At 38.0% G+C, this 72,089-nt stretch overlaps 2 protein-coding genes, 1 non-coding gene and 1 pseudogene across 3 annotated transcripts; all 4 read left to right on the top strand.

Moving 5' to 3' along the window:
• Positions 1–31,122: 31,122 nt before the first annotated feature.
• Positions 31,123–31,228, top strand: LOC125609664. Its single transcript, XR_007339816.1, has one exon. It is a non-coding gene; the product is annotated as a small nucleolar RNA R71 (small nucleolar RNA).
• A 15,749-nt stretch (positions 31,229–46,977) lies between these two features.
• On the top strand, positions 46,978–51,129 carry LOC106369399. Its single transcript, XM_013809558.1, has 7 exons — positions 46,978–47,308; positions 49,671–49,767; positions 49,865–49,992; positions 50,075–50,127; positions 50,458–50,657; positions 50,755–50,878; positions 50,983–51,129. The coding sequence occupies exons 1-7, from the start codon at positions 46,978–46,980 to the stop codon at positions 51,127–51,129; spliced, it is 1,080 nt and encodes a 359-aa protein (XP_013665012.1).
• A 4,779-nt stretch (positions 51,130–55,908) lies between these two features.
• LOC106369398 lies at positions 55,909–59,856 on the top strand. The gene is made up of 10 exons (XM_013809557.2): positions 55,909–55,969; positions 56,097–56,177; positions 56,265–56,438; positions 56,531–56,972; positions 57,076–57,493; positions 57,611–58,004; positions 58,115–58,532; positions 59,449–59,517; positions 59,561–59,707; positions 59,760–59,856. Exons 1-10 carry the CDS (start codon positions 55,909–55,911, stop codon positions 59,854–59,856), a joined length of 2,301 nt encoding a protein of 766 aa, XP_013665011.2.
• Positions 59,109–62,429, top strand: LOC111201224 (annotated as a pseudogene).
• The last annotated feature ends 9,660 nt before the right edge of the window (positions 62,430–72,089 follow it).

Raw genomic sequence — 72,089 nt, 5'->3', positions numbered from 1 at the left:
TCTTCACAATTATCTTCAAAACTTCCGTATTTATCCGCAGAAACTTGACATTTATCCTTCCTTGTGGGCCAAGCGTAAACCGTGCTGCGGTTTACGGGCTTTTGGTTAAGAAATCGTAGGATGGGCCTCGAGTCGTGTTTTAGGTCCTTTTGGGCCGTCTTCCGACTCGACACATTTACTACGATATCTTTTTGATAAAGAACGAACCTTCCGCGGTTTCTAATCCGCGAAGTTTGATCGATGAGTTAAAATAGCGGAAAACATGGACTGAGCTTGCTACGGTCTTCGGGAGATAGCATTTCGAAGGTTTGACGAGAATGCATGGATTGATGTTTGTAAGAGTTCAATCGCTACACAGCGACCGAACTTCAGCTCGAGCTCGGTCGCTACGTAGCGACCGAGCGAGACGGACGCTCGGGCTCGGTCGCTATGTAGCGACCGAGCTTTGGCTCGAGCTTGGTTGCCACGTAGCGACCGAGTGGGTCGGACGTTCGATCGCTATGCAGCGGCCGACATCGCCCCGAACTTGGTTGCTACGTAGCGACCGGACGGCGTGTATGCGCAGTAATTACGCAACGACCGAGCCTGGTTTGTTTGGTTTGAATCTTCAAGGATACTTCTTCGTAAAAACTTCGTATTGGTTATATTTTACGAAAGTTGTATCCTTCTTTTTACTATCTCTTTCGGAAATACGATCTCCGAGGATTTTCGGGTGGTAATTCCGTCGTAACCGTTTTTAACCCCAACATTTAGCACCCCAGCCCGTTAGGATCATGCGTCGTAGGATCCTAGCGTGTGGTTAGGCATGTTTGGCAAGTTAGGCGTGTTGGATGGAATTATTATCCAAAAGTCCGAGCTTGAATAGTAAATCCTCATGCCTATAAGAAGGGAGGTAACTTGTTTCATAGTTTTTTCACTTTCTTGTCTTTCTCTAAGATCTTTCTTAAGAAAAACTTTCTATCTTTCTCTCCACCCTTTTCATCTATTTTCTCAAGAGAAGTGTAAAGATGTCGAGCAAGAAAAAGATTGCGAAAAAAGGGTCTTCGTCCGCGAGTGCTTATGAAGAGCTCATCGTTCCAAAGATGGAGTTCATGCCTCACTCGGTAAATCCTGCAGAGAACGAGGCATGGTGGGTTGCTCATTATGGCTCGTTGACCCCTCCCAAGGAGAAGTCGTTCCCGGTCCTGATCCATCGTGGAGTCGAGAAAAGGGATGCAAGCAGGAGTACTAACGAGTTTCTCGCGATCATGCGATCGTTCTACCATATCCCGGATGCTGTGGAGTTCCGGGTTCCCCGCCGCGGGGAATGTGCTAATAGCCCCCCCAGAGGGTTACTTCACTTGCTATGAGGCGTTCGTCGTGCGTTGTCGCCTATGGTTCCCAATACCCGAAATTCTCGTCCGAGTGTTGGACCGCTTCGAAGTTGCGATAAGCCAGTTGACTCCCCTTGCCATTCAGCATCTCATTGGGATCCTGATCCTAAGCTACGAGCATGGTCTTTCCCTTTCCGTCGATCATTACGAAGCGCTTTTGAGGCTTCAACTTGTCACAGATACGGATACGCATAGGTTGGTCCCTCGGAAATTTGTGTCAGTGGTTAAGAAGTTCATTTCGAACTTCAACTCGTGGAAGAAGTTCTTTTTCTTTGTTCGTATAGACGCTGCGTCCGTCGAAGAGAGTTGCATTCCACTGTTCCGGAGGTTGCCGAATGATCGTCCCTTCATCAACCCTCTTGCTCCGTTCCCTGAGGACATCATTGCGGTGAGGGATCTTCTCAGGAACGGTCCTTTCTTCTGGACTTCTTTTACGCCGAAGAGGGTTCGGAGGGCACTGAGATTCGTGCAACCCGGTCCTGCTTCGGCTGCGAACACGGGAAGTGACTCCGAACCTGACGACCAGAATCCCGTCGAAGATCCAAAAGCTGTAACGGAGTCGAGCTCTTGGAAGGGAAAATATGTCGATCTTGGCGACATAGAATTTTTGATGGATGACTCTATGCTTCCAGGATGGGATCCAAACCTTGCTTACGGCGATGGGAGTGGTTCGAGCGAGGTCCCTATTCCGGATTTCGATGATTTCTTTGCTGATCTGCCACCGGGTTTCGATGCTCCTCCTCCTACGAAGGAATCGGCGAGGCCGAGAGTCGTTGCGGAAGGATCTCGCATCATCAATGGGGTTAGTTTTTTTTTTTTTTGAGAATTTTTTGGCGATTGTCCTATGTATATATGTATGTTTATAACATGTCAATCGATTTTGCAGGGCCTGAGCTTGCTGAGCTCGGCCATTGAGGCGGGCCATAGAGAAGCCATGGTCTACCGCTTCAAAGCGGAGAAAGCGGAGCGGGATCTCGCTCGCGTGCAAGGCGAGATGTTGGAGCGAGAGGCGCAACTTTCTCGTGATCATGCGCGGGCTATCCGCAAAGCAGAAAGGAAGGGCAAAAGGAGATCGTCGAGGTGATGAAGACTCGTGCCTCTCAATTCCAGGTTGAGTATGGGAACCTCAAGAATGCCTTTACCTCGGTGGGTGACCTTCGTGAGTGCCGCGGTTCGGTCGGAAGTGTTTGGAGGACGCAAGCCGATGACTACGTGTTCAAGGACGAAATGAGCTTGATGAATAGTGGGATGAATGAACATGCCCACGCTGAGGTGCTTATCCCTCTGATTGACGAGCAGATTCAAGGGTTCTGGGATTCCATCCCGGTTTCCCCTGATACCGAGGAGGTTTCGACCGGGTTTCCCGATGGTGACGAGGAAGTGGATCGTCCCGCGGATGCGTTCGGTGCTTCGTTGTCCGGGGACTTTGACTTTGGATTATGAGCGGTGGAGTAGTTATCGAAAGAAAGATGTTCGTCTTTCTGTTTTATGTTTATGGCCGAGTGTGGCCGAGAGATTTGTATGGGCCTCTATTTTGGCCGTTTTTATTGCTTATCGGGACTGGCCGTTGGTGGCTTCGAATCCCCTTGCCGCTTCACGCGGTTATTTATATGATGAATGTTTCGTTTTTCGAGTTTTTTCCGAGTAGGTTCGGAGTAAATATGAGTTGTCGTCTTATATTCAATTCCGATGAGACGTCCAATCTGTTGGTTCGTTCGTGATTTTCGTAAGAATTACCCATTTTTACGATTTTCGAGAACATTGAGATACGAACGGAGAGACATGGTTTAGGATCTCGTATCATTTAGATATCATGCCTTGAGATGTTTGAGACCAGAGCGTTGGGTTTAGGGCAAGACCTAGGTTTACTTTCGGTTAAGGTTTGTGCGGTGACTAGCCGACTATCGTTTTTCCTGTTGCGATTTCTTCCTGACTCGTACCGATTTAAAGTCCGCGATAGGTTCTCGGCTTATATGACTTGTATGGTACGAATCGAGCATCTTCTCAGAGTAAACTGGAAGTGCTAAACCAAAATTTCGGATTTTTGTTGTAGCGCGCTTTTGTCCTTGTGCTGGACGTTTTGAAGATCAAAAGAGTGATCGAATTGCGTTTGTTTAAGACGGCTAGCGTGTTCGTCGGGGCCAATCGACGAACGAGGTGTAAGGTTTTGGTGGTCGCGTTCGGACAATTTGTTAGTATTATCCTCGAATTTGAACTTTTGCGACGTCTCGCAGTCATTTCGAGGATTGTACATGTATTTTTGAATGTTTGAAAGATGATGATTTTTACGATTTTTGGGCCGGATGAGGCCGCAGACAAGAGTCTTAATGTTTCCAGGCGTGTCCTGAAAGTTTCTTTTGTGTTTTACTGAAGCGTAAAAGTTTTCGATAAAAAGGACAACGTATATTGTAGTAAAAGTTTTTGAAGTTTCTGAAAACTCGATTACAATAATGAAGATTTTTCTAAGTGGGAGTATAGGAGTATACGCACCCATTCCCCCCGCCCTTTTTAGAGAAGGGGATAGCTGAATTCGTCTTTTGACGAACTGCCTACGTACCCCTTTCGAGGATCAAGCCATCTCGTAGTTATGTTTCATGCCGCGAGTGTTCTTACTCGGCGGTAGATGTCGCGATGTCCACCTTGACCGTGTCGGTCGTGGCTGGGTCAACGCTATCTTCCGGATGTTCCGGTTGAGTTGTAGCGTGGGCTTCGGACTTGTGTCGAGCTTCGACGTCCGATGCGTTTGCGTCGGTAGACGATTTTAATTCGTCTTTTCCCTGGGCGCTTTTGGTCGAAGATCGATCTATCTTCGTGCGTTTGCCGTTTGCAGCTGCAGAAGTCTTGTTTTTCCTTAACTTGTGCTCTGCGAGGAAGCATAGTCGCGACTGTTTTTGGCATCCCCAGATGGCCGCGACTCCGCTTGGCGTTGGGAATTTGAGACCCAGGTGGTAAGTTGACGGAACTGCCTGCATGGCGTTGAGCCATGGGGTTCCCATGATCACGTTGTAGATAGCGGGATGATCGACTACCGCGAACTCGACGATTTTCGTGATATCCTTGGCCATGATTGGCAATTGGATCGATCCAAGAGTCATCGATACTTCGCCTGAAAAACCCATGAGTGGTTTTGGCGTCGGAATTACTTCTCTGAGTTTGATGTTCATCCGCTTGAGAGTGTCGCGGAAGATTACGTTGACCGTGCTTCCCGTGTCGACGAGTACCCTTCCGACTTCTAAATCTCGTATGACGAGATCTATGACGAGCGGGTCGCAGTGAGGTTGGTCGATACTGCCGGCTTCTTCCTTTGTGAAAGTGATCGAGCAATTTTGGCCATCTCGAGGAGGAGACCATGTAGGCCAATTTGCACTCGACTCTGCCTTCCGTTGGTAAGCCTTGATGGCCGATACAGTATCGCCGCAGTATTGTGATCCTCCGATGATCATATTGACTCTGCGACGATTGTTATCGTTCCCCTTGTCGTCCGGCCTCCTACCGCGTTTATCCCCAGGTTGGTTTAGTTGAGGGGATTTTCAGCGGGCGGATTTATGTCCGTCTTTGGAAGGCGATCGGAATCGAGGATGAGATCCTTCACGCTAGTTACTTCCGAGAGCTCTCCAGCGAGTAGATTCGCGGCCAGTCTTGCTCCCAAGACTTTGCAGTTGGTCGTGGAGTGTCCTCGGGATTGGTGGAACTCGCAGAAGGTGTTTTCGTCATACCCTTGATTGCGAGTCCATGTGTTGCCCGTGGTCCGGCCTTGATCCGAATTAATCACATAGTTATGCGCCCCTTGAAGATCTTCCCCCTCGTGATGGACGTACTTGTCGTTACGAGAGTTCTTCTTTTTCCCTTTCGGATCCACGTCTTTCGAGGATGGTCTTGCCGCCTTATGTTTTTGCGATAAGACTTTAGTTTTTTCCTCGACTATGATGTAGTCCGTTGCTTTGTGGAGGGCGTCCTGGATCGTTCGCGGTTTGTCGAGAGTTATCCACTTTCTGAATTTTGATTTGTACCAGAGCGTCTTTCTCAGCGCGTCGATGGCCACTTTGTCGCTTATCCCGCTGACCCTGGACATTATCAGCTTGAAACGACTGATAAACTCACGGAGGGGTTCGTCTTCCCTCTGGGAGAGATTCCAGAGATCAACATCGGAAGTTTCTCAGTCTATGAATACAGAGTACTGTTTGAGGAATTCCGATGCGAGCTGTCGAAAACTCCCGATGGTGTTGCGACGAAGGCGTGCGAACCATTCGAGCGCTGCTCCTTCAAGATTTTCGACGAACAGGCGGCAATAGTCGGCATCTTTTTCGCCGTCCTTCAGTCTTGCTCTTCCCATCGCGATGTGGAAAGCCTGAAGGTGCGCTTTTGGATCGGCCGTACCATCGTACTTTGGTACTTTGATTTTTCCCGGATCGGACACCCTCATGTCCGAAATTCGACTGGTAAAGGGGGTCTTTCGAGCTCCTTCCAACAGTCGATCGATCTCGGGGGCAGCACTAGTAGCATGATGGATTTGAGACTTTACGGCTCTCACTTCTGCCGCAGTCTTGGTGATGTAATCACGAAGATCGCGGATATCCGATGTCTCGTCAGTGGATTTCCGAGCTTGTCGGCGTTTACTGCGAGTGAGCTCGGTTTGCTTTTCGGCCAGCTCCTCTTGTTCGTTCCAATAGGCGACTTCCTCCTCTTCCGTCATTGGTTTTTCGAACGGGGAGCCTTCCCGAGCGGATCGGCTTCTGGTCCTTCTTGGATGTCTGTCGACATCCTCGTCGGTGTCGTTGGAAACATCGCTAGGATCCAAGTCAATGTGTTCGGCTTCGTTATCCTCCGAGTCCTTTGCAGGGGGCGGAAGACTTTCAGGGTTCCCTTTTTCGATGGGAGATTTCTCGCTAGGGTTTTGACCAGAAGGTCGTTCCCGCGCGACTCCTGTTCTATCGAGTGGGGTGGCGAAGTCGAGCCTCTTCCCGCGGATTTTGGTGGTTCCGCGGGGACAGATTGCTTGGGTCCTTGCCGTTAAGGTTTCAACCTGTTTGGTCAAGGTATTCACAAGCTTATCCTGTTCTTCCGACCTTTTTTCATAGGTGTCGAACATCTTTTTAAACTCCTCGAGCGTCTCGGCGTTGGCTTGTGCGTTGGCCGCGGATACGTCCGCTACTGGAGTGTGGAGATCGGTGCCGCTGCCTCCGTTAAGAGGAGTTTGCACGTTATCCGCGTTGTTATTTGACATATCTGATTGAGAGCGATGTGGCTTTTGCGGGTTAGATTGATCCGTACCCCCCTCCTTCTAGCGCCAAACTGTGGGAACCGAAATTCGCACTGTCGATTTCCGTTTAAATAAGGAAACTAGAAAAACCCTAATTTTCCAGAGGACCCGGATATCTGCTAATTACCACACGTCAAGCAATCAGAACACGAGAATAACAACGATAAAGAATAAGAAATCGAAAAAGAGAGCAAAAAATATCTTATTCCGAATTTGCGTATGAGCATTTACAACAAGGATAAGCCTGGGCTCGAGAGCTGTCGGCGAGATTCCTAGTTCTAGCAACCCTAAGACGGCTAAACCTAATTGAGTCGCAGCTCGAAATAACAAAAACGGAAAAATGCCTAAATCGCTCTAAGTGATAAGTTTGCTCTGAAAAAGTTCTCTTCCATGCTCCTCGCCTAGGACCCCTTATATACTAGCTCCAAGGTCGGTTTACGCTTTTACTCTTCTGCCCTTAAGCCGTCATAGCATAAAAATGGAGATATTCCATTTTTCCCGATCTTCACAATTATCTTCAAAACTTCCGTATTTATCCGCGGAAACTTGACATTTATCCTTCCTTGTGGGCCAAGCGTAAACCGTGCTGCGGTTTACGGGCTTTTGGTTAAGAAATCGTAGGATGGGCCTCGAGTCGTGTTTTAGGTCCTTTTGGGCCGTCTTCCGACTCGACACATTTACTACGATATCTTTTTGATAAAGAACGAACCTTCCGCGGTTTCTAATCCGCGAAGTTTGATCGATGAGTTAAAATAGCGGAAAACATGGACTGAGCTTGCTACGGTCTTCGGGAGATAGCATTTCGAAGGTTTGACGAGAATGCATGGATTGATGTTTGTAAGAGTTCAATCGCTACACAGCGACCAAACTTCAGCTCGAGCCCGTCCGCTCGGTCGCTACGTAGCGACCGAGCTTTGGCTCGCGACCGAGCGGGACAAACGCTCGGTCGCTATGTAGTGACCGAGCTTTGGCTCGAGCTCGGTCGCTACGTAGCGACCGAGCTTTGGCTCGCGACCGAGCGGGACAAACGCTCGGTCGCTATGTAGTGACCGAGCTTTGGCTCGAGCTAGGTCGCTACGTAGCGACCGAGCAGGACGAGCTCTCGGTCGCTACGTAGCGACCGAGCTTGGGCGAGCTCGGTCGCTACGTAGCGACCGAGCGGGACGAGCGCTCGGTCGCTACATAGTGACCGAGCTTTGGCTCGAGCTCGGTCGCTACGTAGCGACCGAGCAGGACGAGCTCTCGGTCGCTACGTAGCGACCGAGCGGGACGAGCGCTCGGTCGCTACGTAGCGACCGAGCTTTGGCTCGAGCTCGGTCGCTACGTAGCGACCGAGCAGGACGAGCGATCGGTCGCTACGTAGCGACCGAGCTTTGGCTCGAGCTCGGTCGCTACGTAGCGACCGAGCGGGACGAGCGCTTGGTCGCTACGTAGCGACCGAGCGGGACGAATGCTCGGTCGCTACGTAGCGACTGAGCTTGCTCGGGCTCGGTCGCTACGTAGCGACCTAGCTTTGGCTCGAGCTTGGTCGCCACGTAGCAACCGAGTGGGTCGGACGTTCGATCGCTATGCAGCGGCCGACATTGCCCCCAATTTGGTTGCTACGTAGCGACCGGACGGCGTGTATGCGCAGTAATTATGCAACAACCGAGCCTGGTTTGTTTGGTTTGAATCTTCAAGGATACTTCTTCGTAAAAACTTCGTATTGGTTATATTTTACGAAAGTTGTATCCTTCTTTTTACTATCTCTTTCGGAAATACGATCTCCGAGGATTTTCGGGTGGTCATTCCGTCCTAACCGTTTTTAACCCCAACATATTCATCGGAAAAAACCGATGAATTCTGAGGAAATATTATAGACGTTAGAGAGCCGTTGGAGAGCCGTTGGTGGATTTTAAAAATTCCGAGGAAATTCCGACGAACTAGCCGTTGGCATCGGAATTCCATCGGAATTTCCTCGGTCTGTCGGCAGGATTTCAACTATAAATACAAGCACCCCTCTTCCTCTTCATTCACTCCATATCTTCATCCTCCCTCTCACTCTCTTTACACACGAATTTGATTCATAAAAAAATATGTCTTCTTCAAATTATTTTCGTTCTTGGATTGATCGACCTCATTTGGATCCGAACACGAGATTGCTTACGGAATAAATACCAACGAGGTATAACCGAATTCTTGGGGTTAGTTCACCGACAACCGGAAGCAAAAACAGGTATGTTAAGATGTCCTTGCTCTAATTGTAAAAATAAAAAGGTTATTAAAGAGTGGATGTTTGGACTCATCTATATTTGAGTGGGTTTACACGAAGTTACAAAATTTGGTATCATCATGGGGAAACTGATTATGAACATGGTAGTACTAGCGAACCTCAGCCAGCGGTTAGATTAGAAGAACCAATTAGAACGGATGTAGATTATGGTGTAGGTACTGAGCAGATGGTAAATGATCATTTTAGAGGGGAAGATTTACCCAATGCAGAAGCTAGGAGATTTTATGATAAGTTGGATGCTGGAAAGCAACCATTGTACGAAGGTTGCAGAGATGGTCATTCAGCTTTATCATCTGCTACAAGATTGATGGGCATTAAAACGGATTATAATTTGGCTGAAGACTGTGTGGATGCGATTGCTGATTATGTAAAAGGTATTCTACCCGAAGATAATGTAGCTCCTGGTTCATACTACGAGGTTCAGAAACTCGTAGCTGGTCTTGGTTTATCGTATCAGGTAATAGATGTATGCAGAGACAACTGCATGATTTATTGGAGGGCGGATGAACAGCGGGTTTCATGCAAATTTTGTGGGAAGCCTCGTTATAAAGATACGAGTGGAAGAGTTCCAATGCCATATAAAAGGATGTGGTATTTGCCTTTGACGGAAAGGTTGCAGAGGTTGTATCTGTCTGAACGCACAGCGCAACCAATGAGATGGCATGCGGAGCACTCAACAGATGGTGAGATCAGACATCCTTCAGATGCAAAAGCGTGGAAGCATTTCCAATCAAAGTATCCCGACTTTGCGTATGAGAGAAGAAATGTCTACCTTGGATTATGTACTGATGGTTTCAGCCCGTTTGGCAAGAGTGGAAGACAGTATTCTCTATGGCCAGTCATTCTTACACCATACAACCTACCCCCAAACTTGTGCTTGCGACGAGAGTTTTTGTTTCTCTCGATTCTCGTTCCCGGACCAGAGCATCCTAAGAGATCACTTGATGTGTTTCTTCAGCCACTAATATATGAGTTGCAACAACTATAGGCTCAAGGTGCTGAAACATACGATGTTTCGTATAAAGAAAACTTTCAAATGCGGGCAGTACTAATGTGGACAATAAGTGATTTTCCAGCATATGGTATGTTATCTGGATGGACAACGCATGAAAGGCTATCATGTCCATATTGTCAAGATAACACTGATGCTATCCAACTAAAACACAGAAGGAAAACGTGTTGGTTTGACTGTCACAGGAGATTCCTACCACCAGATCATCCATATCGTAGAAATAGGAATTTGTTTACGAAGAACAAGAGGGTGTTTGACAGTCCACCTCCGGAAATTTGTGGGAAAGATTTGAAGACACAACTTAGAGATTTTGGTGCATAAAGGACGCCAGACGTCGGTGGACATGAGCGTTTTCCGGTAGATGGTGTTGGAGACCTACATAACTGGCACAAAAAAAAAAGTATTTTCTGGGATCTGCCATACTGGGAGGATCATCTACTAAGGCATCATTTAGATGTCATGCATATTGAGAAGAATTTTTTTGACAATCTCATGAACAGATCCTTAATGTTCAAGGTAAAACAAAGGATAATTTGAAGTCAAGACTGGATTTAGTCGATATATGTGCTCGTTCAGAACTTCATGTTGATGAGAATGGTAGGGCTCCTTTTCCCATATACCGACTTGATGCAGCGAGAAAGGATGCGTTCTTTGATTGGATTTCAAACGATGTGGAATTTCCAGACGGTTACGCATCTAATTTGCGTAACTGTATCGAGAGAAAGGAAGGAAAGTTTACTGGCTTGAAAAGCCACGATTGCCATGTAATGATGCAGCGCCTTCTTCCGTTTGCCTTCAAGGAACTATTACCACGAAATGTTCATGAAGCAATTGCAAGGATAAGTGGTTTCTTCTGCGATTTATGCACGAGATCAGTGACTCTTGAAGGTATTGAAAATTTGAAGACTAACATAGCCGTGATTCAGTGCAACCTTGAGAAGATATTTCCTCTCTCATTTTTTGATGTTATGGAGCATCTTGTTATTCACCTGGTAAAAGAATTGGAACTTGGTGGTCCTGTGCAGTACAGATGGATATATCTGTATGAGCGGTATATGTTCCATTTGAAGAAGATGGTGAAAAATTTAAGTAGGGTGGAAGGTTCTATAGTCGCACAGATGATCAATGAAGAAACTTCAAACTTTGCCGAGTACTACTTTCCAGCAGAAGTTCAGACCAAAAACAGAAGACCTGCTCGGCATGATGATAGAGGCGAACGGGCAACATATCATGTTACGGTTCCAGATATTTTCACAGACGTTGGACGACTTAGCGGAAAACCAAAAGACCGTCGACTTACTGAGCAGGAGCGCAGTCATTTGCAAACATATTTGCTCACCAACTGCGAAGATGTTCTTCAATATGAGAGGTAAATAAATTAGCTTACAAATTTCTATTTTAACAAGTTGAAATTTAAATCTTAATTAATTACATTATTGTCATCATATGTACAGGATTTTCATGGCAGAAAAGCGTTTCGAATATAGATACGCCACAGAGGACGAACTAGAAGAAATGAAGCAGAGAGAATTTGCTGGATGGATGTTTACTTATGTGAGTGCTTTAAACAAATTAAAATATCATTTATCACATATTTATACTAATTCACATTTATTGATAGGTGTCTGCTGGTTTGGCCAGAGGTGAAACATTTGACGATTGGATACGCGAGATGGTCGTTGGACCAAACTTTGTTGTGAAGTTATATCCGAGATTTTGTACTCGAGGATATGCATTCACAACTCAGAAGAGGAGACGTTCGAGTACGACTTATGATGCTGGCCTTTGTTCTGCATCAGGAGATGATGTATACTACGGACACATACATGAGATTTTGGAAATCAAGTATTTGGGCATGGTTGGATTGCGCTGTACTGTTTTCTATTGTGATTGGCACGACAACACTCCAGATCGAGGTGTGAGAACAGATGCATTTGGTGTTACATCAGTAAATTCGAGGCGGAAGCTGCAATATTATGAACCTTTCATTCTTGCTTCTCAGGCCGATCAGGTAATTAAATGTTAATTATTCAGAAGGATTCATCATCATGTGTATTAATTTATAATTTTACTAATAATTTTTTAAATGTTACAGGTTTGTTATATCAAGTACCCCCGGGTAAGGAACATAGATGATCCATGGGTTACTGTTACAAGACTCAACCCGAGAGGCCGAGTTCAGGGAAGTTCTGAGCTGGAAGACCCACTACAACCAAGCACATCCGGCAACTTAAGTGCAGCAGAAGATTTACGTGGAGTTGGCCTTGTAGTCGATTTAACCGACTTCGGAGAGGAAGCCACCGTTCACGTAGAGGATGAACCAGTGATTGGAGAGTTTCACCAAGATCCAGATTCAGATTCATCTGGTGATGATGACTCGGAAACAGACTAGCGTCGACTTTTTTTTTTAAAAAAATATAAATACCGAGGAAATTCCGAGGGAAGATTGGTTTTCCTCAGAATTTCCTCGGAATAGACCTTGTCGATTTAAGGATTTGATTATAGAGTTCTTTTCCTCGGAATTTCCTCGGAATATTCCAACGGAATTCCGAGGAATGTAGGGGTTTCCTCGGAAATTCCATTATTTTCCTCGGAATTCCCTCGGTATATTCCGAGGAAATTCCGAGGAACTAGGGGTTTTAAACCGAAAACAACGTTTTGCGGATTGAATAACACGTATATAACCTTCATTAAGTGTCTTAACCAGATTATGAAGTCAAACTTTGGTGTTTTACCCAATAACAAACACTTTTACGATTGCATGAACGAAAACCACAAAACGTAAGAGAAACACTTATACACTTTAATAAACGGTAAAGGGAATACTTATAATTATTTTTTAAATTTTGTTATTTCAGTGTTTATGATCATCTATACAAAGAATCCTCAATGGTATGCATTATAATTGTATAAGAAATGAAATACGGCGAAAAAATCGATGTTTTGAAACCCCAAACCCTGGTTCCTCAGAATTTCCTCGGTAATTACCGAGGGTATTCCGAGGAAACCTGATTCCTCGGAATATTTACATTTAACCGGGTAAACCAAGCTGCCAAATATTTCGCGAAAATTGAATTAATGATTTCCGAGGAAATTCCGACGGATACATTAAATAATTCCGACGAAATTCTGACGGATAGTTTCCGTCGGACGCGTCATTTTATTAGGTCGAACCAGATCTTCTTTCCCATTTCTCTCCGCCGCAATCTCTCTTCTCCCTGCGCGATTTCGTCTTCTCTCTTCTCCCTTGCGATTTCCGGCGGTCTCTCTCTTCTCCCTCGCAATTTCCACCCTAATCCTCATGTATGAACCCTATCCCACTCTCTTAGGTTAGATTTGTATGGTTTTTAAGTAGATTTGATGATTTTGGAATGAGATTTATGTGGGAACCGAAATTCGCACTGTCGATTTCCGTTTAAATAAGGAAACTAGGAAAACCCTAATTTCCCAGAGGTCCCGGATCTCTGCGAGAGCCAACGACAAGTGATCGAATATATGCGGAAATCATGAAAAGATAACAAACGAGTTTAGAGAAAACAGTAGATCTTATTTCGAGTCCGCGTAAGAGCGTTGCGATCATTACAAGAGAATATAAAGGCTTTGGCCGCAGGGGCCGTCAGCGAGTTACCTAGTTTTAGCAACATAAAACCCTAATCCTAGTTGAGTCGCAGCTCGATAACAAAGGACGAAAAAGATATCTAAAAGGCTTAGATTGATTTCGGACTGAACCTTGTTAAAGGCTGCCTACGTACCCCTTTCGAGGATCAAGCCGAACGTAGTTCAATTGATAGAGCTGGACAAGAGATCGAACTGCCTGTGCGAGTTCGTCTAGTAATTGAGTGCCAGTCATAGAAACCGAACTTGTCGAGAATAAGCCTAAAGTTTCTAAGTGCAGAGAATTCTGAGTCTAAAAAGTTCTCTTCTTGCTCCTCGCCTAGGACTCCTTATATACTAGCTCCAAGGTCGGTTTACGCTTTTACTCTTCTGCCCTTAAGCCGTCATAGCATAAAAATGGAGATATTCCATTTTTCCCGATCTTCACAATTATCTTCAAAACTTCCGTATTTATCCGCGGAAACTTGACATTTATCCTTCCTTGTGGACCAAGCGTAAACCAGGCTGTGGTTTACGGGCTTTTGGTTAGGAAAATCGTAGGATGGGCCTTGAGTCGTGTTTTAGGTCCCTTTGGGCCGTCTTCCGACTCGACACGTTTACTACGAGTATTCCGCGGTTTCTAATTCGCGAAGTTTGATCGATGAATTAGAATGGCGGGAAACATGGACTGAGCTTGCTACGGTCTTCGGGAGATAGCATTCGAAGGTTTTGACGAGAATGCAAGAACTGGTGTCGTATTGACGTTCGGAAGGGTTCAATCGCTACACAGCGACCGAACTTTGGCTCGAGCCCGGTCGCTTTGTAGCGACCGAGCGGGACGAGCGCTCGGTCGCTACGTAGCGACCGAGCGGGACGATCGCTCGGTCGCTACGTAGCGACCGAGCTTTGGCTCGAGCTCGGTCGCTACGTAGCGACCGAGCGGGACGATCGCTCGGTCGCTACATAGCGACCGAGCTTTGGCTCGAGCTCGGTCGCTACGTAGCGACCGAGCGGCGACCGAGCTTGGCTGAGCTCGGTCGCTACGTAGCGACCGAGCGGGACGATCGCTCGGTCGCTACGTAGCGACCGAGCTTTGGCTCGAGCTCGGTCGCTACGTAGCGACCGAGCAGGACGATCGCTCGGTCGCTACGTAGCGACCGAGCTTTGGCTCGATCTCGGTCGCTAAGTAGCGACCGAGCGGGACGATCGCTCGATCGCTACGTAGCGACCGAGCGGGACGATCGCTACGTAGCGACCGAGCGGGACGATCGCTCGGTCGCTACGTAGCGACCGAGCAGGACGATCGCTCGGTCGCTACGTAGCGACCGAGCTAGCGACCGAGCTTTGGCTCGAGCTCGGTCGCTACGTTGCGACCGAGCGGGACGATCGCTCGGTCGCTACGTAGCGACCGAGCGGGACGATCGCTCGATCGCTACGTAGCGACCGAGCTTTGGCTCGAGCTCGGTCGCTACGTAGCGACCGAGCGGGACGATCGCTCGGTCGCTACGTAGCGACCGAGCTGTGTGCATGCTTGGTCGCCGCGTATCGATCGAGCTTGGCTTGTCCGCGGTCTGATTTCCATACTCGAGCTTGTCTGCGGCCGATTTGGATACATGTCCGTTGCCTTCGGACAATCGGTATTTAGTGGTTCGATTGAGATTTGGACGATATTTTACTGCAAGGCTGTTCGTAAAGATATCTTTACGAAGATTACTTTTCGTAAAAACGGTTATGCTGATTTTTACGGACTTTCAGACATTGATTCCGTCGTGACCGATTTTGACCCCAACAATTTATAGATTTTTGTTAGGGTGAATGGTAGGATTGTGTAAAATCGAGTTTGATTATGTATTTCACTTGATTTGGATTTTTTTTTTAGTTTTTATTAATTTTGTGGTTATAAAAATCTAATTTGTAATTATATATATATAATATGAAAACGTTTATTGTATATAAAATCTATTTTTTGCATTATAAAACGTTTTATGTATTTTATATATAAAATATAAATTTCTATATTTATTAAACATTTAGAATATTATTAAAACTATTTTTTATGTTTATTAAACATTTTAAATATTATTAAAACTATTTTTTGTAATTATTAAACTATTTTTGGGATTTATTAAAACTATTTTTTTAATTATTAAACTTTTTTTTATTTATTAAAACTTTTTTTTGTAATTATTAAACTATTTATATTTTTGTGATTAAAAGCTATTTTTTAAGCTTTTTTTTATTTAAACTGTTTTTTTTAATTAAAATTATTAGAACTAATTTTTAAATATGTTTTTTTTAATTTACAGGTCTAATGATGATCAGACCCGGCCTCGACAGCGTCGTAGCCGGGGTGGTATTGGGAGCCAGTCTCAGGGTTCGTCCAGCCATATTCAGGATTCCGTTTCGCCCCACAGCTCCTACCATACATCTCCCTCTCCATTACCCGCTCCTGCTGCTCCCGCTCCCGCTGCTGCACCCGCTCCTGCTCCTCCGGGTCCTCCAGGAGTGATGAGTGTTGCGGAGTTGGTTCGACAGCCTGGTCATGACCATCTTCCCTATCTCACTCCGTATCCACATGGACGGGGTCAAACATGGTAATTAAACTTTTATTTTTTTCCTTAAAATTTGATTCATTATTAATAATTTGTTCTTTTTATTAGGTTCAACCGATCCGGGAACGGGATCAGCGCATGGATCAACCGTATGATGTACTTGGCCCTCGACAAGGGACATCCGACTTTCACTGACTTCCCTACCGAGAAGCAGCATCTGTGGTTTCGTCAGTTTGCGGTAAGTATTCTAATTTTTTACTTGTATTTTTATTTATTAAAACTATTTTTTATAATTATTAAACTATTTTTTATATTTATTAAACATTTTAAATATTATTAAAACTATTTTTTGTAATTTTTAAACTATTTTTGGGATTTATTAAAACTATTTTTTTAATTATTAAACTATTTTTTATTTATTAAAACTTTTTTTTGTAATTATTAAACTATTTATATTTTTGTGATTAAAAACTATTTTTAACTATTTTTTAAACTATTTTTTATTTAAACTGTTTTTTTTCAGCAAGAATTCAACTGGAATTCCGATGATACGCTCTCTATCTATCACCACTTCGTCCATAAAGTTATGGACAACTATGGGAAGCAAATGTACGAGTGGAAAAAGAATTGGAAAATAAACAAGGTAGTTTTTAATTTATTAAACAATTTTTTAATTTATTAAACTATTTTTTTATTTATTTAACTATTTTTTTTTTTTAATTAAAAGGTCCCAAAGTCGATGAACGACACGGTCTGGAAGGAGTTGTGTGCGCATTGGGATAAGGAAGAGACGAAAGAAACTTCTTCCACCATCTCCAACAAACGCAGGAGCGACCGTAAAGGGAAGGACATCTACAAGCATAACTTGGGTGCTCAATCTATTGCCACTCTGGGGGAACGCATGGTAAGTTCAACCGCTTTTTCTTCAATTATTTAAGTTTCATAATTTTATTTTTTGTGCATTTCTTCAAATTTCTAATGTTTGTTTAATTTATGTTTTTTTCAATGCGGAAGAAAATGAGGGCGAGCCGGTTGATGATCTCGCCCTAATGAAAATGGCGTATACCAACAAGAAGACCGGTCAGATTGATGATGGTCTTGTGAGGGACGTAGTCAGCCTGGTCCAAACTCAGGTGTATGACGAAGTGTCTCAGCTTCAAACCGATGATGACGATTCGGCGGCTTCGACCAACTTGTCCCGGGTTCGAATCAACAAAATTGTTGAATCGGTAAGTTCTTTTTTTTAAAGTTCAATTCATTTATTTCTTGATTTTTATTTATCATCTTTTTATATTATTTAAATTTAGCTATTTAATATTTCAGTCTGTTCCAAAGAAGAAGGAGCGTTTGGTCGGTTTGGGTCGTCGCTCCCGGTCGGCTGCTCCTTCTTCTGCACCACCGCCCTATGTTGATCCAGAAGTACTTACGGCTCAGCTGAAGGACAAGGATGATGGCATATCTGCGTTGGAGACCCAGATGGCAGCTCAACAGGCGGGCTATGAGACACAGAAGAGGCTGAACGAGCAAATGATGGAGATGATGAAGAGGATGTACCCGAACGAGGTGGTGTTCCCGAACATTCAAGACCCGTAGTTTTTTTTTTTTTTTCAAAAACTCGGAATGTTTTATTTTTATTTGTACAACTTTAAATATTATCTAATATGTTTTCAATTTTAATTTTATATTTTCGAATTTAAATTCCAAAAATTTTAATTTAAAAAAAAAAATAATTTTTTTTTAAAATTAATTTTTTCGAAATTCCGAGGAAATGCACCCTCGGAAATTTCCGACGAACATTTCCTCGGAATAAGTCGTCGGAATATACCGAGGGGCAGTTCCTCGGAATTTTTCAAGGGCAAGGTTCCTCGGAATTTTCCAACGGCCACGTTCCTCGGAAATTCCCGATGAAAATTCCGAGGAACGTTTCGTCGGAACTTCCGACGATTGGACCATCGGAAAATCCATCGAAATATTCCGAGGAAGTCCTCCCTCGGTATATTCCGAGGACTTTTCCGACAAACTGGTTGTCCTCGGAGTTTCCTCGGAAATTAGTTTCCTCGGAATTCCGTCGGAAATTTCCGAGGGATTTCCGAGAAATAATGAATTTCCGAGGAGTTTTTTCTGAGGGATTGTTTTGTCGGTATGTCGTCGGAATACTGTTATTCCGACGACATACCGACGATTTTTTCCCTCAGTATGCCGCTGTTTTCTTGTAGTGTATGTCTGAGTAGTCACCTTGTTAGACTTAGGATTTATATGGTTATGAAGAACTATTGATATTAGAACTGCTAAGGTAATCAATTAACATCCTTCACAGAGTTAGGACTTATCATCATCTAGGAGTTGACAACTGCGAGAGTAGGTTCATACATGATAGTAATTCTGCTGAGCTAGGTTGTTAGACACATGCTTTAGCTAGTTGGTTTAGCCAATTTTGTGAACTTATCGATCCAAGCTTAAAGCTTGTCTGGAAGAAGTATCGACCGACACCTTATTGGTGCATCGATTGACACCCGTTCCGTGTCACATACAAGAGTATGAATATAGATTTGAACACATAGCCTCGCAGCGAGAGCTGGATATCTTACATTAATATTCGAGTTGTAGGATTGATTATCAAATGCACTTAGCAACTATATCATAATTGGATTAACTGACCTGAAAGTCTAGCTTCTATTTTAACTGCGATCACAAAATCATCTATCTTATTTACCGCTTTATTCATTATTTACTGTTTTAATATTTTATCTGCCTAGCTTAATCTTACGTCTGATCTGATCTATTGTGTGCCCTTGCCCTCTCTAGATTCGATCCCCAAGTGCTACATCCGATCTCTTATTTGTGAGAATTGGCTCTAGGGTTAATTTGAGCTTGCATCACGGTGCCAATTGTTTAATCTGAATTTGGCACGTACCGGAATTGGGTACAAATTTGGTGGTGAGTTATTTGAAAGATGTTTATGGATATATCAAAAGGTTGATTACAATAGAAAGAACTAAGAACTCGTAAAAGCTTAAGAAATCGACAAGTACAAGTAAAACTAAATAAACCATAGTTCTTGTGGCGAGTTATGTGTGTTGGTGATTCTTTAAGCTTGGTCTTTCCTATTTATAATCGATTCCTTTCCCTTTTACTTCAAATCGGTGTGCCCCTTTGACCGCTTTTTATTTAAATGAACCGAGTTCATTTTTACTTGATAGACCTTATCGAGGGATGCAATCTATCTCAAACACTATGTAAACTTTGATATCATATAATATATATAACTGAATTAAGTATTACTGAGCATAATTCTGGTTATGATTGGGTTTTACAATCTACTTCTTTTCCCTAAAACTCAGTTAATTAGGATATCTTTGATGCTTTTGAACTTTAAAACGTGATGCCTAAGAAGAGTTTCAACGCTTAGCGGGGCCAAAATTGTTGTTTGTACAATATAATGCATGTCACAAATAAACCAATATGGCTCTTTCCAAATACATGTGGCTGCCATGAGTCTAATTTCAAATTGTGAAAGTTCTCACAACTTGATCGTAAACCAATAGGTTTAAAATATAAATTCAGGTTTGAAAAATTGAATATTGCGTGAATGAATAAAGTAAGTTTAGAAAGTACCAAAAAGTATTTATTTAGTTAAATCAGCAATAGGTTAACGTTAGAGAAACAAAATGAACAATAACTTAACTTCTTAAATGAAGAAACAAAAAGTGACTATGGTTAAGGAAGAGATGATTTTCTACGGTATGGAAATCATGTTTGTCCTGCTAGGAAGACTCACCACACTCTCTGCCAAAGAAAGAAGACTCCCCACACTGTATAGTACCTACGTAGCCATATATCTAAATTGCCTGATTATCTCCCAGTCCTCTTAAATTATATTTCATGTAGAAGACAAATCATGCAGCAGGAGCATAATCGTAGCCACTGTCATCGTCATCTCCACCATTCTCAGTATATGATCCAAGAGAATTGTCCAACAATTCTTCAACACACACTGCAGAAGCACAGTAAAAATTTATGATGACCAAGTTTGCGGCGAAAGACATAGGTGATTTGTTTTTTTTTTGTTTTTGGTTAAAAGTGGATAGATGATAAAAGTAATGGAGAGAGAGACGCAAGAAAAGTGATTTTTAATGTTGATGTGAGTTTATAGGACGAATAAGGGAGACTAACGAGGCTTTTATAGATGGAAATCAAAGGTAAAACAAGTGGTGAACGCACTCCGTGGTTAGGACTGCCTTGGTAGGGTTTGTGATCTACTCATGCAGTTGTGTGTATGGCAAAATTAATTTTACCTTTTTCTTCACACGTAGGATTTTCTTATGACACATCAGCCGTTAAGTAAAGTCATTGGTCATATTCCTTTCTAGTATCATATATACAAAAATATTGTCGTTTTTCAATTATATTCTTCCCCACTCACAAAAATAAAATACCATGACTTTTCGATCTATAGTATATAAGATTTATGTTCGCATCACTACATTTCTACTTTTCACGTTCTCTATGCTTTCGGTGACTAAAATTTTTGTTGGATGTGTGATATCAGATGAGAGCTAGAAGGCATTCTTACTTGCAAGACTGCGTTGGTACTTCAGTCAAAAACAAAAGAAAAACACAGCGTTGAAGTAGTCTAGGTAGCCATCACAGATGTGGGAACCGAAATTAACAATGTCGATTTCCGTTTAAATTAAGAAATTAGGAGAACCCTAATTTTCCAGAGGTCCCGGATATCTGCTAATACCATACGCCAAGCAATTAGAACACAAAACGAGAACGGTAATAAAATAAGAAATCGAAAAAGAGAGCAAGATAGATCTTATTCCGAATCTGTGCTCGAGGGCTGTCGGCGATATAAGCCTGGGCTCGAGAGCTGTCGGCGATATTCCTAGTTCTATCAACCCTAAGACGGCTAATCCTAATTGAGTCGCAGCTCGAAATAACAAAAACGGAAACATGCTTAAATCGCTCTAAGTGCTAAGTTTGCTCTGAAAAAGTCTCTCTCCATGCCTCTCGCCTAGGACTCCTTATATACTCGCTCCTAGGTCGGTTTACGCTTTTCCTCTTCTGCCCTCAAGCCGTCATAGCCTAAAAATGGAGATATTCCATTTTTCCCGATCTTCGTAATTATCTTCAAAATTTTGTATTTATCCGCGGAAACTTGACGTTTATCTCTCCTTGCGGACCAAGCGTAAACCGTCATGCGGCTTACGGGCTGCTGGTTAAGAAATCGTAAAGTGCGCATCGAGTTATGCCTTAGGTCCCCTTTGGGCCGTCTCCTGACTTGAAGCATTTATTACGACTTCTTTCGATAAAGAAAGAACTTTCCGTAATTTTTATCGCAAAGTTTGATTGATGACTTCGAATGGCGGAAAACATGAAATTGGTTTGCTACGGTCTTCGGGAGATAGCATCGAAGGGTAGACAAGAATGCATGGACTCGTGTCATATCGACGTTTCGGAAGAGCTCGGTCGCTACGCAGCGACCGAACAGAACGCACGCTCGCTCGCTACGTAGAGACCGAGCGGGATGCGTGCTTGGCTCGAGTTCGGTCGCTACGTAGCGACCGGATAGTGTGCATGTGCGGTAGTTGCGTAATGACCGAGCTTGGTTTGTCCGTATTCCGATCGTCATACTCGAACATATCCGTAGCTGGTTTGGGTATGCTTCCGACAGCTTATGTTTGATCCAAATAGAATTCGAACAAAGCTTTATCTTGAGAACATACGTTGTGACGTTCTCTTGACCGAGCAGGATTTGTTGCAGAAAGACATACTTGTATTTTGCGGAGATTTGGACGTTAACTTCGTCGTAACCGTTTTCGACCCCAACAACATAATCACTAGTAAAAAAGCCAGTTATAACCCATGGGTTATAACCATGAAATTGCCACAACAATTTCGTGGAAAAATCGAAAAAGCCACGATTTTTCCATGGAATAGCCACAAAACAAGAAACCTGGCAATCTGTGTGAAATTTGTGACTTAGGGTTTAGATTTGAAGAGTGGAGTCGATATTGTTGTTTATCGTCTGAAATTCTCGAACTGTCTTCTCCGATAACATCTTCGCCGAAATCGTCTTCTCCGCAAGCGTTTCTACGAAATCTTCTTTGTTGCAATCGCCTGAAATCATCTTCTCTGATAAGTTTTTTCGAGTTTGTGGTTGAGTTTTAATTTATGTTGTGGCTGAGTTACTTTTCTTTTACGGCTGGTTTATATATGCAGTTGTGGCTGAGTTACTTCCCGCCAATCTCCGAAAACCTAGCTATAAGAAATGTGCATTCCGAGGATAAAAGGCAAATACATTCCAAAAAACACCCAAATTGGCAATTGTGGAATGTATTCATTTAAATTTGTTTGTGATTTTATACCCATATTTGGATAATCCAAAAAACATTTTCCAGATCTGAGTGAAAGAGAAGATTGAACAAGAAGAGAATGGAGGAGACAAGAAGAAGTGACAGATTCAGCAGAGACGACACAGAGGAGTTCAATGAAGCTTGGAGACATGGAGGAGTTATCACCAGAATGGTGCAGAAAATCTGTATTTTTGGTTGTCTATGTAAGAAACATAACTCACCTATGTATTTTGTATTTGAATTATGCTATGTTTACAAAACTAAGTCGTGTCGTTTATATATCTCAATCGTGTGGTTTATATAACTCAGCCATACCTCAAACATACCCTAAAATCAGAAAACTTTTATGTAACTCAGTCGTGTTGTTTAGATAACTCAGCCATACCTCAAACATACCCAAAAATCAGAAAACTGAATTCAAGTACTTAAAAAATTATATTGAAGATCATCTTATCAATATCAGTGAATATAAATCAACTGAATGTGTATAGTTTCTTGAATTTTCAAGTTGAGACTTTAACTTGATCTTGAGATATATGTTATCTTACAATCACTTGTACAATTCTTACTTACAAAACTCTAACTTTGATCTTTTCTTAAGTCTAAACCTCAAATCCTAAACTATAGAATTATAAAGTTATAAATGTTATAAAGTTTATCTTTGAATATTAAATCTGATATTTTCTTAAGATTTTAAGTTTAAGGTTTAGGTTTAAAGTTTACCTTTATAGTTTAGAGTTAAACTCAAATTTTAATCATTTTTTAACAATTTAATCTTTAATTTTTAAATTCCATTTTTAATTTTGATTTAAACCCGTAATTACATTCTTTAAATTTAAGAAATTTTTAAAACAAATTGAAACGAACTAAGTTATAGTTTATATTGTTTTTTTCATGACAATTGATTGATTTTAATCTAAGGGGTTTTTTTTTTGTCACCAAATCTAAGAGTTTAAAATTATCTTTTTGTCTATCCTCCTTGCTGCGAAGTCCCGACGCTAGGCTCGATCCTCCTTGCTGCGAAGATTACCCGTTATCACTCATGGCAAGCTTCCTCTTCCGGCTCTTAGGCTGAGCAACCGGAACAGCACTAGGAGCACGCAACGCTAGAACGATTTCTTTCCTGGCCGGAAGAGGAGGCATAGAGTCAGTGGCCCTCTCCTTGTCCTCGACAAGGATTGGAGTCGTGGACGATCCGGCAGGTAGAGCTTGCGGAAGAGGAGCCACGACCTCGGTCCCATGACCCGGGGAAACAACCCGCGCAGAAGAAGACGGGAACTCGGAACCAGCTTGAACCAGTTCCTTCTCGTCTTGGCGACGAACTAGTTTCTCTCGGAAGGAGAGATGACCAGCAACACAAGCCGGCGCTTCAGCCGTAGAAGTCGGGAACCGGAGCCGGAGAGGTGGCCTTGCCCATCTCGACGTCGAAATCTCTCTTGTCACCTTGGGAGGAAGACATGTTGAAAGCAAAAGTGTTGGAGCTAGAGAGGTTTTTGAAGGTATGAAGAAGGGGAGGTGTGAAGAAAATGAATGACAAGAACTCACTACTTATAGAAGTATGGGTTCAGAATTCATATCTTTAACGAACACACTGTCTCGATAACTTTTCTTCCGCGGATTTAAAGTATGAACTTCGTCCAAAACGCTTAACCTTGCTAAAATCATCAATCCGCCCGCTAGAGTCACGCTCTAACGAGCTGGGGGGCTAACTGTTGGGGTCAAAAACGGTTGCGACGAAGTTAACATCCAAAACGTCCGAGGTAGAAAACGGGAATTTCTCCGGTAAATACTTTTTCGAAATAGATTCTTTCTTACAAAAAAGTTTGCAGAGGAAAAACGAAACATCCGACGAGAGCTCGAAAAAGGTCGCTACGCAGCGACCGAGCTCGAGCCAAAGCTCGGTCGCTACGTAGCGACCGAGCGCTCGTCCCGCTCGGTCGCTACGTAGTGACCGGGCTCGAGCCAAAGCTTGGTCGCTACGTAGCGACCGAGCTCTTCTGAAACGTCGATACGACACCAGTCCATGCATTCTCGTCAAACCTTCGATACTATCTCCCGAAGACCATAGCGAACTCGGTTCATGTTTTCCGCTATACTAAATCATCGATCAAACTTTGCAGATTGAAACCGCGGAAAGTTCGTTCTTTATCGAAAGAAGTCGTAGTAAACGCTTCGAGTCGGAAGACGGCCCAAAGGGACCTAAAACACGACTTGAGGCCCACCCTACAATTTCTTAACTAAAAGCCCGTAAATCGTGATACGATTTACGCTTGGCGCACAAGGAAAGATAAATGTCAAGTTTCCGCGGATAAATACGAAATTTTGAGGATAATTACGAAGATCGGAAAAAATGGAATATCTCCATTTTATGCTATGACGGCTTAAGGGCAGAAGAGTAAAAGCGTAAACCAACCTTGGAGCGAGTATATAAGGAGTTTAAGGCGAGAGGCATGGGCGAGAGACTTTTTTAGAGAAAACTTAGAACTTAGAGCATTTTAGGCAATTTTTCGTTTTTGTTATTTCGAGCTGCGACTCAATTAGGTTTAGCCATCTTAGGGTTGCTAGAACTAGGAATCTCGCCGACAGCTCTCGAGCCCAAGCTTATACCTTGTTGTAAACGCTCATACGCAAATTCGGAATAAGAGCTTCCTTGCTCTCTTTTCGATTTCTTATACTTTATCATTGTTATTCTCGTGTTCTGATTGCTTGACGTGTGGTAATTAGCAGATATCCGGGTCCTCTGGGAAATTAGGGTTTTCCTAGTTTCCTTATTTAAACGGAAATCGACAGTGCGAATTTCGGTTCCCACAATAGGGTGGTTCCTAAGGGGGTTTTGAAGGCAGTCCAGTAGGCCCAGAGTGCATTGTTCAGTTTTCTAGACCAGTCTTTTCTCGATGTGCCCACAGTGTTTTATAAGATTTCTTTGATTTGTCGATTTGAGACTTCTACCTGCCCACTCGTCTGCGGGTGGTAGGGTGTAGCAACTCTATGGTGTACTCTATTCTTACAGAGAAGTTCTTCAAAAACTTTGTTGATGAAATGGGAACCACCGTCACTTATTACTATTCGGGGTATTCCGAATCTCGGGAAGATAATGCTTTTAAAAAACTTAATAACTACAGATGCGTCGTTTGTGGGGGAAGCTACCGCTTCGACCCATTTTGACACATAGTCAACAGCGACTAGTATGTATTTATTTCCGTACGAAGAAGGGAAAGGTTCCATGAAATCTATTCCCCAACAGTCAAAGACTTCTACGTCCTTAATAGATTTCTGTTCCATTTCATGTCTTTTACTGATTTTTCCCCTTCGTTGGCATCTATCGTATTGTACTATGAATGCATGAGCATCGCGAAACATGGTTAGCCACCAGAATTCTGCTTGAAGAATTTTTGATATCGTTTTAAAGGTTGCAAAGTGCCCACCATAATCCGACCCATGTCATTGGAATAATATATCATGTATTTCAGTATCGGCGACGCAGCGTCTATATATCCCGTCAGAGCAGTGTTTGTAGAGATATGGTTCGTCCCAGTGATATCTCCTAACTTCTCTTGGAAATTTCGTTCTAGTGTACCCTCTCAACTCTTCGGGTTCTATGTCGGCAGCTAAATAATTTACTATATCAGCGTACCAAGGTCTGTCCTTTGAACTTGTCCGACTATATGCACTTCTTGATGCAGACTTTCATCCACGGGGGAATCATGGTCAGAGCATAGCTTGTTGTGCGCGATGTTAACCTTTATACCGAAGGTGATGGTTTTGGGATTAGTCTCTTTGTTCAGAATATCTGTAGTATCGATCGACATACAATCATTGTTGTCGATCGACCTGGTACTGTCGTAATTGATCGACATTGGATTGTCATCGTCGATCGACAGGTCCGCGGAAGTGAGACTTACATTCCCGATGAATGACTCCGTTTGGTAAACGTTTTCAGTCGGTAAGAAATCATCGATACGGACGTCGTTTTCTATCCTTATCGGGGAAAGATGGTCTGCAACTCTGTTTTCTACTCCTCTTTTATCTTTTATCTCGATGTCGAATTCTTGAAGTAGAAGGATCCATCGCAGGAATCGCGGTTTTGCGTCTTTCTTTTGCATTATGTATTTAATTGCAGCATGGTCGGTGTAACACCCCCGAACCTTCCTAAGCATAGGTCGACCCACCTGCGAACAATCAAACAAGAACATGACTGACGTACGACCCACACCAAGGGTTGGAGATGATTGAGCCAACCGGCCAGCCAACAATCAAACAAGAACATGACTGACCGTCCAACCCAACACCATGGTCTGGAAGCACTACGTGACGGGTTAGGGATGATCCGGTCAGAGTTACAAAATTTACTTCACGACCTCGACCAGTTCATCCATTAACTCGTCCCGCTGCGTCAAGGCACAAGGCTTTGCAACGGCCAAGAGTTAGCGTTTTCCGTTAGATCGAGGCCTAAGGTTGTTCAATCCGTACTACGACCTAACGTTGTGTTAGACCGGACTAATCAAATATCATAGTACTCATGATGCGCATATAAAACGATTACTTTTATTGATTCAAGAAATATTCATACATTGAATAATTAACCATACCGTTTACAAAAGGCATGAAAATCTACACCGGTAGTCCTAACGTCCAGCTCCAAGCTAGCCGATCATCCTTACCTAAAGCGACCTGCAAACAGGACAACGGAGTTGGATGAGTAATCTAATATTACTCAGTGAGCTGGCGGCCTCTACCCGCAACCTAGACTCTAACCCAGACAACCCAAAATAACAATAAATCTAGCCCTAGCATGCAATATAAACTAAGGCTAGGCAAACCGTTACTAAGTTAGATTTGGCATCCTGCCATGATCTAGCTTCAAGTAACGGGAACCTGCATTAAAACAAGTCAACAAGCAATCCCTAGTTAACCATATATATGCTTGAGTTCAGTACTTATGTAGTGTTAGACACTTAGACTATACAAGTATCATTAGCCGATCAACCAACAATCAAACAAGAACATGATCGGCCAACCAATGATACCGCATAGCTTTAATATCCACCACCCTTCACAAGTAATCACTCAAACACATACAGGCTAACGTCAAGCCTACAATAACCAAATACACACCAAGCCTAATCCGGTACCTAAACCAGACTTAAGACTTAATGTCAGAACATGCAAGCAAATCAATCAACCACAATCACAATAAGAACTATGAGTATCTACGACTCGATCTAACTCGTAACACCGTATATCGGTGCTACATTAACTCGAGGGTTCCATAACCCAGTACGACACACTAACACAACACTCTAACCTAGTCCCTGGTGACTTCGTGTTCCTCCTCTCCATCGGCAGTATCCTATCTCCCTACCACAAAGGCCAGAAGAAGGAACTTTCAACCGACCGCAGCCCACAGACCTTCGGGTCACCGCGCGACAGCCCACAGTCCTTCGAGTCACTGCTACATTACACCGTCGATCGATAATCCAATGGGCGTATCGATCGATACACCTTTCAAAATATCGATCGACAGGGCTATCGCTGTGTCGATCGATACTTCTTCCAAAAGGCTTTACGAACGGGTTTGATATGTATTCTCTAACTCACTAGACCAACTCTCATCTGTCGATCGACGTCAAATCATCCATATCGATCGACGTTGGTGTTACCCTGGCGATCGATGTCTCCGTTGTACCGTCGATCGATGCTTGCCCTTTTGGTTGGCGTGATAGATTTGTGTTGATCTCTGTTGTGGCGACTCCTGCGTGGTTGTTAGGATCTGTTAGAATGACGTCTGGAGTGTCACGTTGTTGTGAGAACAGGTTGTCAGGTCCATTGGCTACTTGAAGGATGTCTGTTATGTCCTCTCTGGACACTTGTAAAATCCTTCCATCCATTGCACGTGCGTTGCCATCTGGATCCCTGAAAATGCCAAATTCATCAGGTGTTAGAAAACCGTAATCAATGTTTGCATAATTATTCATTTTAGAAATAGAGAGATTAGGGTTTAGAGTAGTATCGATCGATGTAGATACAGTTACATCGATCGATGGCAGAGTAATTTCTGCAGAACTTGTGTTCTTGAGATTATTGTTCTTCATGGATTTTTCTGTTGATGTAGAAGGAAGAGTGTTCATCTTATTTGCTTGTGTGTTTGCTCTGATGTGTGTAGGTGGTTTCGGAGGTGCAAAACGATTTATATAGGTATTTGTAAACCTAGTTAGGGAGGAAATATTCTCCTGCTCCTGAATTTTCGCTGCGGCGCGAATATCGATCGATGTTCCTTTCGGTGTGTCGATCGATGTGAGCGGTTATTTTGCTGGACGATGGTGGGTATCGACCGATGTGGAGTGCACAGCGTCGAACGATGTTGGAAACGTGTTGGTGAACTTGTGTATTTCAAGTCTTTCATCCTCCAAAGACATTTCTATTGCACATTCTTTCCAGTAATCCTCATCGTATTCCTCGGCATGTTCCTCATGAGGTGAAGTAATTACAGTGTCAACTTCCAAACTTTCATGGAAACCACTGTCTGCCCAACTGCCTATGGAACAATCATCATGTCCTCTCCTGGTTGGAGGTTGGAAGGCAAAATGTTGGTAACAATGATTAGGTGAAGCGAAATAGTCAAGTGGGTGCATTACGTCGAGTGACGTGTTGTTGTGGTCATCGGTCACCATTGACACATTGGAATCGATCGATGGAAAGGTTGGGGTGTCGATCGATTCCGAGTACTCTGTTTCATACTCCGATTCATACTCTGCTCCACAATGGCATGCGCCAATGAAGCCAAGTTCTTTCCCATAATCCACATAATTAATTACCTTTCTCTTAGGTCGGATGGGATCGTAGTGGATGTTTGGGTCTATGAGCGTTAGACATAATTTGTTTTTGTTCATGTCACATACAGCTCCTACTGTAGCTAGGAAGGATCTTCCAAGCAGAAGTGAAGAGTTCCAGTTAAGCTCGATGTCTAAGACATGAAAATCTACAGGGACAAGGGCATTACCAATCAGTACCTCCAGATCTCTTATGATGCCTCCGGATCGTTTCTCTGAAAGATCCACGAAGGTGAAGGATTCTGTTGAGGGTTCGATGGTCAAACCAAGCTGGTCTGCCATAATCCTAGGGAGGATACTAACCGATGCTCCTGTGTCACACATTGAATGGGGAAATTCAACACCCTTGACTATGCATGGTATTGCAAACTTCCCAGGATCACTCTTCTTCGTCAATGTGATCCTGTGTTTCATCTTTCCTCTGACTTGATGAAACATTCTCCTAATGTCCTCCTCAGTTACCTTTGTTTCACTGAAGAACATCCACAACCGGTGTGTGAAGTAAGCTTCATCAAAAGGTTTTTCGATTGGGATTCTGAGGACTCGTTTAGTGAAACCATCCATCTCCTTATCGTTAGTTTCCCTCTTAAGGTTTTTAGGAATCTTCTCCTTTCTTTTCCTTAACCTTCTCCCTTCAGATTCTTGTTCTTTTTGAACAGATTCTGTTGAACTAATTAAAGGGTTGGGTTTTGGTTCAGGTGGGTTTGCTAATAGTTTAGGTGGTGGTCTGAGTGCATTGATGTAATCATTATCGATTGAGGGTAACCGCACTCGGTATGTCAGAGGTGCCTGTCGATCGATGGGAGGTGTGTTGGGACGATCGACGTCGGACTCACTCTGTCGATCGATGGTTGAGTTAACCGATCGATCGATTTTTTCATAGAAAGGGGAGGGTGGGTGAGGATGCTTAGCTGCAAATTCTTCATGAGTTAGAATTCGAACCGCATTGCATTCAGTCGAATTGGCAGACGACATCGATCGATGACTGGAGTAATCCGTCCATCGATCTTCATCATGGTCTGTCGATCGATGCGAGTTCATCGACATCGGTCGACACCATTGGGATCCGCCGAGACTCATGGAGCTTTCGATTTCGAAATCTCCTTCCTCAAGGTTTTCATTTCTCACCACTTGCCAGAATTCATCATCTATGATGGCATTTACGTGGTGTTTCCCTTTGTCGGCTCCTGCCTCTCTAGCGAAAGCTTCTTGCCTCTTAATAGTCTCGCCCGTCTGAATTACTTGGGTTTCAAGTTTTCTCACCAGTGTTCCTAAGGTCTCGATTTTGGTGTTCAGATTGTTATAGGCAGAGTCTATCTTACCGTTGAAATCCACGGTGATTTGTTGTTGTCCCAACAGTACTCGATCAAGCATTTCTTCGATCTTGCTTTCCTGAGTCTGGGGTGGTGGATTTTGATAGTAAGAGTTCGAGTAGCTCTTGCTGTTGTTGAAGGGTTTTTGAAATTGTGAACTTTGGTTACTTCTTTGGCCATTTCCAAAGAAGTTTCTGTTTCCGCCCTGGTTTCCAAATTTCTGGAATCCGGTACCTCCGATGTAGTTCACATCTTCTTCTCCTTCTGTATCTGCTACTTCCTCTTCAGCTGAACAGACTTGCTTCCTAAGAAGCTCGTGCACCACATCTAACTTAGCTCTTACTTCGTCCATCTGTTCCTTCCCGATAGAGGCTACAGACTTCTTCCGTTCAGAGTCAGTGTTTTTGGTGCTGCTGCTGTTAGCAAGGTTTTCGATAAGTCTCACAGCTTCCAACGGATTCCGAGTAGTGAAGTTTCCTTCACTCGCCGTATCAAGAGCCATTTGATACTGTAAGGCGAGACCTCGGAAGAAAGTGCTTAGCAGCTGCACTTCATTAAATCCGTGGTGTGGACAGTCTCGCTGGAAAAACCTAAATCTAATCCACGCATCTTTGAAGGACTCTCCAGCCTTCTGCGAGAATGTGGAAATTTTGTTCCGAAGTTCTTCAGCGCGCGCCTCATCGAAGAAGTTTCGTAAGAAAGCATTCTTGATGTCGCTCCAGGATGTTAAAGATCCTGTGGGTTGCTGCCTAAGCCAGTGCATCGCTTCTCCATTCAGCGTGTATCTGAAGAGCTTGCACAGCAGGTAATCTTCGGGGACTCCTTCCATCCGAATGGCAGCGATTAGATCCTCGAACCGTTCCAAATGGTCCATAGGATGCTCGTGCGGTAACCCAGAGTAGGGTATCTGCGACACGAGAGTGTAGTATTGAGGCTTCAGCTCGAAATTCTGCTTCTGGATCTCCGGAAGTCGAATCGCTGATCTGTTGGAATAGTACTCATCTGGGCGATTGTAGTCGGCCAGTGGTTTCGATCGAGCGTCCTCATCTACAGGTTGAGCAGCTCATGTAGCATCAGCATCAGGGATTACAGTTCCCTGAGTATCTATTTTCTGACCTGTTGCATTACGCAGATGACCGGCCTGGTCATACAGGTTTCCGTTCTCATCCTGAGTTAGAATAATAATGTTTACCATTTTTGACGACACGGTATCGATCGACGTACGCGGTGTAGTATCGATCGTTGTCGAACGATTGGGATCGATCGACGATGACGGTCTGGTGTCGGTCGACGGTTGGTTGTGTGTATCGATCGACGACGAAGTGGTTGCGTCGAGCGATGTGGAACGTTGACCTCTACGGATGGTGCGTTCCAAATGAGCAGGATCGTCTGAGAACAGCAAGTCTTTCTCCTTGTTGCTTCTGGTACCGCTGGGCATGCACGTGAAAAGACAAGAAAAAAAAAGATTATTAGAAAAGGGGGTAAAGAAAAGAATAAGAATTAATAAAACTAAATCTAATGGCGATCAAAGCTCCCCGGCAACGGCGCCAAATTTGATACCACTCAAATTACCCTAAGGAGTGTTACTCTCATCAAAAGAGGTTCAGATGTAGTACTTAGGGATCGAATCCACAAGGAGCTAGGGAACAATTAAATCTAGTGTTTATTAATTCTAAAGGTTGTAATGTTTTAAATAAAATAGCAATAGTAACTAGCGAGTAAATGATAAATGTAACTTAGGTTGGAAATGATATTAGATGCAGGGCCACTATTCAGGTGTTGGAGATTATAATTCCTATAGATGCCTAACTGTTGCATGCATGATATATTAGAGCTCATTCGCTTAACTCAGTGATCAGCTGTCGCATGTACCACTGGTTAACAGACTAGATCTTGTGTCTCACCGGTTAGATGCAGACACAAGAGAGTGTCGATCGATAGTCTATTAAGACGTCGACCGATACACTTTTGCCAACATCGATCGATTGTCAGTTGAGGACATCGATCGACGGGTTCTAGCCAGGCCTATGCGCGAGTATGAAATGCCCTACTAAGATTCTAAATTGGCGGTTAGCCCTCTCTAGCAATCCTAATATGATAGATAGATGTCAGGATGGGATAACAAGGGTGCTTGAATATGCAATCCTATGATCAAGTTCTAGTTAGCTAGGCTAAAACAAGCAATGAATACAAATCTATCATGAATATCACAACAAGGCAGATCTATAGTTTGGGGCAAATCCCACAAACCTATCTGAACCCTGGATCTAACAGTTGAACTACTCAGACATAGCAAAGCAATTCATATCAATAGATAAATAGAAACTCATAGAATATATGATAAGAAAATGAAACAAGGAGTTCCAATCACAAGTGATCTTCTCTCCAAATGAAACTTGTAACAAAACTAGGTCTAGAAAAGAAAAGCTCTCCGTGCCGTCAAACACTTAGGCAGTATATATTCTACTAGGTTAAAAACTCGTCAGGGCATTTTGGTAATTTGGCTTGGCCTTGGTCTTTAAGTCTACTGAATCCAAAATGTCGTGTCTGGTGTCTCGACATCGATCGACGGTACTTGTGTACATCGATCGATATTAATCTTCATCTGTCGAGGCATTTCCTCATATCGATCGTCAGCACTGATGCGCATCGATCGATTATTCTTCCTCTCGTCGACCTCTAAGTGGTCAGCTCGGGTGAAATGTCCTTTATGCTCTAAAATGCTCCAAAGTCATAGCTTTACTCCGAAATGCACCTGAACCTGAAAACATACCTAGAAGAGTAGAAAACATAGATATAAATATAGTAAAATAATAATATACCATGGATAAAAATGAGTCAAATCCAAGGTATATCAATAACATCGGATTCTACCTCTCCTTTCCTTTATTCTCTCTAATTCCCTTCCCAAAGCTTTACTATCGGGAACCAAAGGGACCAATAAGACCACATAGACCAAAGGTCGAGTTTGCAATCTGCAAAGACAATAAAAATGTCTCCTTTTAATCTGAGACAGACTCCTTGACATTTCCACGGCATGAAACCATGACTTGAACTAGAGAAGATAAAATGATTCAATGAAGTGAGAAAACAGAGGGAAAAGGAACTAGAGTATGACTGTATGTGTGATAATATACATGGGTAAGAGTCTATGTGTCATCTGATCAATATTCCCAAGATGAGCCTGCACATTAATCTCAGAAATGAGGTCAGTGGAGGTGTATGTCAGATGGTATATGGTGAGCTATAGGCTGGATGGTTACGTTGCTAAGTAGAGGTCAAGCACATGGAAGTGCCTTTTAAGGTTGGTACTGATTTGATGTGGCTTGCAACATTGCATAGGTGATGGTGGTGGTTCTCAAGAAAGGTGAGTTCCCATGTTTTTAAACCTTTTTCACATGTTCATTCTATGATTTTCTTGAGAGCAAGAACATGATAAGCCCGGGGGAGTTGATATAGCATGTTTTTTTGGGTTTTGACCATGTTACAAATCGTATTTCTAGTCTATTATATGTGTTTAGAGCCTGTTTCAGAGTCTTATAAAATCTATGTGCGTTTTGGACAACTTCAGAGATTCTGTAGCAGTTTGAAATGCGGAACTGTGCAGATGCGTCAAAATTTTAGCAATAGTTTAAACACTTTCATGCGATGTATGAAGCTCATATTTGGAAAAAGATAGATAATTGAGTTAGCTTTCCAATTCCGCGTTTTTGCTGTCAATCCATGGTCTAGATCAAAAGTTATGCTTGTTTTGCTGAAGAGTTGTCCGTCTTGCGAGTGAGAGGAAGTTATCGAGGTTGTGGAGTAGTGTTGAACGACACTCAGAGGTGATAAGCAAAAATCCCCTTAATCCAGTGTCTGACGAGTTTTTTGTTATCGACTTTCAAGAATTGCAATGTGGCCCGAAAGTATCCTTTATTTATAAAAGTGTTTAGAAGATGTTTCAACCTATATTATATATTGTAAAGTAATTGTTGAGGGCTAAGGTTTGTTTTAGTTTTAGAAATAGGATAAATCCTCCTTCACATTTTCTTGGAATTCCCGTTGACTATTATTTGTGCAATCAATTCAGAATATTATATCTTGATTATGTTTGAATAGATCTCTTATTAGATTTTAGGGATTTCATGAGCTTAATATCAAACTGATAATTGATCAAGATTGCTAGGGTTATCTTCAATATTCTACGCCAAAATTGTTTATCATACTAGTTTCTAGAGTAATTAACTAGAACCTAGAAACGTAGGATCATCGTGTGACATGAGAGTGTAATCAATACATGAACCTAATCATGTTGAACAAGATTTTCATTCACAGAGGGAGAGTTGGTGTTGGATTTTAGTTGAAAAATATCGAATCTAGATTAATGCTTGTTTGATTCAACTACTTCACAGTGAGAGTTATTATTAGATTAGAGTCGGACATCTGATAGTCTTCCGCAGTGAGAGCTGGGAAACTTACTTGTTGCATTCGAGAGCTGGAATTAACCCTTGGCACCTTTGGTTATAGTTTCAAATTCATTGGCTGATAAATCCCTGGATCTAGCGCTTTCTTTTGATACTTTACAAACCGTTTGATATATTGCCTTATTATTGGTTTCTATTTTTTTTCTAGCTTAATTAAAACCTACTGTGTATTGTGTGAATCATTGAGTCTCTGTGGATTCTATTCTCAAGCAATACACCGATCCTCTTATATGAGAGAGGTGCTTGGGACTAATTTGTGCATATCACCCCTGCTAACCACTAACTAAATCCTCAACAAAATACCTTATAAGGCAACTTGCAAAACGCCATATGAACTTTGGAAAGGTAAAGTAACTTCATACAAATACCTCTAAGTGTGGGGGTGATTGGCAAAATTCGTAGTGCCACTTCCTAAAAAGGTCACGGTTGGACCCAAAACCATGGATATTCATTGGTTATGCACACAACAATAGTACTTATTAGTTTCTTGTAATTAAATAAGATATACAAGATATCTATAGAAACACAATCATGAAATCAAGGAATTCTTCATTCTTTGCAGATATATTTCCTTGTAAGGATAAACAATATCCTAAACGCCCTCGTGAAGAAAGAGATCTTATTACCTCTTTGATGAGGAAACTACTTCTGGAACTTTGTAATTGAATTATAAGATGTTGATGATGAACCTAAACAAATCAAGACACCACCAGAGCTTGAATCGTCATCGCTGGAGCTGGAGTCGTCATCGCCGGAGCTCGAATCATGCATCATCGCCGGAACTCCTTATGTCTTCTGGGGGAAAAGTCACAAGAATCATTTTGTTTCTCACTATCTTTCTCGTTTTTTCAGGTAAAATAAGAAACAAAGGAAAAAAATGCGGGTCCATGTAATCCCGCATGACCCGTTTTCGGTCCATCCCGCAAAAGACCCAGTCCCGCAAAGACCCGTCCCGCGAGGCCCGCAAATTTGCTGGCCTACAAAACCTTGTCCCAATACCGTACCGCGACAGTCCTTTACGGGCCAGACCCGCGGTCCAGATCCATGATTGCCATCTCTATCCAGATTAGATAACCAGATTGATTAATCTTAGTTTGAATTCAAGAACAATAATATTAATAAACCACAAAAACCCAAATTAAGTATTTACTTATCATACCTGAGAACATACCTGAATCTAGCTATTCTCCCAATTGTTAACAACCTCAAAACCAACCAATCGAGCAATAACCTTGCTCACCAATTCATTTACTGCTTTAAAACCTATAAACCAATTAATCTAGCCTATTTCAAAAACTATAATCTATTGTGTAATCCTAGAGTCTCTGTGGATTCGATCCCTAAGTACTACATCTAAACCTCTTATCTGAGAGAGTAATTCACTCCTTAGGGTAATTTGAGTGATATCAGTCAACAGATCTTCTTTATTCTAATATCTTCTTCTTATGAACTTTGGAAAGGTAAATTAACTTCATACAAATACCTCTAAGTGTGGGGGTGATTGGCAAAATTCGTAGTGCCACTTCCTAAAAAGGTCACGGTTGGACCCAAAACCATGGATATTCATTGGTTATGCACACAACAATAGTACTTATTAGTTTCTTGTAATTAAATAAGATATACAAGATATCTATAGAAACACAATCATGAAATCAAGGAATTCTTCATTCTTTGCAGATATATTTCCTTGTAAGGATAAACAATATCCTAAACGCCCTCGTGAAGAAAGAGATCTTATTACCTCTTTGATGAGGAAACTACTTCTGGAACTTTGTAATTGAATTATAAGATGTTGATGATGAACCTAAACAAATCAAGACACCACCAGAGCTTGAATCGTCATCGCTGGAGCTGGAGTCGTCATCGCCGGAGCTCGAATCATGCATCATCGCCGGAACTCCTTATGTTTTCTGGGGGAAAAGTCACAAGAATCATTTTGTTTCTCACTATCTTTCTCGTTTTTTCAGGTAAAATAAGAAACAAAGAAAAAAAATGCGGGTCCATGTAATCCCGCATGACCCGTTTTCGGTCCATCCCGCAAAAGACCCAGTCCCGCAAAGACCCGTCCCGTGAGGCCCGCAAATTTGCTGGCCTACAAAACCTTGTCCCAATACCGTACCGCGACAGTCCTTTACGGGCCAGACCCGCGGTCCAGATCCATGATTGCCATCTCTATCCAGATTAGATAATCAGATTGATTAATCTTAGTTTGAATTCAAGAACAATAATATTAATAAACCACAAAAACCCAAATTAAGTATTTACTTATCATACCTGAGAACATACCTGAATCTAGCTATTCTCCCAATTGTTAACAACCTCAAAACCAACCAATCGAGCAATAACCTTGCTCACCAATTCATTTACTGCTTTAAAACCTATAAACCAATTAATCTAGCCTATTTCAAAAACTATAATCTATTGTGTAATCCTAGAGTCTCTGTGGATTCGATCCCTAAGTACTACATCTAAACCTCTTATCTGAGAGAGTAATTCACTCCTTAGGGTAATTTGAGTGATATCAGTCGACAGATCTTCTTTATTCTAGTATCTTCTTCTTTTTTGTATGAATCTTCTTTTCATCTTCTTCTTCTTCACTCTCATCTCTCTGATCTCTCCCATCTCTCTCCACGTTTACTGATTTTCTCTCATCTCTCCCATCTCTCTCCCACCTTGTCTCACCACCACACAGTCGCCCTCCCACCACCACCACCTCTCTCTCTCTCTCTCTCTCTCTCTCTCTCTCTCTCTCTCTCTCTCTCTCTCTCTCTCTCTCTCACTCTCTCTCGGGGCAGAGGAGGCAAGGCTCATGGCCGCTGGATGAGGCGCAAGGCTCTGGCAGCTGGAGTCTTCCTTTTTAGGTTTAGGTTTTTTTAGATTTGGTTTAGTGTAAACCGAGTTAGGGAAAATGTGGTGGTTTGACTTTATTTTTTAAATTCAGGTTTATTTTTTTAAACCCGAATGTATTTGTAAACAAATTTTAATTTACAAATAAAATTTATTATATTTTTAATTATAAAATAATTTTCATATTAATTTTCAATTATTTTTATTTTTAATTATAACTAGATTTTGACCCGCGCTTTCAAAGTGCGGGATTATTTTAGTTTACAAAAATCTTATTGAAAATATGTAGTAGACATAATTTATGTATTTTAAGCTCAGTTTTATAATATTTTAAATTCGTATAAACTATTTATTTCTAGTACCAACATTTCAATTTGTGTAAACTGCTTAGTTTTAGGTCTTAATTTTACTTTTAAAAGAGATATAAAATTTGTTAGTTATAATATTATGTACATAAATATTTGATAACCTAATTCCGATACAATCGTGTCAATGTTTGTGCTTGAAAATTATTCACGGATGTTGATAAAAGTCTTCTCTTACTTTCATGGTATGTTTTCTTGCAGAGGCATGCATTTTGTATCCCTTTTACCTTTTACACAAAAAATGGCAATAGTTAAAGATACATGAACAATTTGGAATTGGCAAATACAAAAAAAAAAAAAAACATAAAGTTACTCTTGAAAACAGACATTAATTTCCACGTATGTAAGACATTCAGTTGAACTTTCCATCATTTCTTGTGAGGTTTCACATTTTTCAAAGAAATGATTTGCATAATAGAATTGTTTTTTTTCTTTGATAGAGTCGTGAGATTAGGTCGATAGAGATGCTTACATTTATAGGAGTAGTTTATATATATTATTGGGAAAATTATTTTTTAGAGCAAAAAAATGATAACTATGTCCTTTTAAACAAATATTTATTTTGTGTCATTTTTGTTCATAACACCCTTTAATATTTTTGAAAATAAATTCAATAAGTAGTTTTACAAACAAAAAAAAATTGAAAAAATAGTAACTTTTGATAAAATACCAATATGAACTTAGTTGTATTTTTCAGTTCTAAAAATGTTTAAATCATAAATTTCAGATTATGTTCTAAATAAAGTAGAAATGACATTTTACGAAATAGAAAACAAAATCTATTTTTTTATTGAATCTACAATGTTTAGAATACGTGATCTACGTAAATAAGAGTATTCTAAAAATATTTAGAATACACATTACGCGCTTAACCTACCGATCTAAAATCTTTAGAAATCAAAATCTATACATTAATATAAATCTACAACACGTAGAAACCGACTTCTACAGATTTACTGTAAATCTAAAACATGTAGAAATCAAAATCTACATATTACTATAATTCTAAAAACATGTAGAAATCGATTTTCACAGATTAGCTGTATTCTATGGATAAGAAATCAGTTCCTAAAAATAGGTAAACAAAATATTTAGGAATATTGACTTTCATATTTTTAAAAAAATTGATTTTTAAAAAAAAAAAACAAATAAAAACGAAAAAAACAAAAAAAATTACAACTTTAAGGGCATTATTGCCATTTTAAAAATAATTAGCCTAATGGGACATAAAGTATATGAGATTAGTCTAAATGGACATAGTTATCATTTTTTTGCTCTAAAAAACAATTTTCCCTATATTTTTTTGGAATAGAGATGAGAAGCTACCCTATACATGGTTGTATATCCCCCTATACATTTAAAGAGAAGTCACTTTAGTGATTTCTGCTGAGGTGGCACTCATATAGAGTTTCTCAGGAAAAACGTTATAATTCTATTGGCTGGTTTTTTTGAATTTTTCTTTTTCATTTATTTTTTTCACTCCCCTCCGCGTTTACTAAAACGCCGTCGTATGTCATGAATTTTTTTTTCTTTTTTTTCAATTGCGTATCAATGGAAGTTCTATATGGTTTCGATCCGATGAAGACAGTCCGACTAGATGAGTTTGCTTCTCCCTACTCTGCTACTTCAATCATATCCATCGCGAACATCGACGATAACCAGACGAGGTGTAGTTTGTCGATACTATCGGAATTTACGGTTTTTTTGGTTTCTCTGATTGAATTCGACTTTTAAGCTAATTGGCGAAGATTTTTTTGGTTTCTCTGATTGGATTCGACTTTTAAGCTATGATACAAAGATTGTTTGATTTCTCTGATTGAATTCGACATATGTTAAGCTATAAACTACGATCTTCTTATTAACATTTAGAATCTTTGTATCTAATTGACTGATCTTGCTTTTGAGGTCATGATTCTCTTAAACAAGACAATTGCTACGACCAGAGATGTGTTACGCGGACTGTCTACTGATGGAACAAGAAGAGACAACTGACATTTACAAGAAACTTGCATTCGACTTCAGTGTCTGAATCAGGACTGTAAGATTATCTTCTCCTTAATAACTCAACAAGCATTTAGACAGTCCTCTCTTGAGATTTTCAAGTTTGGTTTTTTGTTTCATTAGCACGATTTAGAGCTTCACATTACTAATTCCGAAAGTTTGTTGCATCGCTAATTGCTATTCGATTTAGAGGTTCACATTACTAACTTAGTCAGTCAGTTTCATTCCTTGCGGTTTCCGGTCTGTTGGTTTTCGGATTTTCAAGTTTGCTTTTAGTTTAATTATGGAAAAAAATGTGAATAGCCTATTTACAAAAGGCCTAATATATTGTAGATAGATGTTAAGCCCATATAATTAGATAACTTGCGCAAGATTGTTAACTAATTTGCATATTAATAACTTTCCTTATTATTCCAATCAATTACTTGCACAAGTTGTTTTCGTATTTATTTCATTACTTGCGCAAGTTAAAATCATATCATATGCAAATCAATTTATGACAATACACAATTAAAATATTTCTTTAAACGATTTCAATCTTTATTAGGGATCATTAATATGATAAATAAATCGGCTTAATATATATATGAGAAACCCGAATGGTTAAAATAAAAAACATTCAGCTCTAACAAGAACAATAGCAATGGTGCGAGCCAAAAAAAATATTGTTTCTTATGTGAGAGAATTAAAATCCCGTAAAGATATGTCGCGTATTGAAGTTAGGATTGTTCGCTTGTGGAGAAACTATAACAAAGAATCAGGAAACACCATTGAAATAGTGGTTGTTGATAAAGAAGTAAGTATACATCACACAACATGGATTTATTTGGAAACATCGTTTATATACTTATTCTGCATGACTAAAACTCTAATCATTTTTGTGACCAGGGGACAAGAATTCATGCTTCAGTTGGTGAACAACTCATCAAAAAATTCGATGACAAGCTAGGCGAGGGAGATGCGATTGTCCTCTAGTGGTTCAAAGTGTACGATGCAACTGGTGAATACCGTACAACGCCACATCCTTACAAAATTGGCTTCTTTCCAACAACTTTTGTTGGAAAAGCTGATGATTTTCCAAGTGCAGTTCCCGAAAAGTATTTTGCGGACTTCTCTGATATTCTTGGTGGAAATCTGGATCATAGCTGTTTGGTTGGTGAGTTAGTTTTTTACGCAGTTAAAGAGTCTTTCACTTTGTAGTTACTTGTTTCTGATTTGACACTTATTTTTGTTTTGTAGATGTGGTTGGCCAAATAGTTAACTTCGGGTCTCTGGAAAACAAAATAATAAAAGGAAAAGACAACATGAGGCTCTTGGTTGAGTTGCGTGACCCAAAGTAAGACTTTTGTTTTTAATCTTAGTTATACTTTACTAGCTAAACCTCTATTAATTGTATTTAACTTAAGTTTATATTATACAGTAATGTGAAGATGATGTGTACTCTGTGGAGTTGTTATGCTAAACAAGTATACGATTACAGTAGGAGTAATATGTCGACCATGATTATTTGTGTTATCAGATTCTGTTCGGTTAAAGAGAGGAAAGGTATATAATATTGTTTCAATTTGTGTAAAATGATTGTGAGCATAACATATTAATTAGATCAATATACTTTGTAGGTGCTTACTCCATATCTAGCGAATATAATTCAACCCATATTCTGCTCAACCCAACACTTGATTTTATTGAGGAGTTCAAATCAAGGTACGTGTCTTGCGTCTTACGTTCCAGACCTATGGAGGAGTTTCATACATATAGATGTTTATTTTAATTTGTGAACCTCATTTTCACTGACGGGTTTTTAAATTATGTGTGATTATTTGTGATGGCAGTCTCCCTGATGATTCACTTGCTCTTACAAACAACTAGGGGTGGGCACTTTACCCGATATCCGAAGTGGCACCCGAACCCGATCCGAAAAACCCGAACCGAAATCCGAACCGAAGTAGCAAAATACCCGAATGGGTATTGAATAAGGAGAGATTGGATACCCGAACCCGAACGGATAATACCCGAACCCGAATGGATATCCGAAGATAACCGAACATATGTATAATTAACCTTATATTTCTAGTTTACATCTCTCATTTTATATAAAATACTTATATTGATACTACACATACTTTAAGTTCATATAATATACATACAATTACGGAAAAAATGATTTGCTATTCACTTAAAATGCATATCAAGTTTTTTATTTCAAAAATTAACAAAAAAATACATCCAATTTTTTTTTTTAAAATAACTAAATTAATGCCTTTTTAGTTTTAAAATGTTATGTCTAAATATATTAACCATTCAATCTATTAAAAATAAAAAAATTAGTTAACTAAAAGTTATATTATTAAATACAAGAAACTTGAGAAATTATTATTTTTTTTTTTCAAAATCTAAATATCCGAACCCGATCCGAAATAACCGAATCCGAACTAAAAATACCCGAACCCGATCCGAAGTAAAAAAATACCCGAACGGGTTCTACACCTCTATACCGAAATACCCGAAAATCCAAAATACCCGACCCGAACCTGAACGGATACCCGAACGCCCACCCCTACAAACAACGATAGTAGCCAATGGTCTGTTGGTACTGCTACTTCTATTTGTGCCAGGTTTTTTGTTCTTAATGAGAGGCTAACCATCAGAGAGATCATTGACAGTACTCTGGTATATAGACTACATTTTTTTATCTCAATTTTTTTACACATGCGTATACTCCATGTGTTATCAATGCTTTTAAAATATTGTTATTGACGAATAGGTTGGCACTTTTGTCACTCTGGGGACTATTGAAACAATTGATACTGAACGTGGCTGGCAATATTTTAGTTGCAAATACCACAATAAAAAAGTGATGCCTACAACTAATGTTGATGCTGATGGCCGCCCCTTGTTCTTCTGCAATACGTGTGACAAAGAACACAGTGATGTCATTTCCAGGTATTGAGCGGGTTAGATATACAAATAGATGAGTTGGGTAAATCGTCATTGAAATAGTCTGTGACGTTTATTAATATTTTTGTACAGGTTCAAATTAATTTCCCATGTCAAGGACGATAGCGGTGAGGCTAATTTTCTTTTGTTTGATGCTAATGCTCAACAAATTGTGCGTCATTCTGCTGCTGAACTCTATGACGAGGTACTTTTATGCAATATAATTGTACATCAATTAACAGAATAAATTCGTTTGTTTAACCTATCTCTATGTAATTGTAGAATGAAGATGAAGACTTCTTACCAGAAGCAGTTAGCGATCTCTTTGGTAAGAGAGTCCTTTTTGAGATTTCAGTTGACGCTGATAACATTAAAGGAAAGAGCTCTCAGTATGTTGTTCGATTGGCTACTGATGACCGTCAAATGGTTGAGGAATTTGCTGATTTACCTCCTAAACCGGTAATTTACTGCTTCTAATTGCGATTAATTTTATTGTTACAGGAGCATAATATTGATTCGATTAAATCTGTTTCCTGCAGGTCTAATGTTGGAGTCCGCAGATGATATTTCCTCTGGTTCTGGTGGTTTTACAGCAACTCCTTTGTCCAAAAGAAAAAGCGAACAAGATGACGACAGTTGCCTTGAGGATCAACACTCTGTTAACAAGAAACTCTCTCAAAAGAAACTCAAGGGCGAGTGAGCTGTCTCTTTTTTCAAATGATGTCCTTTATATTGTTATGGCTTTGTTTCTTCATCATTTTTAAAACATTTGTCTAAGGTACCTTTGGTTACATTGGTTTTGTTTAAGATTTGGTCCGAGTACCTTTGTTTTTTGCTTTTTATTGGATTAGAAATTTATCAAGTTCCAATCTAAACCAGACAACCTTTTCTTAGCCCACTTGAAATACTGAATAACAAAAAAATGTAACCGAAATTTTACTAATCTTAGAATTATTATCAAACCGATCCCACTTATTAGGCTTTTATTGGTAGTAATACAATCTCAGCCCATTTGTAATATCCAACTAAAAACCAAATTATGCCCGAAAAATATTTAAGCCCAAAATTTAATTTTAATACTATTTAATACTATTTCACGATTCTTTGTTATACCAAGGATTAGACTATATTTTTTTATATGAAAACTTCTTTTTAGACATTTTTAGATTCTTTAAGCTAACATTTATCTAAAAAAAGTTATGCAATTAGATCATAGATATAAAAACGTTCGTGCAAACTAAGGGGTCTTTGTACCGGAAGTGAAGACATAAAAAATTATTTAAAACATGAGTTTGAATGTTATTAAATTGATTTTGGAGGGGAAGTATGTAAAAACCTACACGCAAAATATGATTATGTCGGTATATAAAACTATTAATTGCAAAGGTAAATACAATTAACATATTTATAATTTATTTTTTCGATAAGTTATGTGAAAAGACTTGACTCATCGAAAGTCCGCGATGACATTATAAAGACAGCAGTGAAGAATTGTAACCAAAACCTTTCATCTCTCTTCTTCTCCGATTGAGTCTCTCCAACTTTCGGTAAGTTAATTATCTTTCTCTTTAGTTTTTTCTTTGAATTATATTGCATTTAGATCCATTTGTTTTCTGTAGATTTTGTTACCAATTGAATCAAGACTTTTTAGGTTTTGTATCCGTCATGCGTCTTTTTGTTCAAAAACATGTCCATGATCTTGGTAGGCTTATAATAACTTAGATCCAATGAATATAATCACTTTTAGTTCAATTTTTAATATTGTTTTCTGAAAAAATAATATGAGTATTTAGGAGATCTTATGTGTACAAATGCTTATCATTGATCATTCTAAAAATTATTTCCGCTTAGATAATATAACGTTTATAACCAATACTGTTTATAATAAGCAGATCGGCCAAGATCTCCCGATGGCATTCAACAAGGACCTTAAACGCAAGTCTCCAATGACTGATGATTACGGTACTTCTCTAGAAGAGGCATTCAAAAATGGAATGGAGGGGACGACTGCGCATTACCAAGCCATTCTCTTTATGTACAAGCAACTACATGATGCCCTCATCAAAAAGCATGCTGAAGAACTTGAAGTCGCTCGCATACAAGGTAAACTGGAACTCTTTCATGAAATCTTCAACATGTCTGCATTGAGCGAAGAGAAAGAGAAGATAGAGTCGGAACTTGTGCTTGCAGAGGCGAAGGCGTCTGATGTGAAGGTTCCTTACATCGATTGGTACAAGTTGAATGAGCCACAGATGTTTGATTAACCTTGTCAATTCATTGTTTGCTTCAAGTTGAAAACGTTTAATGTTTTTGATATTTTGGTGTTGTAAGATGGAACATATTTCTGGTTTTTAAAACCAGTTTCCCTGCAAAATTTGATCGGTTATTAAACTAAACTAAGTTTGTTATATTATAATCTGCCTTTTTATTAGCCTATCTCAATTTTTTTCTTATTGTTATAGCTTATAATTGGCTTTCATGTTTTGGTAACACATTCGTTTGATTTAGTTGCGTTATTACAAAATATATATTTCTGTATATAAGACTTTGGAAGAGGAAGTAGGTTATACCTATAGTGGTGGGGTAAGTGGTTTCATAGATTTGTCTAAATCACATTATTCATGGTGGCGTCATTATGTCACAGACAATATCGCATCAAGTTTGGATTCTTGAGATCTTACAATGCCAAAGGAAACTGATTTAATACATTTTATTTTGGAAATGTACTGACAAAATAATTACGTAAGAAGAGTTTGTATCTATAATGTGATTAAACGTCTTTTCGTATCATATTGGTTAAGTTAAATATATTTGATCGAGGTATGGAAATGATGATATTTTTTTAAATCTTTATAACTTAATTTATTGACATGAGTGCAAGATTATAAATATATTTTATAAATATCTAATAAATCGACATGATATATCTTAAAAAAATTTCTACTTTTCGAAAACGAAGGCAATATTTAAAATTCCTGTTACGATGCAATCCATAAATTACCATGAATATATTGCTTTCTGTTTATTTTCGGACAATATCTATATATAAGGAAATATATATATATATATATATATTTGAAACCTTTATAGTTTTAAACATATAAAAAATTTAATAAATATTTGGAAACAAATCTAATGGGTTTATCATTTATAGGGCAATTGGAAAGGCATTTTTCTATAACTAATCTTTCTATATAAACTGTAGGAGGTTGCCTATCTTATCAAACCTAATTTCAGTCTTCTTCGCCGACATTGTCTCTACAATTCTCTCCTAATCTCAAAAGAAATCCTTCGTAAGCTTTCATTTTATTTTTTTCTTAGCGACACATGTATATCATTACTCAGTTATTTGATTATCAAATCACGGTTTCTTACTTCAATATTTAGTTATATAATCTGGGGAGTTTCAATACATGTCAATCATGTTTCTAGGGATATATATAGTGTCATTGGAATAGTAAAAACGATTTTGTAAGATCTCTATAGCATCATGTATTGTTTAATTTTGAGGATCTAACTAAATATATATATTTCACTGTTAAAAAGCTGTGCGCGGTATGTTTGATCTGAATTGTCAATAGTATAATTATGTTTTTAATTGTGTTGCTTATATAATCGTTAATAGTTTAATTTTGAGGATCTAACTAAATAGATTTTTTACACTGTTAGTCGCTTTGTCTCTATGTTTGATCTGAATTGTCAATAGTATAATTATGGTTTTAATTGTGTTGCTTATATAAATGCTGTATATGTTAATCAATATTTATTTCGTACAAATGCAAGACAAGATCTCGCGATGGCATTCAACAGAGATCTAAAGCTCAAAAAACCGAACGTTGAAGATTACAGTTGTTCTCTCGAAGAGGCTTTCAACAATGGAAATAATGAAACTAGGGAGCGCTACCGAGCCATGCTCTTGATGTATCAGAACCAATTGGAATCCATCACAGCCAAGCATGATGAAGAGCGTGAAGTCTATCGCGTGCGAGGTAAATTAGAGTTACTCAAGGAACTCTTCAAGAAGGACGCAAGGAGGAAGGAGAAGAATAAACTAAAGACTGAACTTGTGCTCGCAAAGGAGAAGATGGATGGGGTCAAGATTCCTTACGTTGATTGGTTCAAGATGGGTGAGCCACAAATGTTTGATTGACGTCTTTGTTTTAACAATCTCTCCAAGTTTGAAATGTTTTAGTTTTTGTGTTGATTCGGCTACCAATATCGGAATTTATCTTCTGGTTTTGTAAACCAGTTTAATAATATGTTATTTTCAATAGTTTCAACGTATTGTACTGAATGGATGAACTGCTTTTATATTAGCATGGATCATTGCATTATATGATATTTTGATTGTTGAACAATGCGTTTAAATGATTTAGAAACAGTCTTTGCTGATCTTGTGTGTTCAGTCAGTGTAGTTTAGATGTACTTAAAGAGTACTTTGTCATATGAATTAGAACTTATTTGTGGTGTTAGTAGAAAAAAATTATGATTTTGTTCATCATTTGGCCTTCACGGAGCTAATATAAAAAGAAAATTTTTAAATATAAAAACAGTTCACTGACTAAACAAACCTTTTAAATACAGAAAAAGGTTTTTATTGAATCCATCACTATTATATTTACATTTTTGTAATTATAAAATGACACATACTAAATATTACTTTAAAGGGGGGATTTGCCAAGCACGTTTTACAGGTATTGGGTTTAATTGATTTTTAATGCAGCCTATATGTAAAATTGCCCTATATTAAACCTAAAATTTTCAAATGTTTTCTTCATGCTAATTTTGTTAAATACTTGGGTTTGGGTTTAGTGTTTACGGCTTCGGTTTTAAGTCTAAGATGCGGGTTTATTGTATAAGATTTGTGATTAAGGTCAAGGATTTAGACCAGTATATATGGGAATCGTATTTCAAATTAACGGTTTCGGTTTAGGGTCTAGAATTTGAATTGAAAGTATGTGGTTTGGATTTACGATATAGGACTTGGGTTTAGGGTATAGGGTTTGAATTTCAGGTTCAGAGTAAAGGGTCCAGGGATATATATTTACGATTTAAATTATACGGTATGGATTTAGGGTATAGGACTTCATTATTGGTTAAAGGGTTTCTTCAGTTAGATTTTTGAAATATATGACATTTATTTCGTTCCATCATTATTTTGTGAAATAATGATGCCATGAACATAAGAAATACAAATTAACTATTTCGTATCACCAAGAGCACAAACATCAAATGTGCAAAACCGATAATAAAAATACCATTGATTTAAAATTTTATTATACAATATGACATTGAGTCCTGATATATATAAACCCAGAACCCACTATTATCCAAATGAAACCAACCTTTTGTTAAGAATTATTACATGTAGAAAATCATAATCGAACCAATCCCCCTTATTAGGCTTTTATATGCATTAATACAATCAAAGCCCATTTAAGTTATCTATCTGAAAACATAGTTATGCCCAAATATAAAGAAGACGGCCTTCAAAACTCGAAATATTACCGGTAACATGCATGCAGCCGTCCTAATATTAAATTTATAAAGTATAACCTAGGAACTGATTTTAGTTGACCAATACGTAATTCAGATTGATATATTTCTTAAAAATGTATTTAACACACTTGCCCAATTAAGAATTAAATGTGTTTATATTACATCAGATGTCGATCATTGTATTAATTAGATTTGGTAACAAATTTATGATTTCCAGTAAATATGGCTAGAGGATATACGCGTAATAATTTTGTAGATCTTTGATATATAATGTTCCTTGACGGACAGACCATTTATTAAAAAAACGTTTCTATAACAACACATATTGCAACCTAAACACTTCGTATAACCTAAATTTAAGAGATCATCATAGATATGTCTACTTTCAAAACTGTTGCAGAGCTCGTGCCTTGCAAAGAGATATGTCATATTTATGTGCAGATTATCCATTTGTGGAAAAACTATATCGCAGCTGATCGATATATTATTGAGTTGGTGCTATGCGATGCCTTTGTAAGATATACACCATCATATACTTTAGTTTACCAATGATAATTTTACCCCCGGCCCATAGATTTCTCCCTAATGATTTTTTATGATGCAGGGAGATAAGATTCATGCTTCTATCAGTAGTTCGTTGGTAGCACCATATGAACAAAGACTGAAACAAGGGTTATGGACAATTTTGAAAAAATTTCAGTTATCCAATCGGGAGGTGCATATCGAACTAGCAAACATGCATACTTGATTGAGTTTGTCCGTAATACAAGTGTTTGTGTGTGTGATTTCCTTCCACGGGCACTCACTGGTTTCGAACCAGTTGCTTTCCGTGATATCTTCGATGGTTTGGTTAATACTAAGTATTTGGTTGGTGCGTAACACTAAAACATGTTTTGAAGACGATTCATTTCTCAAGCGTTAATTCTGTTACGGCCTTAACTATCCGTACCTATTAAGATAACTGTTATTTAACCTCCATTATTTTTCTAGACGTTATAGGTCAAATAGTTGGGGTCAGCCATTTAGAGATTGTTTCTTTCAATGAAAAAGACACTGAGAAGATAACACTGGAGCTCCAGAATCAGCTGTATGTTTTTCGGTTCTTAATAATGAATCAGCGCTTATTGATAGTTTTCATTGTTTTAACAATATGAGATGGTGGTTTTTTTAATCTTTTATTCCAGTTCTGATCGCCTCACTGTTCATCTGTTGGGTAAATATGCTATATTTGTTCATGATGCTACTCAAAACGTCATCCAGGAGAAGTCTATTATATGCGTTATTCGATTTGGCAAAATCGGTTTGTTCAAAGGTAATATTTGTGTATTTAAATAGTACATTACGTCTGCCAAATGTATCCGGTTTTCTTAAGATTTGCCTTTTCGTAACAACAGATAGTGTATCTACCGCATACGGATTTACTGACGTTTCCCTCAATCCAGGAATGGTAGAGGTTGAAGTTTTTTTAAATTTGTAAGTGGTTCAAAATATTAAATCAAAAATATTTTTCAAAGTATTTGTTATACCGACGCTTTTGGTATTATATTTTCAAAAACTTTTCAAAAAAATTCAGGGTAGATAAAAGAGACTCGCAGATAGCATTGGTGGGTCCAAACCGTATTGTCCGATTCCGGAGTTATATGGAAAGTTTAGATTTTTCAAGCCTATCATTCAGAAATCAATTATTGAAGTGTTGGAGACAAAACAGGTAAAGGAGATGTTATATCTAACGTTGTTTACCGATTCTACTATAACACTCTGCTTATTGGATATACAGCGGGAGAGGTATATTGTTATGTGTACAATTGCTGCCATTGATTATGATATGGGATGGTACTATCTGAGTTGCAAAATCTGTTGGAAAAGAGTATTGTTAGTCCCTAGCGATCATATGGTTTATGGAATTCAAAAGTCCCAAATCAAGAAAAAGTACTATTGCGCCAACTGTAATAACTATCGGCCTCAACTTCTGCCAAGGTAAGTAAAATATTCGGACCGTATTTTGAATTCCTGCTTTAGATAAGAGAAACCAGTGATTTCGAAACATATGAGCAACCCATTCTGTTCCATATAGGTACAATTTACAATTGGCCGTCCTTGACAATACTGGCCACGCAAAGTTCCTTCTGCTAGACAACCTTGCAGAAGAATTATTTGGGATTTCCTGCGGGGTGTTATACGGTTCATCGGCTGACCAGGTAAGAACGTACAATTGAATATTTTATCAATACCTGATTTTGAAAACTATGCATGTTATCTGTAACTGATTCTGTTTATAAATTATTGTTTAACATCTATATAGATTGAGGATCCCGTTGTCGTCCATTCTGTTCTCTCTAAATTAATTGGCGGAACCTATTTCTGCAAGATTGTTATAGAGGAGCAAAATTTCCTGTTCAACTGCCAAACGTTCAAAGTCCTGGAGATTATTCCAACTTACGAGTTTTAGTCATCTGTCGAATTTATAATTCTATAAATTTGACAATTGAATTGTGTTTCTGTATTTTTAGATATTTTTCTTTTTTTTTATTATTTTATTTTACATTCAAAATTTTATTACTTATTTGGGCTTTATATTTAGTGTTTAATTACTATTCCATTTTTTTCGGGGAAAATGTTATAAATTATAGCCAAATCATTGTTAAGGTGCTTTGGTCCTTGTGTTTAAATAATCAACACATGTAAAATTATATATACATTGCACAATTTAGTCAAAACGATTGCAAAATAACCAAAGTTAAAATAACGATAATGAGACTGAGGTTATTTGGAATTGATATTATAGAAAAAGACTTGCAAAACATACAAAATAGCAACGTACGAAACTGAACGAAATAGATAAATCACACATGTAAAAAACATAAGTTTTTTTACATGCGTGCTTAGATAATACACCTCCACAACTCTTCTTTTTTTAGTCTTGATTCATAGCAAACTGAACAAGTTGAGTAAGCCTTTTGGAGTAGTAACAATGCTTGCATACTTGAGCCATGTTATCGGGATGGCACTCAGTCTGTGGCTCAACGTTGACCATAGCTGTATAGTAGCGGGTCTCCATAATTGCAGGGATTGTACTTAGAGTTTTCTTGACTCTTTTCCAGCAATGATCAGAGGTTGATAGATTTTCTTTCCATTGGAGTTTATCCAGATACTTCTTACCTTTTGGATAGTGTTCAAATGCAAGCAATAACAAACCGTAAAGATAAGTACCGTTTGTATACTCACCAATGGATGCTTGGCGTAGATGATAGAGGCCTTTGCATTTTTCTTTGTGGACGAAATATTGAAGTATGCCCTCAATATAGTTTTCCTCAGGGTTGTCGTTCTCCAAGCATAGTTCCTTGCATATGTTGTGCTTAGTGAGCATTTCAAAAGGTTCGGCAGAAAAATATGACAAGGAAATGTTTCTGAAAGAGATGGTGGGATCGGAGTTGGAGTGGTCGTCGTTTGAATTAGAGGAATCACCGATGTAAACAATGTCATAACTGTTCACCGATTTTTCTTCTCCCATATTCACTTAAGTGTCTGTATTTTGCTTGATATTTTAAGTTTGTTGGGTTGTTTCTACTCTCAGTCGATGCTGAGAATGCGGATAGGTAATGTTCGATGTTGTAGGACGATACTTATAAAGATGGTGGTGGGAAAATGATGTGATTGTACATGATGAAAAGGCTGTGTAAGTGCTGGAAGTATGTGCTAGAAAGGACAAGAGACGACACATGCATTGTAAAAAGGCTGTGATTCATGAAGAGTTGTCACGTACTCAGAAAAGTTGGTCGTTGCTTTATTTGCATGCTTATTGATATTACCAATCGAAGTGACAATTTGACATATTGAGACTGGATTCTTATGCTTTCTCAATAAAAACTTATAAAAGTAAAACTATAACTTGACCAACTTTCATTTCCTTATTAGTATGTATTTGAATAGAATAGTTTCTCAAACAATAGACCACTTAAACTTATGGTAATAATAGATCCGATATGTGATAGTTTAGGAAATGCATTAAATCATTTGAATAAGTTCATCCAAGATTTCTTCATTAATAAAAGATAATAAAAGTTAGAAGTTTACTTGACCACTACTCATGTCCTTATTCATACGAATAAGAATATTTTGTTGCTCAAACAAGAATAATAAAATCCTTGATATTTAAGTGGTTGGATTTTCTGATTTGACGCTAGGTTTTTCATATGCTCCAATAAATAAAACTAAGCTTTACTCAACATTCTATATCATATTGAGTACAAAGAGGTTACAATCTCCACTCTCTATCTTCTCTGTTATTATGTTGTTAGTATGTTATTCAAATCGATCATGTAGTTTTTATATAGGTCTTTGTCAAAACACAGTATTCTTGAAGCAATGTTAACCATGAAGAGAATAATTTCTGAAAATATTGAAGCAACAACGGTAAATATTTTGGGAATTATCATTTACCCAAGCGTTTTTTTTTTCTAAAAGAGGAAGACAAATATGATTAATCTACAAATTTATTGTCATTTAAATGCTTCAAATTAGGCTGGAACTTATATGGTTGTTGCTAAAATTGAGGCCATTGATTTGGATAAACTATGGTATTACACTGCCTGCAATTTTTGCAAAAGAAAAATGGCCAGACAAGGAGATGGTTTTAAGGGAAACGTGCAACATCTTCAACATAACCCTATATACAACTGCAAAACATGCAACAAGGATTTTGAACATGCTATTCACTGGTATGGCCGTTTATAAAGATTTATCTTGCTGCCTTTGTAATATATCAGTATTATATGTTTGTATACTAATTTAAATAGTGTATTTTTTAGTTACTACTTGGTTGTACGTGTCTCTGATGACTCAAAGGGAAAAATCAAGTTTTTGCTTTTCAACAATATTGCGGAGAGGCTCATTAGGAGACCTGCGTTTGAGTTAGTCCAAGAGGCTAGTCAGGTATTTTCTTCGTTTTTAAGTTTAGGGGAATTAAGGAAATTGCATTTATATATATTCTTTGGAAGATGTGTATTTGTTTTACAGGAAAATCCATATTTTCTACCTCAATCTCTAACTGATTTGATTGGGAGAAAACTTCTATTTAAGATCACTATCGGAAGTAATGGTCAACAAGAACAGAATACAGCATATGTTGTTGATTTAGTGATTGATGATGCAGAAATAATTCAACACTTTGATCCACATGTAACAATCATAATAGTGATAACTCAAAATTAATTGTGACCAGTATAAGTTCTAACGATTTTTTTTGTTTTTTTGCAGTCGCATTTTGTGATTTTTAATGATTATGAGTTGGAAGAGGACTGATGTTAATCCTTTCTTAAGGAACAAAGTTGAAGTCCAATATGCTCATGAAAGTGCAAGAGTTTAAGAATTAATTTGTTTTTCTTTTCATCAAATTTCATAATGTTTTCTGTTGTCTCTCTTTTGGGTTTTATAGTTATGAAAATTAATTATGAGGTGTTATTTGGTTCGTTATATATAACAACTCCTTTAATCTATTTATTTGTCCACATTACAGCAAAATTATTGTTTAAAACTTTAAATGTTTAAACTTATCACTAGAAGATAGTATAGAACTATATATCTAAATTGGAAACATAAGGTTGTTATATATATATGTTAAAGTTCCAAAAAATCATAATTAATTAACGAATAAAGTAAAAGAAGGTAATATATTGAATTATATCGTCATAAAGTGTTTACCAATAAATATCATATTCACTTGCGCAAGGAATACATACATGGTAAGAATTTGATAAGGTAACTTTATTTGGCAACAAAGGATTATACGTATATTTTGAAGATGATATAACCTAATGGTCATGTATCAATTTCAATTATATTTTGCTGACGAGGTCGGCTTCTGAACTCTATATCTTCGACTTTCTTTCAAATTATATAAGTTTATTCAAGCCTTTATTCTAATTGCATACGATTCAATCTATACGTAGTGTTTTGGTGTTACTGAAAACACAAGCATTCGATTTTGAGTGGGAAGCATGAAGAGAAGTAATCCACTGTCTACAGACACGGGGAATAAACCACAAAAGAAGAAAAAAAACAGTGTATGTTCTACATAAAATAAATAAAAACATTTATAAATATTGAATTTTCCTACTACTGAATACAAAGAATGATACGTTATCACTAACATTTTTGTAGAACATACACTGTTTTTTTTTCTTCTGTGGTTTATTCACAGACTTATTTTGTTGACGCAGGTACCAATGACAAAGAGAATTCTCCAATGGGGAATATAACACAAAACTCATCTATCACAAACGTTTCACCTCTGCCCAGTATAAATCCTTTTAGGACGCCCTTTCAGAATGTTACGAATCAAGTATTTCGACCCATTATTCCAATTCCACCAGAGTCTAATTCGTCAAAAAACGTTGAAAATACATCGACACATACTGTCCCATTAAGTTGTGTTTTTCAAAGTTTTAAAGATGGACTAACACATCAAGCTAGAGCTACGCGAAAGGAAATACTGAATAACAAAAGAACAATAGGGCTTACTACCTCAAATAGAGGTTAGTCTCCTAACGCTTTCATTATCCCCACGTCTATTCTTATTACTGTATTGATTAAAAACATTTCTGAAAATTCTTTTTCATTACATTGCACAGTTACAAGGATTTTCAAGCCAACCAAGGCATCAGTTGTACCACCTCTAGGTATAAGTTTCTGTTCAAAGCAAGAGTTAGAAGACTTTTTAAAGAATGAGTAATGATGGAACCCTTTGTGAAAATTAGCTTACTTATTTCTCTGTGAATTCTACTTATGTCTGTAGGTCCCTATAATTCAACGGAAAGTTCACCTACTCTTGCAAATTTGAGTGTTTCTGGAATCAACATGCACCCATCGAGTAATAGCATTGTTTACTAATTACTGCATATTATATAAGTAGTGCTTATATAGTATGATCGTATACAAATAGTTAATAAAATAGTAATAAATTTATAGTTTAGCACAAGTTTCGTATAATTAAAAAATATCATTCCTTAAGGTACAATTGGTTATCAAGAAACTATATCCCGGAGTACCAGCATTTCCTTGAGGAAACGAAAGACAATTGGATCACCTCCATCGGTGAATTCAAAGACAAGACATAAGGAAGGTAACAACGAGTTTTAAATAATGTTTTTCGTTATTATAAGTTCTATGCTACTATTTCAAAAGTGTGACTAAACTTAAACAAATTTCAACAGCAAGACAAGGTCCCAACATGACACGACAAACAAATCCGACTGGTCCAGCAGTGTCTGTAGCAGATGCACCTCGTGAAGGTAATTTTTTAGATATTTGTAGTACTAATATGATGTATACTGAAAGGTAAAAATTTAATATTATACCTATTTCATGAATTTATTTGCGCTAGACCTTTGTTTATATGTTTAAATAAATCTTTTTCAGCTACTCAAAGTCCATTCCAACAAACCAAAACCAATGAATTCATTCCTCTACCAAGGTTCATCGTCGAGGATCATCCTGAAGGTAAAATGTCTATTCCATCTATACATATACAAAAAGTTATATTCATGGATCATATATTTTGACTTTGTAGTACACTTTTTCACTCAGCTTACAATAATCGATATGCAATGGAAAGTGAGTCTGAAAATGAAAATGATAATGAAGATGAGGAGAATCAGACTTACACTACCTATCCAGCTGGAGAGACTTTGTTAAACACATCACCACAACAAACTAATAATACAGTTACTTCGCCTATTGTCATTGGGATACAAAAAAACGGTGATGACCTGAAAATTACTACAATGTTTCTTACAAATATATAACCACGATATTAGTTTTTTTTTTTAAAGAAGATATTTGACGAAACACAGGTTACTACGACGACGGAGATCCAGGTTGGAATTGTAAGTTTTGTCAAGCATATATGTGGTATGGTGAAAGAATTGGAAAACGCCGGCTTAGTGCCAATCCTGTCTTCACAATGTGTTGTAAACGTGGTAAAGTTGTACTTCCTCGTCTCGCGAATCCTCCAATGGAGTTAATGACTTTGTTATGCAAAGGAGACGAGTTAAGCAAACATTATCGAGAGTTCATACGAGCTTACAATATGATGTTCTCTTTCACATCTCTTGGGGGGAAGATAGATCATTCTATTAACAATGGTCGTGGACCATTTGTTTTCCGAATGTCCGGTGAGAACTATCATCGTATTGGTGATAAAGTTCCCGAGCCTGGACAAGCTCCAAAATTTTCCCAGCTCTATATCATTGACACTTTAAATGAGATCAAAAATAGACTTGACGCTTATGCCGGGTAATTTACTTCATTATATGAAGTTACTATGATTATATTGTTCGCTTTGTAGTATAGTCGACGTTTTGTTAACTTATATTAAAAAAATTTTAAAACTTTGCAGGTCTGACAGAGCTGCTGCTAAGAAACTAAGAGAACCACTTGTTCTTCTTCTGAAGAATATGTTAGATCAGTGTAACCCTCATGTCAAGGCTTTTAGGTCTGCAAGAGACAGATTCGACGTGGAAGGATCAACAGGTTATAGGATGAGATTGATTGAAAGTCGACAATCTGATGGACGGACCCATAATCTGCCGACTGCAAATGAAGTGGCTGCTTTGATACCTGGAGATTTTGTTTTAAATTTGGAGACACGAGATATTGTTCTAGAGAGTACAAGTGGAATGTTGCAAAGGATAAGTGAATTACATCCGGCGTATTTGCCTCTGCAATATCCACTATTGTTTCCATATGGAGAGGATGGCTTTCGATTAAATATTCCTATTGGTTTTGAAGACAGCACTGCGAGAAAACGCAAGAATGTAACTATGCGTGAGTACTTTGCATTTCGGATTTTAGAGAGGAGGTGGGAAGCACCTACAATTACAAGATCAGGCAGATTGTTCATTAGTTCCTTGTGGACGCTTACACAATGATAGAATCGAGTAGACCGTTACTTGTGGCTGAATCAGAAAAAGCTCCGGTCAAGTAGTTACGCTGTAATCCAGAAAGCAGCTACAAGAGCTGGAGCTAAGATGGCGGAACAAGGGAGTCAAATTTTCATTCCTGCAACTTTCACCGGGGGAAAAAGGTATATGAAGCAGCACTACTATGATGCCATGGCTCTGTGCAAATACCATGGATTTCCCGATATTTTCATCACTTTTACGTGCAATCCAAAATGGCCTGAAGTTACAAGGTATCTGAAAAAATATAACCTGACCACCGAAGACAGGCCAGAAATATTGTGTAGAGTTTTCAAGATGAAACTCGATAATCTTATCGGCGAGTTGACTAAAAAGAACAGCTCCTTATTTGGACCTGTTGCTGCAGGTAAATCTCCTTTACATGTTACTTATATTAATTGTTTAATCAAAACAACTAATGTAGATAGTATTTTGTTTGTTAAAATTTTCTAAATATTTTATTTTTTATTTTGTCAGTAATGTACACGATTGAGTTTCAAAAAAGAGGAATGCCACACGCTCATATTCTTGTCTTCATGGAAAAAGGATCAAAATTTCCAACAGCCGATGATATAGATAAGATTATTTCCGCTGAAATACCAGACAAGACAGTAGATCCAGACCTGTATGTGATCGTTGGGGATTGTATGATGCATGGTCCTTGCGGTGCAGCAAAGAAAGATAATGTATGTATGGTTAACGGTAAATGTTCTAAGATGCTTCCGAAACCTCTCAACATCAGGACATCGAATGACGCAAATGGATTTCCAGCTTACATGCGTCGGATTGATGGTAGGTTCATTGAGAAAAATGGAATCAGATTAGACAATCGATTTGTTGTACCATACAACAGAGACCTCATGCTTCGATATCGCGCGCATATGAATGTAGAGTGGTGCGTCCAAACACAAGTATCTTTTCAAATATATTCATAAGGGACCTGATTATGCCTCAGCTGCAATGGATAAAGAAGATGAAGATGGCGTCATTGACGAAATCAAAACATATTACGACTGCAGGTATTATTATATTTATACCAATTCATGTTACTATCTAGAAAGTACTATATTCTATAAATTTATAACAATATATTAAAAATTCAGTAGAACCATTATAAGCTATTCATCAATTATAGAAGATCAATAAATTAATACTAATTAGAATATTGAACTTTATACGTTAACTTCATTTCTCCAATCCAAGTTTGGGCAAATGTACTATTAAAAAAATATAATACGAAAAAAATAATAAGATAATAAAGGAAAGACGACAAGTTAGTTAAATATGTAATTATCAATTTAATACAAAATTTGTATTCTACGCTATGTCTTTGCAAAGGAAACGAAAATACATCAATAATCTATTACTATTAGTACAAATATATATGTATAAGCTTTAAAAATATATATAATATCATAGGTGAAATTTATATAACTCACTTGTTTACAATAAAATAAATACATTATTAACAAATAGAGTTTATCTGTCTTTTACATTTAAAGTCTACGTTCATCTTTACTCATTTATGTTTTCGTATTTCTTAATTAGATATATTACTGCATGCGAGTCGTCTTGGCGGATTCTTGCTTTTCCTACACATTTTCGTACTACTTCTGTAGAGAAACTTGGCTTTCATCTTCCGGATCAGGAACTGGTATTTTTTTATGAAGACGAACCTATTGAGAGTATTCTCAACAAAACGACTGTCAACCAATCCATGTTTTTGGCCTGGTTCATAGCAAACAGAAAATATGCAGAGGCAACAGAGTTGACATATGCGGAATTTCCAACAAAATTCGTTTGGAAATCAGGTACGAGAGAATGGGTACCACGGAAACGAGGCTTTGCGATAGGGAGGATTGCGCATATTCAGCCATCAGGTGATGAGCTATATTTCTTAAGAGTATTGCTAAATTGGGTAAGAGGACCGACATCATACGAGGATATAAGAACAGTTGATGGTGTTTTATATCCTACATACGAAGATGCTTGCTATGCGTTGGGATTGATGGATGATGACAAGGAATTCATAGAAGCTATCAAAGATGCCAGTGACTGTAGTTCTGGCACGTATGCCAGGAAGCTTTTTGCGAGAATGTTGGTTTCCAAATCGTTGTCTCAGCCTCATGTTGTGTGGGAAGCTACTTGGTACTATCTTACCGACGATATTCTTTACAAGAAGCGGCGAGAAACTGGACGACCTGGTGAGTTTTGTCTAATTAAATTTTCTTATTGTAAGAATGTCTATGTTAATTTAATAAAATTATCAAACTTGCAGATATGAACTTGACCATAGAGCAGATCAAAAATATTGCTCTTACTGAGATCGAAAATCATTTGCTCAGCAATGGTCGTAGCCTCAAGAAATGGCCTCACATGCCAAAGCCAGAAGATTTTGGCTCTTACAACGGCAATCGCCTTATAGATGATGAGCTTAATTATGTTCTGGAAGATCAGCTAAAGGAAAATGAAAGACTTATGGCGATGATAACAGATGAGCAAAGAGGGGTATACGAACAGATTCTGGATGCAGTTTTAAATGATAGCGGTGGAGTGTTCTTTCTTTATGGTTATGGAGGCACAGGAAAAACCTTCGTATAAAGAGCACTCTCATCAGCTATCCGATCTAGAGGTATGATTGTTCTAAATACCGCATCAAGTGGAATTGCAGCATTGTTGTTGGAAGGAGGTAGAACCGTACATTCCAGATTTGGTATTCCGATAGATGCAGATGAATTTAGTACTTGCAAGAAAATGGAGCCAGGATCAGATCGTGCAGATTTAGTTAAAGCGGCAAAGTTAATTGTATGGGATGAGGCGCCTATGATGAGCAGACACTGTTTCGAGACGTTGGATCGGACTATGCGTGATATTATAAGATCTTGTGAAGACAAACCTTTTCGGGGTAAAGTTGTTGTTTTCGGTGGAGATTTCAGACAGATTTTACCGGTTATACCTGGAGGTGGTAGAGCAGAGACTGTTTTGGCGGCTCTGAATTCGTCATATCTTTGGGAGCACTGCAAAGTTCTGAAGCTAACAAAAAACATGAGATTACTGGCTGGTCTTACTGATGATGCAGCAAAAGAGCTTCAATCCTTCTCAAACTGGATTTTGGATATAGGAGATGGAAAAATAAATTTGCCTAACGACGGTCAAGTTGAGATTGACATCCCTTCTGATTTGCTGATACAAAATAGTGGAGAAGACCCTATTGAGACTATGGCAAAAGAGGTTTATGGACTAGCTTTTCAAACTTCAACAGATAAGGATTTGTATAGACATCGAGCCATTCTTACTCCCGCAAATGATGAAGTGGATAAAATAAATGATTATATGCTTTCGCAGTTGCCAGGTAACATGTTTTATCATTTATTCTTATGTTCAACTAACTTTTCACATATCACTAAACAAAAGGATTTACATATGCTTTCAGGAGAAGAGAAGGTTTACCTTAGCTCTGACAGTATTATCCCATCCGATGTTGACACAGAAGAAAATGTCGTATATCCTGCAGAGTTTTTGAACAGTGTTAAAGTGGCTGGACTGCCTAGACATTGCTTGAAGCTCAAGGTTGGTGCTCCTATCATGTGTCTTCGTAACATGGATGTTGCAGATGGTTTATGTAATGGTACTAGGCTAATTGTTACTCAGTTACTGCCCCATGTGATAGAAGGTAGAATTATAACCAGAAACAAAATTGCTGGACATCCGGTTTGGATCCCTAGAATGTCTGTCACACCACCTGACACAAAGTTCCCCTTCAGAATGCGTCGAAGACAGTTTCCAGTTACTTTGGCTTTTGCGATGACCATCAACAAAAGTCAAGGTCAAACACTTGAAATTGTTGGGTTGTTTCTGCCTAGGCCAGTTTTCTCTCATGGTCAGCTCTACGTTGCACTTTCAAGAGTTAAGTCGAGATCTGGATTAAAAATCCTAATAACTGGTAAAGAAGGGAAAACGCAGATAAAAACATTGAATGTTGTCTACAAACAAGTTTTTCAGAATATTTCATAGTCACGGTATGTAATTTTAATCTATTTTCTTTTCAAATACAAACTTTTAAGTATATAGACTGCTACAATTATTTACTTTTTGTATTTTCCAGATGGGTAGTGATGAGTTAGGAGACCGATTGTATTCAGGAGCATCTCGTTTTCTGACTATTTCGACGAAAGTATGTCTACTTTAATATTATTTCATGTTAACTTTTATTTTGAAACTTATAAATCTTTCAAATAATGTTAATCCGACAAATTACTTACAAAATTTATTTAATTTTTTGCAGGTTTCTAAATGATTTTGCATTATTTTTTGACAATTGTACTTCATAATTTATATTGTTTATGGATAATTTTTCGAATTTTTTTTATTATATTTTCTTTTACTATGTCTACACAAATTTTTTTTTATTATTAATGGAAAAAAAAATATTATTCACCAACATAGATATTTACGACAGATATACAATACATTTCTAATTAATGATAATATAAAATCTGAATCTTCTTAAACTATGCACTATTTATTCCATATTTTGAATGAAAGTTTCTTCGTAAACATACAAATTATTTTGGGACGTTGCAATTATACGTACACACAATATCTGCCTCTTCATACTGAAGTTACTTTGTTCCCTCTCGTCCATCTCAAATTGGTGTGCGATCTTTTTTCCATGCCTGATGAATTCTCCCAAAGACGGTGGTATTATATTATAAAATCCGTTACTTATAAAATTATATAAGATTTAGTCCATATTTTGAATTTTCTAATGCCCGCACAAGGTGCGGACCGGTCATCTAGGGTGTGACTGGTAACCAAAGGAATGAAGAGGAACACTATGTTCCTTAATATTCCTTAAACATTTTACCATTCATGAGGAATAAGTTTTCCTTTTTATTCCTCTCCATTCCTTAATTTGTAGAGAATTATAGAACAAATCAATTCCTTATCAAAATGATAAGGAACAATCATTCCTAAAAATTTATTCCTATTCATTCCTTTCCTATCCGTTTCTATTGTTCCTATGATGGTTACCAGTCACACCCCTAGTATAACATTAAGTTAATCTATTTTAAAGTTTTTAAATAAAGAAATATTCTTTGGAATATATGCCATTGGGTTTGTATTGGTTTTGGAAATACCTAGAGTATGGGTCAAGCAAAATCATTTTAATTTGCATTGTTTAACAGTTAGCGATGGTTTGCATTTAAAGAGGAGTATTTTAAAAGATCTTTCAAATATATAATGTAATATAGGAGTATAATATTTTAAGCAACATGGTCGACTTCTTTTGAGTATATTCGATTTTTAAATCTACACATTAATATAAATCTACAACACGTAGAAACCGACTTCTACAGATTTAGTGTAAATCTAAAACATGTAGAAATGAAAATCTACATATTACTATAATTCTAAAAAATTGTAGAAATCGATTTCCACAGATTAGCTGTATTCTACGGATAAGAAATCAGTTCCTAAAAAATATGAAAATAAAATATTTAGGAATATTCACTTTCATATTTTTTTTAAAAATTGATTTTTTAAAAAAACAAATAAAAACGAAAAAAATCAAATAAATTACAACTTTAAGGGCATTATTTCCATTTTGAAAATAATTAACCTAATGGGACATAAAATATATGAGATTAGTCTAAATGAACATAATTATCATTTTTTTGCTTTAAAAAACAATTTTCCCTATATTTTTTTTTGGAATAGAGATGAGAAACTACCCTATACATGGTTGTATATATAGCATTAAGTTAATCGATTTTAAAGTTTTTAAATAAAGAAATATTTTTTGGAATATACCCCATTGGGTTTGGATTGGTTTTGGAAATCCCTAGAGTATGGGTCAAGCAAAATCATTTTAATTTGCATTGTTTAACAGTTAGCGATGGTTTGCATTTAAAGAGGAGTATTTTAGTTGATCTTTCAAATATATAATGTAATATAGGAGTATAATATTTTAAGCAATATGGTCGACTTCTTTTGAGTATATTCGATTTTTAAATAATATGATAATAATTTGCAAGATCTTATCAAAACAGTTACACAACTAACAACATTACTAAAATTAAGAAAAATTAAAATATGATATTTTGTGATTTGCAAACCGCCAAACTTAATTCTTTTACGATTGAAATTATTATTTAAATTTAAATTTTCTAAAACATATAGGAATTTTCTAAATTTCTAAAACACGTAAGTTGAGAAATTTTAGTATATGTTGCTCAAGTTATAGTACACATTTGTAATACTTTAGAATTGATATTGGGAAATAACTATATGCATTATAATATTTACTTTTGATATATGATATGAAAAAATAGATACAATACGAAAGAGAATTGAGTATGAAATTGACATTGATGTTGAGAAGTGTGTATGAAACTTTGAATAACTTTGTAGCATGATGACCAAACTAAAAAAGACAAATGGTTGCTTTTGAAATTATGTAAGTTATATCCAGTGCCGGTCCGGACTACGGTGGCACCTAAAGCGGACCTCAAAAATTTTACCCCTTGACTATAATTAAAAAAATATACAATACTTTAAGCATGTAACCAAAATAGTACCAAATATTATTAAAACTGTATTTTTGTTTAACAAAAAAAAAATATTTGCTACTTATCTTATATTTGGTGTATTGAAAGATAAGCAGTGGTATTCTAAAGATCACTTGTTATTATTTATTAGGCATGGGCATTCGGGTCCCAATCGGGTTTCGGTTTTATCCATTCGGGTTTTGGTTTTTCGGGTTTATCAAAATCAACCCCATTCGGGTTATATAAAAGTTTGGTTTGGGACCGGTTCAGGTTATATCGGGTTCGGGTCGGGGTTAGTAAATCTTCAAAGAACCGGTATAACCCATTGTACTTTCGGGTTCGGGTCCCAATCGGTTCTTCGGTTTTAAAATACCCGATTTGTACATATTTTGTAACTTAAACATAAATGAAATCGGTTCTTCGGATTTAAAATACATGATTTATACATAATTTAATAGCCAAAACATAAGTAAAATTGATTCAAAAAGAAAAAAAAATCAAACGTGATCATTCAAAATCAAGTGAAAGATAAACACAGTTAGTGATAGAAACAAAACTAGATAAATAAAATCATAAAACAAAAACTAAGTTCTCATGAAATGAGAAACATTATTCAATGAAAACAAAACCAAAAAAAAAAACTTTAGGTTTCAACCGCCACATTCCACAATCAACCTTCATATAATAGATAATTATTTTAGAAGTTCAATAAAATCTTAAAGTATTTTGGATACATATTAAGAATTAAGATCATATTTGGTAGAAGTTTTTTTGTGATTTTAAATGTTTCGGGTTCTATCGGATACTCATTTAGGTCCGGGTTCGGTTCGGATAATACCCATAACTCAATATACCAAAAAAAGGATCCATTCGGTATTTATATCGGGTTCGAATCGGTTCGGATTCATTTTTATCGGATCGGGTTCGGTTCGGATTTTCGGGTTCGATATATTTGCCCAGCCCTATTATTTATATTAGTTCACTTGAATAATTTTAAATTTTATTTCTTGATAACTTTTTCTACTAATTCTCAAAATAAAAAAATAATATTTATAAAATAGAGCAAAACATATTATACAGTCACTTCAACGTCAATATTTCAATTTGTAAATTTGAGAAGCATTATAGAGTTTCATTGAATATTAAAATTCTAAGATAATTTTATGTGTTTGAATTTCAAAAGTTTTTAAATTTACAAAAATAAGAAAGAAGAAATGATAAAAAGGCATAATAGAAGATGCATGCTTTCCTACAAAAATTAATCACAATTTCATTGTTAATACGAATAATTTTTAATTCAAGTTAATTATTATACTATATCTTGTTAATACATGTATTCTAGTAAGTATTAGCTGAAAGAGATAGAAAAGAAGAACTAGAAAAAAAAATTGTCTTTAATAAAGTAAAAAAAAATTAATTAGATCTGTTTTAATTAAATTTATTATCTAATAATATGCATCTACTACAACTTATAAGGAAAGAAACTAGAACCATTGGAAATGGTAATAAAATTGTCCATATCTTTAGATGAATATCAAAAAGGTAATAAAAAGTATTAACAAAGAGGATGAAGGCAATATCATTCGAAACGGCTACCTGTTGGTCGGGATAAGAATGTCTAAGACCACTAGACTAAAGTGACGCTTTCAGATAATTGGCGTCCCTAATAAATATATATATATATATATATATATATATATATATATGGTGCCTAAAGCCCTTGCTTTATGGGCTTTAGCCCAAGGCCAGCCATGGTTATATCATATACGTTTAAGTATGTATTTTAAACACTGATATAATTAAATTGATGAGTTGATAGTAGTTGTAAATCATAATGCCAAATGAGTATATGCATTGGTATTTACAGTTTTGTTTTATGATATTAAAATATGAATGGCACATTTGTAATATCTAAAGAGAAATATTTCTGGTGGTTCCATTCACTTTTGAGTTTACGATCAAACTCAATAACGTAATGGCTTGTTTTTAATATATGCAAGTTTTGGGCCTTATGGCGAAGTTTCATGAAGAGTAGGTGCAGTAAATGAAATCCGAATTGTATATGCGACGATTGTTTTGGAAATACGCTTGATATATTCTGGTATTTCTCTTATTTTTATTTATTTTACTAAAGAAAAATCCAGTGGCATGCCTTGTAATTATAGGAGAAAATAAAAGCAGAATCATAGGAGGGATTCTGCTTTAAGAGTATAGATTATTTTTGGTTTATTATAGAAGGACCAATCATAACACGAAATATGAATTGTAATCAATTTGTATCAAAATGTAGTGCTATATTTAAGTTAATAACATCATACAACTATTGCTATTGTATCTTCATATTTCGTAGCGTTAAAAAAAATATTATCGTAGAGGGAGGTACCTATGATGGTTGTCGATGACTTAACATTTACGAATTTGCTATGAAAACACCTAAAATAGCATATTTTTGCGCTAAAAATGTACATATTCTTGTAGTGTGTTTTCGTGGCTGGTAGTAATACAATCAGCTGGAGATCAAGTCTACAAAGTGTAGCAGCTATGTCAATGACTGAAGCAGAGAATATGACATTGGTTGACACTGTCAAATAAGGAATGTGATTAAGGGGCTTAGCGGACGAGCTAAGATTCAAACAAGACACAAATTTAGATATTGTGTGACTCTCAAAATGCACTGTGTCTAGCAAAAAACAATGTGTATCATGAAAGGACTAAGCACATCAGCAGAAAGATGCACTTCATCATAATATTATTGGTCAAGGAGATGTAAATGTAAAGAAGATTTGTACTTCAAGGAATCTTGCTGATATTTTAGCCAAATAATTTTCAGATTAATTTTCAATTATTTTTATTTTTAATTATAATTATTTTTGGTTTATTGTATAAGGACCAATCATAACACGAAATATGAATTGTAATCAATTTGTATCAAAAATGTAGTGTTATATTTAAGTTAATAACATCATACAACTATTGCTATCATATCTTCATATTTCGTAGCGTTAAAAAAAATATTATCATAGGGGAGAGAGGATACCTATGATGGCTGCCGATGACTTAACATTTACGAATTTGCTATGAAACACCTACAATAGCATTATTTCCGCGCTAAGAATGTACATATTATTGTAGTGTGTTTTCATGGTTGGTAGTAATACAATCAGCTGAAGATCAAGTCTACAAAGTGTAGCAACTATGTCAATGACTGAAGCAGAGAATATGACATTGGTTGACACTGTCAAATAAGGAATGTGGTTAAGGGGCTTAGTGGACGAGCTAAGATTCATGCAAGACAAAATTTAGATATCGTGTGACTCTCAAAATGCACTGTGTCTAGCAAAGAAAAATGTGTATCATGAAAAGACTAAGCATATCAACAGAAAGATGCACTTCATCATCAATATTATCCGCCAAGGAGATGTAAATGTAAAGAAGATTTGTACTTGAAAGAATCTTGCTGATATTTTAGCCAATGTGGTTCACGTTAAGAAGTTTTAGGAGGGTGTGGAATTTCTCGGTATGGCCAAACACTAAGGAGGATTGGTGTTGCCTAGGAAGACATAATTTTGCATGACATAAGTGGTGGATAATGTTTGATATCATCAAAGTAGAGTTTTTTGGATTCGTCAAGGACTCTGTCAAGCAATCCATCAAGGACTTATTCAGGATCAAGATCAAATAGCTTGAACCAAGACAGGAAGTCACATTAGAAAAAGGAAATACAATTTTTATGGTGTTATTGATATTCTCGAAATATTATTTTCATGCTGTTATGAAATTTGAAACTATTTTGCACATATTCCTAATTGGTTTTATGAAAAGACGTATGAAACCCTAATACAACTAGGTTAATGTAATTTACTTTCATTATTTAAAGGAAAAAAGTTTCCTAGCTACACGAAGTTTACACTAATATAGTGGAAATCATCCAATATATGAAAATGTGTCAACAACTACACGAAGTTTATGTTAATAAATGTCACATATACGAAGTAAATAATAATATGGTGGTAACATCACAATCGCACTACAAGAAAACGTAGCAGTAACAACGGCGTTTTACGAGGAAATAATTTCCTCGTAAATTTACATACGCTTTACAACGCAATTACGACGAGACATAACTTCGTCGTAAACTCCATGGTAATTTACGACGAAACGTTTTCGTCGTAAAGTCAATGTAAGTTTACGACGAAAGTACGTGAAATGCGAAATAGTTGTAAACGTTACATCGACATTACGACGAATCGTGTTACCGTTATATAAAGGTGAAAACGTGTATTCAATGTGCTTTAACTTACCTAAATTCGTTGTAAACGCGTTGTAAATTTTCTATGTAAAATCCATGTAAAACTTACCATATTTCTCTATATATATGTCATTTCCCACAACTCTCTTCCTCACAACACACAACTCTCTTCCTCACAAGACCCAAACGGAAAAAAAAAATTTAAAAAAAAATAGAAGAAAAAATGGTCGGTGGCGGTAGTATTTACGAGTTACGAAGTTGGATGTATTTGCACAAAGATTCCGACGGGAGAGTGACGAATGCATTTCTGAACGGGCTAGAGACATTCATGCACCAGGCGGGCTGTACACCGATCACGCATGAAAGCGGTAAGATGTTCTGCCCCTGTTCAAAATGCAAGAATTCAAAATTTGCACGTAGTGAAACTGTATGGAATCATTTAGTAAACAGAGGATTTACACCACAATACTACATTTGGTATCAACATGGAGAGGGTTATGGGGGAAATGAAGCTAGTAGTAGTAATGCTAATTTTGAGGATGCTCATCATAATGAAGAACTGAATCATGTGCATAATGAACATAATTATCATCAAGAGGAGCAGATGGTAGATCATGGTAGGGTTCAAGATATGATTAGTGATGCATTTTTAGAAACAACTACAACAATAGCAGATGGAACTGGAAATGTAGAAGAACCTAATTTGGATGCAAAAAGGTTTTATGAAATGCTAGATGCTGCAAATCAACCAATCTACACTGGTTGTAGAGAAGGTCTCTCTAAATTGTCTCTAGCAGCTAGGATGATGAATATTAAAACGGATCATAATTTACCTGAGAATTGCATGGATGCATGGGCGGAGTTGTTTAAAGAGTATTTGCCAGAAGACAACGTGTCTGCTGAATCTTATTATGAGATTCAGAAATTGGTTTATAGTCTTGGGTTACCCTCGGAGATGATTGATGTTTGCATCGACAACTGCATGATCTACTGGAAGGAAGATGACAAGTTAGAAGTGTGTCGATTCTGCAAAAAACCACGATTCAAACCGCAAGGCCGTGGGAGGAATAGGGTACCGTACCAAAGGATGTGGTACCTACCAATTACAGACAGATTGAAAAGATTATATCAATCTGAGAGGACTGCTGCGTCGATGAGGTGGCATGCCGAACATGTCCAGAGAGATGGTGAGGTTTGCACATCCATCAGACGCAAGAGCGTGGAAACATTTCAACAAGGTACACGGAGATTTTGCTACAAATATTCGGAATGTCTATCTTGGGTTATGCACCGATGGATTTAGTCCATTTGGAATGTCTGGTAGACAATATTCTTTGTGGCCAGTCATTCTTACGCCGTATAATTTACCGCCGGATATGTGCATGGAACAAGAATTTCTATTTTTGACCATATTAATCCCAGGGCCGAAGCATCCAAAACGGTCTCTTGATGTTTTTCTTCAACCGTTGATAGAAGAGCTAAAGCAATTGTGGTCAGAAGGGGTGAGGACGTACGATTGTTCCTTGAAAAACAATTTTACGATGCGAGCAGTTCTGATGTGGACGATAAGTGATTTTCCTGCTTATGGGATGTTGTCTGGCTGGACAACACATGGAAGATTATCTTGTCCGTATTGTCTTGGATCCACGGATGCTTTTCAACTGAAGAATGGTAGGAAGAGTTGTTGGTTTGATTGTCATCGTCGGTTTCTTCCACTTGCCCATCCGTACAGAAGAAATAAGACATTGTTTCGACACAAAAAAATTGTGAGAGACAGTCCTCCTCCATATCTCACCGGCCAGCAGATCGAAGCGGACATTGATTATTACGGAGCTCAGGAAACAGTTAAGGTTGGAGGAAATTGGCATGTTCCTGGAAATATGCCTGATGGGTATGGTGTATCTCACAATTGGCATAAGAAGAGTATATTTTGGGAGCTACCCTATTGGAAGGATCTTCTCTTACGCCACAATCTGGATGTCATGCATATCGAGAAAATTTTTTTTGAGAACATCATGAATACATTACTTAACGTCCCTGGGAAGACAAAAGATAACAAAAAGTCAAGGATGGACTTACCTGATATTTGCTCAAGAAGTGAGTTACATATCAAGAGCAATGGAAACGTTCCTGTTCCCATCTTCCGGTTGTCATCAGCAGCCAAAACAACCTTGTTTGACTGGGTTGCATCGGAAGTTAAGTTTCCTGATGGTTATGTTTCAAATATGTCAAGATGTATTGAACGAGGTCAAAAGTTCTCCGGAATGAAAAGTCATGATTGTCATGTGTTTATGCAACGACTGCTTCCATTTGCTTTTGCCGAGCTCCTTCCAGCAAATGTCCACGAAGCACTTGCAGGTAATTATAAATTTATATATATACATATGTTACGAAATGTTATTAATTTGATTCCTTTTAAAATATACAGCCATCGGAGCATTTTTCAGAGATCTTAGCACACGTACGTTCAAAGAAGAAGTCATCGAACAACTTCATCAGAACATTCCGATCATATTGTGCAACCTGGAGAAGATATTTCCTCCTTCATTTTTTGACGTCATGGAGCATCTAGTTGTCCACCTACCGTATGAAGCATTGCTTCGTGGACCTGTTCACAACGGATGGATGTATCCGTATGAGCGACAGATGAAACATTTGAAGGGGAAAGCAAGAAATCTTGCAAAGGTAGAAGGTTCAATAATTGCAGGGAGTTTGACAGCCGAAACATCTAACTTCACATCATACTATTTTGCTCCAACTGTTCGTACGAGAAAAAGAGTTCCTAGGAGATATGATGATGGTGGAGTACCGACATCATATCCAATTGATGGTGTTCCTGACATTTTCTGCGAAATAGGACGGTTTGGTGGTAAAACGAAAGAAGTATGGTGGTCATGTGAAGAAGATAAACATAGTGCCCACACTTATATTCTGCTCAACTGCGAGGATGCAATGACCCGTTACTTTGAAAGGTAAATATTTTTGTGAATGTTAATTATATGAATTAAAATTAATTATGTATGATTTGATTATTTGTTCAATTTGCAGGATGTTTGTATCTCAAGTTGAAGAAGCAATACCAGGAATATCTGCAACTGATGTGGATACACGTAAAGATAAGCACTTTGTCAAGTGGTTAAAATCACAGGTAATATATCTCATACTATTATATTAATTAAGTAAGTGTTTAAGAATATATATATGTTTTTTGCAGGTTGATTATGACGATCCTTATTATCCCGTATGGTTTCACGAATTGGTTCAAGGTCCAGTTGCAAAGGTCACCACATCACCTATGTATTTCACACGAGGATTTACCTTTCACACATACGAGTATGGGAGACATCGGGCAACGAGTAACTACGGAATATGTGTGAAAGGTGAAACAGACTTTTACGGGATATTGCAGGAGATTATTGAAGTGGAATTTCCGGGGTTATTGAAGCTAAAATGCGTCCTCTTCAAATGTGAATGGTTCGATCCTGTTGTGAACCGAGGGATTCGGTATAACAAATTTGGTGTTGTGGATGTCAATTTTGGGAGAAGATACAACAAATTTGAGCCTTTCATTTTAGCTTCACAAGCCGAGCAAGTTAGCTTCCTTCCTTATCCTCGGCTTCGAACTTCCGGGATAAACTGGGTAACTGCTATC

This window comes from Brassica napus, chromosome A5 (genome assembly GCF_020379485.1).
Source record: "Brassica napus cultivar Da-Ae chromosome A5, Da-Ae, whole genome shotgun sequence".
Taxonomy (NCBI): domain Eukaryota; kingdom Viridiplantae; phylum Streptophyta; class Magnoliopsida; order Brassicales; family Brassicaceae; genus Brassica; species Brassica napus.
The sequence above is the reverse complement of the archived record's forward strand: the minus strand, read 5'-3'. Positions and strand labels throughout refer to the sequence as shown.

What these genes read in the sequence shown, in the direction of transcription:
- LOC106369399 (XM_013809558.1), top strand. Translation starts at nt 46,978, where the DNA reads ATGGCATTCAACAGAGATCTAAAGCTCAAAAAACCGAACGTTGAAGAT. An exon ending in CTGGAGCTCCAGAATCAGCT is followed by an intron (nt 49,768 to 49,864) that starts GTATGTTTTTCG and finishes CTTTTATTCCAG; the next exon opens with TTCTGATCGCCTCACTGTTC. An exon ending in CAAAATCGGTTTGTTCAAAG is followed by an intron (nt 49,993 to 50,074) that starts GTAATATTTGTG and finishes TCGTAACAACAG; the next exon opens with ATAGTGTATCTACCGCATAC.
- LOC106369398 (XM_013809557.2), top strand. Translation starts at nt 55,909, where the DNA reads ATGACACGACAAACAAATCCGACTGGTCCAGCAGTGTCTGTAGCAGAT. An exon ending in AGCAGATGCACCTCGTGAAG is followed by an intron (nt 55,970 to 56,096) that starts GTAATTTTTTAG and finishes AATCTTTTTCAG; the next exon opens with CTACTCAAAGTCCATTCCAA. An exon ending in ATTTGGACCTGTTGCTGCAG is followed by an intron (nt 58,005 to 58,114) that starts GTAAATCTCCTT and finishes TTATTTTGTCAG; the next exon opens with TAATGTACACGATTGAGTTT.